The 72,089-nt window shown below is 44.2% G+C and overlaps 2 protein-coding genes across 2 annotated transcripts; one reads left to right on the forward strand and one right to left on the reverse strand.

Annotated features, from left to right (window-relative positions):
* Positions 1-26,459: 26,459 nt before the first annotated feature.
* GTF3A (general transcription factor IIIA) lies at positions 26,460-47,802 on the forward strand (the record flags this gene model as incomplete). Its single annotated transcript, XM_080689429.1, has 11 exons — positions 26,460-26,523; positions 37,956-38,196; positions 38,276-38,489; positions 40,890-40,990; positions 43,216-43,312; positions 43,688-43,776; positions 44,788-44,861; positions 46,344-46,424; positions 46,968-47,197; positions 47,375-47,434; positions 47,632-47,802. 11 exons carry the CDS (start codon positions 26,460-26,462, stop codon positions 47,800-47,802), a joined length of 1,422 nt encoding a protein of 473 aa, XP_080545555.1.
* A 71-nt stretch (positions 47,803-47,873) lies between these two features.
* On the reverse strand, positions 47,874-54,865 carry MTIF3 (mitochondrial translational initiation factor 3; the record flags this gene model as incomplete). Its single annotated transcript, XM_080689430.1, has 5 exons — positions 47,874-48,089; positions 49,841-49,998; positions 52,434-52,897; positions 53,691-53,743; positions 54,812-54,865. The coding sequence occupies 5 exons, from the start codon at positions 54,863-54,865 to the stop codon at positions 47,874-47,876; spliced, it is 945 nt and encodes a 314-aa protein (XP_080545556.1).
* Positions 54,866-72,089: the final 17,224 nt, after the last annotated feature.

Genomic DNA, 72,089 nt, shown 5'->3' on the forward strand with positions numbered 1-72,089 from the left:
TCTCCAAGAAATGCCTCTTGGGTCTTGGTCCCACTTTCCAGGCTGGGAAGTTTACCTGAGAGATTCGCATTCCTCAGGCAGGCTGTGGGTGGCCAGGGGGAAGGCAGATATTTGTGAAAGTGAAGCTAGGGGTGGTCACATCTAAAATGCGGGAAGACCTTAGCCTGAGCAGCCCCTCCACACACCTTCCCTCCAGCTCTTCCTCAGCTCCCTTAGCTGCTGAAGACCTGAGGAATCATTCGTTCATTCAACAAATTTAATGTGCGCCTACTTTAGGCCAGGCAATCAGGGCTGGAGCTATGGAAGTACAAAACAGTACCTGTCCTCAGAGTAGGGCAATTTGGGGATGGCTAGCAATAATATATTCATATATATGCATATTTATTCATGTTCTAAAAATTCTTAATTCTTTGGTTGGTGATATTGGGGATGGAATCCCTCTACCTCCAGGCTACACTCCCAGACCTTTTTTTTTTTTTTTAAATATTTTTTATTTGGAAACAGGGTCTCTTAAGCCAGCATGGCTGGCTTCGAACCTACATGATCCTCCTGTCTCCGCCTCCCAAGTGCGGGGATCACAAGCGTGCGACACCACTCCTGGCCTAAAAGTTATTAATTCTTGCCGGGCATCATGGTGGTACAGACTTAAAACCACAGTTCTTGGGAGGCTGAGATAGGAGAATTGCAGGTTCAAGGCTAGCCTCAATAATTCAGCAGGCCCTTAGTAATTCATAAGATTCTGTTTCAAAATAAAAAATAGAGCTGAGGGTGTAGCTTAGATATAAAATATCCCTGAGCTCAATCCCCAGTACCACACACAAAAATTTATTAATGCTCCCCAAGAATACATGTGTCTGTGCAACATGATACTTCGGGGAATAGCAGTAGTAAATAAAGCTAATATGATTCTTGGGTGCATATTGCACTGATCATCAGAGTAATTTGGTGGTGCTTTTCAGAAAAGAATTCTACCCCTCTTCCTTTTTGGCAAAAGAAGAAGAAAGAAGAGGAGTCACACTAAGATACCATTCATACTAATAAAGAAAGCGAGTCATGGGAGGTATATGAATATATACCAGGTCCCTTTTTCCCTTAAAATATTTGTGTGGCTCTTTTTTTTTTTTATGGTACTGAGGATGGAACCCAGGGACATTCTACCTCTGAGCAACAACCTCACCCCTATTTTTTATTCTTTTATTTTGAAACAGGGTCTCACTAAGTTGCAGAAGGCCTCACTAAGTAGCTGAGTCTGGCTGTGAACTGTGATCCTCTTGTCTCAGCCTCCCAAATACTGGGGTTGCAAGCGTGTGCCACCACGCCCAGTGTGTGTGACTTTTCAGCTTGTAACATTTGTCAAAATGGTGTGACTGGGTGGGGACTTCCTCAGACAAAGTCCAGTTGGAAACGTTGCTTCTGACACTTGTGTCCTGGCACTTGATTCTTGGATCTGCCTTGCCAGTTAAAAGCAATGAGTTTTGTTTTGTAACACCTAGTATGATTTTTATTTTCTTTTTTTTTTTCCTTCTTTTTTCTATTTTGGTACTGGTTACTGAACCTAGGGGGCATTGTACCTGCAAGTCATATCCCCAGCCCTATTTTATTTTTTATTTTGAAACAGGGTCTCGCCAATTTGCTGAGGCTGGACTAGAACCTGCAATCCTCCTGTCTCAGGCTTCCAAGTACTGGGGTTACAGGCATGTATCACCATGCCTGGCTTTAGATGCCATTTCTTTATTATTTGATGTTAGACACATTCTGGGTCAAGCTTGGCACTCGAGTGACCTTCCTAGGACTGTTTCCTTATTCATAAAATTGAATTTATGATCTCTGAGCATCTGCTTAGCTAGCAACAAAGAAAACAAATAAAATTCTGAGAAACAAAATGAACCGATCACTTGTACCACAGGATGAAAGAAAGTTATTCACACCCTTCCCTGGCACTCAAAAATGCCCATGGGGCTCTAGTAAGAGGCATTGGCCCCTCATCTCTTTCAGGACTTAATGCAAACAGCTTTCCTCAGCTTCCAGTGTGATGCTGCAGAACAGGCCTTTCCTGTGAGTTTTGAGGTCCAGGAAATGGCGGCAGCTTTTTCCCCAAGGGCTAGTATTTTCTGTTTTCACTGACAGGCTTCCTGCCCATCTCCCACCAGTCTTCTCCCTGGTCCCTCCATTGCTACTATACGGCAGGAGCAATTGTCCTTCAACCACGACGCTCAGCCATTGTACCAGGTAGTTCTCAGACAGCCTCCAGAGGAGGACACAACCATCAAGAGAACTGGGTTGGGGCGCATACCTGTAATCCCAGTTCTTGGGAGGCTGAGACAAGAAGATTGTGGGTTTGAGGACAACCACAGCAACTTATCAAGACCCTCAACAACTTAACAAGGCCCGTTTTTATTTTTTTAATTTATTTTTATTTATTTTTTATTTTTTATTTTTTGGTGGTACTGGGGTTCCTGGAAGCCCTTCTACCTCTGGGCTACACTCCCAGACCTATTTTTACATTTTTATTTGGAAACAGGGTCTCCTAAGCCAGCGCAGCTGGCTTCGAACCTGTGCGATCCTCCTGTCTCTGCCTCCCAAGCGTGGGGATTACAAGCGTGTGCCACCATGCCTGGCCAAGACCCCGTTTTTAAACCAAAAATTTTTAAATTGTCTGGGGTGTAGCTCAGAGATAGAATGCCCCCTGGGTTCAATCCTCAGTAACACACACACACACACACACACACACACACACACACACTCATACACACTAGAGAGAGAGAGAGAGACAGACAGAGACAGAGACAGAGGGGAGAGGAGGGGAAGGGAGAGAAGGGGAGGGGAGGGGAGGGGAAGAGATAGGACTAGAAGTCCACTGCTCCAGCTCAGGAGATCTTAAGGGACCCGTCCATGGATATTATGCCCCTTGGACCTAAAATATCAGTGTTCTGTGGGAGGAGGAAATACCGCACTAGGAAAGGCATGAGCTTTGAAGGCAGCCAGCAAGCCCAGGAGTCCAGTCCAAGCTCCACCTGCAGGCTCTGTGTTCTTGGCACACCTGTTCCTAAGTCAGGACACTTTGTTCTCCTTCCCATATGTGCCGGTTGGGGTACAGTGCTGGGGACCCCAAGAACCAGTTGGCAAACAGTAAATTTCAGTCCTTCTCTTCATTATGGCTCATGATGTCAACTTGACTTTTATACTCAATGACACATGAACATACTGTCGAGTGGAACACAATGTGTTCTTGCAACAAGTGTGACCTTCAAAGACCATGTGGGGCTGCATCCATCCATCTCTGGCTGTGGCCTGCCCCGCACCCAAAGTGAGAGAGAGAGAGAGAGAGAGAGAGAGAGAGAGAGAGAGAGAGAGAGAGAGAGAGAGAGTTAGTTCTCAGCAGATAAAAACAAAGTTCTGAGCTTCGGGGGCATCTCTTTATTCTTCAGGCAGTTCTGACCTATTCTGCCTCACCTGTAATCTGCTTTGGTATCTAAATAAGGCCTCTCAGCAACTGAGCGGAGATTGCTATCCAGTTATTAAGATCTGTTATCTTCTGATGAGAAGATGCCGAGTGGCCTCCGCATTCTTTTCCCGACACACCCAGCAGATCTCCTTGGTCCTCCATGCCTCGTGCGTTACCTGCACATGGCCAGGCACTCTCCTGGCCCTAGGAACAGGGCCGGGAGCCAGAGAGCCTCCTGCCTCCAAGGGGAAGGACAGGACCATCCTGATGTTCTACTTAGCTTCCACTTTTTACTACTGCTTGCCTTGCCTGAGTTACTGAGATACTAGAATATTCTTTTATCACTATTATTATTTTGGTAGTGGGGATCAAACTGAGGGGCATTTTACCTCTGAGCTACACCTCCAATCCTTTTTATTTTTTTATTTTAAAACAAGGTCTCACTATATGTCCACATGCTGGCTTTGAACCCACAATCCTCTTGTCTCAGCCTCCCAAGTACTGGGATAAGAGATTGGTGACACCACACCCGGCAAATTCATCCTTTTTAAGTGTGTCTTATTTTCTTAGGTAAGTGGTAGAATATAATAAAAGCTTCTCTACTTTGCTTGTTTGCACTAACAGCAGTCCTAGAAAGCCCTCCTTATTAGTGTCTAGAAAATTTTCTCTTTCATTAGCACAGTTGTACTGATAAAAAATATTATCAATTATTTGATTAGCCCCCTATTGGTGTTTAGTTTTGAGTTTTTGCTATTTTAAGTAATGGGTATGTATCTTTCGATTTGGGCCTGCATACCTTTGGGCTCTGTCTCTGGAAAGGAACTGCAGGGTCAAAGGGTAAGCGTGTATGTGATTTTTCTAGACTTTGCCCAGTTCCCCTCCCACCATAAACCTGCGAGAGGCCTGTTTCCTCAGAGCCTGGCTTGTCATAATTTTGCCATGCAGCTCACAGAGGGACTGTCGTGGTATGATTCACTGTGGGTTTCTCAGCAGATGAGTGAGGTTGGGAACATTTTTATGTGATTAAGAGCTGCTTGTGAACTGTGTTCTGATTTTCTCACTGGTTTTTCCCATAGGCTGTAAGTCCTCTGTGATATGATGCAAGTGTTTTCCATAAGTTGTCTTTTACTTTGCAATGCCATGTAAACAGCTTTTTGATGTTGTTTTTTTATATAAGTAAATTTATCAGTCCTTATTACTTTTAGTTTTGAAACAAAGTTGGAAAGAGTTCCCTATTTTTAGTTTGTAGACTCGAGTTGTCTCCTACATAGTGTGCTAAATTTCCATATGCAATTGGGTCTATTTCAGCGCCCTTGGTCTATCTATTAAACTATTTGAATTATAGAAGCTTTGTAATATATTCCAGTGCATGGTAAACTATCTCTTCTTCGTGTTGTTCTTTTCCTAGTTATTCATGCTTTTACACAAACCATATATTTATTTTTATGGTACTAGGATTGGGACCCAGGGGTGCTGTATCACTGAGTTATGTCCCTAGCCCTTTTATTTTTTATTTTTTTATTTTTTTATTTTTGGTGGTACTGGGGTTCCTGGAAGCCCTTCTACCTCCGGGCTACACTCCCAGACCTATTTTTATATTTTTATTTAGAAACAGGGTCTCCTAAGCCAGCGCGCGCGGCTGGCTTCGAACCTGCGCGATCCTCCTGTCTCTGCCTCCCAAGCGCGGGGATTACAAGCGTGCGCCACCACGCCCGGCCCTAGCCCTTTTATTTTTATTTTATTTTGAGGCCAGGTCTTCCTAAGTTGGCAAGATGGGCCTCGAACTTGTGGTCTTCCTGCCTCAGCCTCCTGAGTCACTAAGATTGTGACAATCGTAAAAACAAAGTTTTTAGAAGCAAACTATGGATATTGGGCCTTGTTTAGATCCTCATTCAAACAAAAGAGACATTTTTTAAAAGGTTTGTATGAAAAGCCAAAGAAATGCCTATCCTGTGGATTTGATTAAACTGAGGAATTATCATTTTTGTGTGCTTGACAAGACTCATCACGAGGTAGCCACAGACTGAATTGTATTTTACAATTGTTTCCAATTAATCCTGGTGGGGGTGAGGAGAAACATAAAAATGAGATAAACAGGCCCAAAGTCGATCGTTATTAAAGCTCGGTAGTGGGTACCTGGGAATTATTTACCATTCTACTTTGTCTTTGTTTAAAATTTCCCATAATAAAAAGATTTTAAAAGAGAGTACTCTTTAAGTGTGTCCCTTACCACACTTCAGCCTCTGTAAATGTGTGCACATGTACATCTGAACACATGTGCAATAGTCGACTAGACTGGTCACAACATCCACACTCATCAGCTGCTAAGCGGCCCATTGGTTGTTAAGTACTGACGTCTTGGATAATCACACAACAGTGAAGATGATGAGTAACCATGGCGAAATCTGGCCACAGCCATGAATATCACAAAAGTAATGTTGGTGGAAAATTTTAGAAACTACGTGGCTAAAACCTGTGTGGTGGTGGCACACACCTATACTCACTTGGGAGACCGAGACAGGAGGATCACAGGTTCGAGGCCAGCCTCAGCAATTTAGCTTGACCTTGCTTCAAAATAAAAAAAGGGGGGAGCTGGGGTTGTAGTTTGGAGATAGAATGTCCCTGGGTTAAATCCCTAGTACCAAAAAAAATAAAATAATAAAAATAAAAATAAACTATATTGCTAAAGGATGCAAACATAGGTACTAAAATAAAATTCCAACATAGAAAAATGCTGACCTCTGCAAGAAACTACGAAGAACATGATCGTCACAAAAGACAAGATGGTGGCTGTCATGGTGGAGGGGACCTGGGTGGGAGGGGCAGATAGACACACTTAGTGGTCTGGAAATGTCCTATTTATTGGCCCGGTCAGTGAATGCACAGGGACACAATGAAAATTTATTGAACTGAACATGTATTCATAGATACTCTTCTGGATATTTTTACATTTCTTGATTTAAAAGGTTAAACATTTAAAAGTTAATGAAAGGGCTTTAAAAATTTATGGGAAGCATATTTTCTCTTGTATTGTCTATAAATGAGAATATACTGCTTGTAAAACAGCCACAGTGGATAAAACAGTCTGTAAAATCACTGAAGTGCTGAATCACGTACCTTGCGCTTACGTCAAAGAGGGAGAAACCCAAGATCAGGGAAGTCAAGCCTCCAAAAGTGCTCACAGCAGGACTTTTTTTTTTTTTTTTTTTTGCTGAATTGCCAGTTTATAAATATATACCTGCAGGATAAAGGGAAAATATAAAACGGAGAAGATAGTAGCTCACAGGGAGAGATTACGATGATTTTAAAAAGAAAAACCAAGCTGGGTATGGTGGCGCACGCTTGTAATCCCAGTACTTGGGAGGCTGAGACAGGAGAATCACAGGTTCATGACCAGTCTCAGAAACTTAGTGAGATTCTCTGTAATTTAATGAGACCCCGTTTCCAAATAAAAAATAAAATTAAGGATAGTAGTGTATTTCAGAGGAAGAATGCTCTTGGGGTCCATCCCTAGTACCACAAAAAGGAAGAAAGGAAAGAAGAAAGGAAAGAAGAAGGAAGGAAGGAAGGAAGGAAGGAAGGAAGGAAGGAAGGAAGGAAGGAAGGAAGGATGGGTCAAATACATATCCTTTCTCTTTTTGTACTTAGACTAAAATTCCAATTGTACATTGTGTATGTATATATGTAGGCAAAGCAGAGGGCTCTTCTGAGTAATGAGACAAAATGACATCATTTTGTTTTTATGTTTTGGTACTGGAGATTGAACCCAGGGGCATTCTACTTCCAAGCTTCACTCCCAGCCCTTTGCACTTTTATTTTGAAGCAGGGTCTTCCTAATCGCTGAGGAGCTCTCTAAAGTTGCTAAGGCTGGCCAAGACCCGGTGACCCTACTGTCTTAGCCTCTTAAGCAGAAATGACATTACCATTATTACAAGTTCAGTCTCTAGAGGATTTTATGACTTTGTCCTGCTCCAGGTGGCCAAGGGAACCCCTTTTAAGAATCAGATTATTGGCCATGTGCTGTGAAACACACCTGTAATCCCAGTGCTTGGGAGGCTGAGGCAGGAGGATCACAGGAGGTCACAGGCTTGAGACCAGTGCTTGTTAACTTAGTGAGACCCTGCTTCAAACTAAAGAAAAGGGCTGAGGATGTAGCTTAGTGGTAGAATGTCCCTGGGTTCAGTCCTTGATAACACACACACACACACACACACACACACACACACACACACACACACACACTCACAGAATCTGGTTATTCCAGCTACCATCCCACTGAGAACTCATTTAGGGTGCATTACTAGATTTCATATTTATTTATTTATTTATTTATTTATTTATTGCAGTTCTGGGAATGGAACCCAGGGGCATTTTACCTCTGAGCTACACCTCCAGCCTATTTTTTAGTGTTTTTATTTTTGAAACAGGGTCTCACTCAGTTGCCAAGGGCCTCGCTAAGTAGCCGAGGCTGTCTGTCCATGAACTGTGATTCTCCCATCTCCACCTCCCGAATGCTGGGATTACAAGCATTCTAAGCCACCACGAGATTTCACATTTATTAACATAGGACCTAACCTATGTGTTACTGTTACATGGCGTGGCGCTGGGCTGGAGAAATGAGTGCAAGCTGCAGACACACCCTGGACAGTTTCAGGTAGGACACTCCTGGGAGGCTAGAGAAAGAGAGGACGGCAGCAGCTGGACGTCCTTGCGTGCCTGCCTGGGCGAGTTGCTCTCAGGTGGAATCTCCCCCGGTCTTACTGGCAGTACCTCCCCCAAAGTATGTGCAAACCCAGAGGAAAGACTGTCTGTTCCCATTTGATGGGTGAGAAAAGTAGGAGGCAGAGTGGGGGAGGAACCTGTCCACAGAGATTGGCATACGGGGGAGGTGCAGATTACAGTGATAGTGTAAAGGCAAATATGATAATGGGTAAGATGCCAAGAAAATGTGGATTCTTCAATTAGATTTTAAAATGTAAATCTAGACTGAGTACTGAGCTTAAGTAAATAAATATTATCCCCAGTTTCACCTTTTGATGGTTTCAGTTAGTTGCAGTTAGCTGTGGTCTGAAAATTTTAAATGAAAAATTCTAGAAATAACATTTCTATTTTTTTTTTTTTGTGGTACTGGGGTTCCTGAAAGCCCTTCTACCCCTGGGCTACACTCCCAGACCTATTTTTATATTTTTATTTGGAAACAGGGTCTCATAAGCCAGAGAGTCTGGCTTCGAACCTGCGCGATCCTCCTGTCTCTGCCTCCCAGCCTTGGAGATTACAAGTGTGCACCACCACGCCCGGCTAGCATTTCTATTTAAATAACATGTATTATCTATTTAAGTAACATTTATTTAAATGACATTCATTATATTGTTACAATATATCTTGTTTATTGTTTTACTTATTATAAATAAAATTTTATTTTATTTATTGTAAATAAAATATTTTATTTACAATTTTATTATTAATTGTATTATAAATAAAAATATTTTACTTTATTTACATTGCCAGTGGGAATATAAATATCACAACTCTAGAAAATATTTTAGGAATTTCCTTCCTTCCTTCCTTCCTTCCTTCCTTCCTTCCTTCCTTCCTTCCACCCTTCCTTTCTTCCTCTTTATGGTGCTGGTGATTGAACTCAGGGGCATTCTACCTCCAATCTCTACCTCTCAGCCCTATTCCATTTTTTAAATTCTAAAATAGGATCTCACCAAGCTGGTGAGAGTTTCACTAAGTAGCTGAGGCTGGGATCCTCCTGTCTCAGCCTCCTAAATTCTGAGATAATAGGCCACCACACCACCACACCTGGTCCTAGCAGTTTATTAAGAAACTAATAATAACTATCATACAACATAGCAGTTATACTTCTAGGCATTTATTCCAGAGCAATGAAGACTTATGCATATAAAAAACCAGTACAAGGATATTTATAGAGCTTTATTCATAACAGCAAAAAATTGTAACCAAAGTAGACATCGTTTAGTGAGCAAGCAAATGTGTGAACCTGTTGTGCTACTGTGAAATACTACTTGGAAATTAAAAGGAAAACTACTAACATGTGCAAAAACTTGGGTGAGTTTCCAGAGAATTAGACTGAGTAAAATAAGCCAGTCCCCAAATATTGCATACTGTAGGATACTGTACACTTAACGTGTGTGTGTGTGTGTGTGTGTGTGTGTGTGTGTTACAGAGGTTTAACCCAGAGGCATCCAAGCTACACCTCCAGCCCTATTTTATTTTTTGTTTTGAAACAAGATGTTGAGAGGTTTCTGAGAGCCTTGCAATGCTGCTGAGGCTGTCCTAGAACCAGCTGCTCGAGCACTGGGGTTCCAGGCATGTGCCCCCATTTCAGCTCTACGTATCATTCTTGACATGTGAACGTTCTAGTTATGGAGAAGAGACTGTGGTTGATAGGGGCTGAGGAGTGGTGGGGCTGGTGGAGAGTAGCTCTAGCTATACATAGCTTTTTTCTTTGGCAAATGACTTATTTCCCCTAAATGCCATTTCCCTGGCCTTTCTGGCTTTCTTTGACTGTCAGATGTTAAGGCTAATTTAGGGCTTGTGCCTAGGTGGTCTGGTGAGCAGTTTGATAAGTTCAAGGCAGCAGCTGGTCTTCAAAATGAAGGTCTGGAGCCATGAGCAACACTTATAGTGGGCTATCTTCATGTCTTCCTAATACAAATATTAGGTATTGTTTAGTCTTGGGACATCTTTACTCCCCAGAATAACTGAGGGCCTCAAAGAGCTTTGGTTTATGCAGGTTACATTTATTCATATTTGTTGTGTTAGAAACAAGAATGGAATTTCAAAATATTGATTTATTAATCCACTTAGCATAAAATTTGATGTATTAACTCACATAGCATATTATAAAAATACTTACGTTTTTCCAAAATAGCGAAAAGAATAGCACACTGCTTTTTTTTTTTTTTTTTTTTTTGGTGGTACTGGGGTTCCTGGAAAGCCTTCTACCTCCGGGCCACACTCCCAGACACCTATTTTTTATATTTTTTATTTGGAAACAGGGTCTCTTAAGCCAGAGAGGCTGGCTTCAAACCTGTGAGATCCTCCTGTCTCTGCCTCTCAAACTCGGGGATTACAAGCGTGCGCCGCCACGCCCGGCGACTGCTTTCCAGTTTTGCAAATCTCTTTCACAGCTGGGTACTCACACCTGCTTCAGTTTGTGGTGCTGGGTTGTTAGGGGTGAGGTGTGTCTATCAGAAAGCTCAGCATCACACACATTCACTGCTGGAAAGGGGGAACCTGGAGAACCCCTAAAACGTCTCCCCACGACGACAGATCCTTGGGCTGCTTGGAGAACCACTCATCTAGTGACTTCCTGCAGATTTGAGGTTCTTCTTTCCTTAAAGTTGTAGATGACACTTAGAGCTGGACTTTGGGTTCAAGTCTTTGGAATAATGGGTCATTTTTGGAAAATTTAATGTCTAATCAACTGAAAAAAGTATGAGGAACAAAATGTTTCTTTTTTTTAATACAGAAGACTTTTTTTTTTCTTCATTCAGGAGTGTAAGGATTTGGAAGGACTGATCTAGGCTCCGGAAAAGGCCAGGAGCCCGAGGCTACCCAGGTGACACAGTCCTGGGAAAACAGGTTTGAAGCAGCTGTGTGGAAGCTGCGTCCACTCGAGCTTTCCTTTTAACAAGATTAGTCTTGCTTTCCTCTCCTTTTTATTTCACTGTCTGCGGCCCACCTCTTGGCTCTCGTGGTAATGTGATTAGCTGGCCTGTGGCCCACACCGAGGCCACTGTCACAAAGATCTCTGCTTCCTTGAGTGCATCTCACCCCAACATGACATCTTGTGTTTATAGTCACAGGGGGTATTGTTAACTCTCGGATTCAAATAGAAGGGATATTTACAACGCTCCTGCCTCTCCCACCCCCATAAAAGTTGATTCAGGGAGACATTTAGGGAAGAAATAGACAGAAGGCAGATGTGTAGCCTTCTCCAGATGCGGAGGAGCTGCAATTGTCCTGCTTATGTAATGGCTTTTTATGGCTCATTGCAAATGCCTCTTCTGACTTTTAAAAAGGTGCCAAAGTCAAATAGAGATAGGTAGTTACCCAAAATGTTTTAGTAATCTCACTAGACACTCCAGGTGGCTCAAAATCCTCCATCAGAGGATGCATAATAAGCAAACATCCCTTTCCCATCTTGTGGCTGTAACTGTGGTTTTCCCATGTTTATGTGTAAGACTGCACGTGTTACCAAAACAAAAGAGAAACAATCACGTCTTATTTGGGCAATGAATGTCTTTTCTTAAACCCTTAATGGCTCAATAATTGTTTTAAAGGCAATTTATATAATTACAGCAAGAAGAAAATGAAATTAATGGAGAATGTAGACCCCCCCCCATTTCTTTTCATTAATGCAAGTCCATTCATCCAATTATCTCTGTAGGACAAATTTGATTTTAGTGATTTTGACAATGTAGGTTAAGTTGAACAGGAACATGTCTAGGGCAGGGAGAGTTTTTCTTTTCACAACTATGGCCTTTGGTCAGCTTTCAGCTCTGCTATTCTCAAGCCAAAGATGGTTTGTTAATACTTTTACTTACAATTTGATGTCAGCACACAGGGTAAGGGACCTACCCTTCAGCTGGGGCTTGGGAGGGATGGCTGGGGGGATACTGGGTGCTCAGAAGTCCTGCATGGTGGCACATGCTTGTAATCCCAGCATTTGGGACGCTGAGACAGAAGGACTGAGGTTCCCAGACAGCCTCAGCTACTACTTGGTGAGGCCTTTTGTAACTTAGTGAGACCTTGTTTCCAAATAAAGAATTAAAAAAATAGGGCTGGGGGTATATATAGCTCAGAGGTAGAATGCCCCTGGGTTCCATCCCCAGTACCGCAGAAGAAGAAGAAGAAGAAGAAGAAGAAGAAGGAGAAGGAGAAGGAGAAGGAGAAGGAGAAGGAGAAGGAGAAGGAGAAGGAGAAGGAGAAGGAGAAGGAGAAGGAGAAGGAGAAGGAGAAGAAGGAGAAGAAGTCATCTTGGCCCACTGTTATTTGTCTTTCAGAGCTAGGTGCTAAGAAACAAATCAGAGGTTGATAGAAAAATGGCCAAGAGAGGGCAGAGTATCTAAACAGATGTGTCCCAGGCACAGAAATCAGGCTCCATCTCCAAGGACTAGTCCAAAAAGCTCATCCCTGAAGAGTAAAGTCCAGTGTTTAATAACCAGCTTTTGGTGTGGAGAGGATAAGCTCTGGCTTGGAGTGTTGGCCATTTCTGTGGTATAAACGTTCCCATCCTACCCGGGTGCCCACTCCAGCAACTGGGCCTAAGCTTCCCATCCCTTCTGCTCCGTTATGAGTGAGGTGCCACGCGCCAGCTCTCCAGGAGACTGCAAGCCTCCATCACGAAGGTTGAGTGTGTCCTGCAGCCCCTCATCACCTGCAATGCCAAGCACAGGTCCCCACCATAGAAAGTCCTCTATGAAGACCCTTCCGGTCCAATCATTACTGCTATTTTTATTATTAGAGTTGTTCCTGTTAGCTATTTATGAATTAAAATTTAATATTTCATTCAATGACAAACATCAGGATTAGAGAGAAAGAATGTGTATGTCGAAAGAATAAAAGTTGGTACTCCAATTGGACCCCCATGTCAGAAAACAAGTAAAGACCTGTATTTTACTTTCTCTTCTCTTCTCTTCTCTTCTTGCTCTTCCTCATGCCACAGAGTGTTTTTCTCTCTTTGTTCCCTCTCCTCTTCCCACACTATTCCCCTTCTTTATTCTTTATTTATGTATATATTCAAATATTCACAATTGATCCTCAGCCATGGTACTGGCAAAATTCCTTACCTCGCCTACAGTCACCAGTGTCATCTCCCTGTAACAGTGATCTTTCGTATGTTCCCTTTCCCAGGGGAATCTCACATCTTCTCAAAGCAAATCTCAGAACCCTCCTTGACTCTGAATTCCAGGATGTGGGACAAAGCATGAGACCCAAGGAACTGTTGGCAGGGCCACGTTTCTTCCAGGCTTCTGCTGGTCCCTGAAGCTTCCAGAGAGACCCATCCGGGCCACAGCTCTGAAGGAGGAGGGGAGGACAGTCTAGTGCATCAGGAGCCTGGAGTTCTCATCTAGCACACCACACAGTTACATAGTTTTAGGTAAATCATTTCCCATGCATTCATTAAACATTAAAAAACCTTTTACATCTTAATATTTATCTATCGCCTGGGAACAGCAACACATTTGCTTAGAGACCATTTTTTTGAAGTCCAAGTACATGAGTTGGTACTTTAAAAGCACAAAGCATAGCCTCAGCTACTTAGTGAGGCCCTTTGCAACTCAGTGAGACCCTGCTTCAAAATAAAGAATAAAAAATAGGTCTGGGGGTGTAGCTCAGAGGTAGAATGCCGCTGGGTTCCATCCCCGGTACCGGGGGGGGGGGCACAAAGCCTGGTCTATATCCATAGATGATGTAGAAGCAGGAGATCCTTAGGGCAGCTACTGCAAACAAGTTGAAATAAAGTGTCATTTTCCTTTGGACTTTACACCAGTGACACCATAGCTGAAATGGACCTTATGGTATTTTACCCTTTTGATCCAAATATGTAAGGTACTTATCATTAGCATCAAAGTGTTTATTAAATATCAAAAATCTATGTCTGTTGTGTTCTGGGCCCACTAGTTAAGGTGATTATTTGTCTTCAAAAATAAATGAAGAGCCTGTAATCAAATTCTAGTTGGCTAACGGCATCACTGATGTACTCAGAAATGCTCCCAGTCCCAGAAGCTATAGGGCATAGTTCATCATCTTCTTTCTAGATTTCTGGACTGGGCAAAAGTTATAGGAATATTCAGTTTCTATTAAATTTTTTCCTGAACTTTTATTAACTTAAGGTGTTGCTATAGTGCAAACTATTATCGTTGGAGATAAAAATCTGACCAAAATATAGATGTAACTATTTAAATAAGAATTTTAATTTTAACTACTCTCATCATGTGTCTGTATTTGGGGGCAGATATTCAGAAGATTCTTTTCCTGTGGGTTACCCATTATCTAGTCAATAGATAGCACCCATAGAATGAGTGCTATTCTAGATTCAGAGCTAATCTTGGGCTGGGAATGTAGCTCAAAGGTAGAGTGCTTACTTAGCCCACAAGAGGCCCCAGCCACAAATATAATTAAAAAACAAAACAGAGCTAGTCTCCCCCAAATCCTGCTGATTGAGTATTCCAGGAAGGAGGCCCAGGAAGGAGTCCCCTCTCGTCCTTCTTATCTGTTAGCCTCACATGGCAACTTGGACCCCTAGTGTCTTAGACAAACTTATAGACTGTGGTCTAACACTAGATACCTGCTTCAGCCCAGAGAAGAGTCTTCGGTGCAAACAAGCAGTTGTATATTCTTGGCAGATTGTAGAGCTCTGTCCTCACCTGGGCTGGGGCTGGAGGAGCTGATACAGGAACTGAAGCCGTAGCAAGTTCTGGATAAAGTGCGCTCGCACACCTGGTCTTACTGGCACATCCTCCCCAGGGACAGGAAACTCGTGACTGCTCTGTCACGATGCCCATAAAACATGTGGGGATGGAGGTCCAGAGGGAGCAGACCCGAGAGAGGGTGATTCTGTGAGCTTCTGGGAGACAGGGCAAGTTGCCAAACCAGGCACTCTTGGTCCAGCCTGCTCTACACCCTGGTCATTCCTAATATGAGCCGAGTTATTAGAGAGGTACATTTACTAGAAAGGAAGGGAAAGTTAAAATCCATCCATGATGCTCAGTGAAAAACACTTCCTCTGTCAAAAATTTAAATACATTTCTCTCAAAAGACCTTTTCCAGCCACATGTGGTGGCCACGCTTGTAATCCCAGCACTGGGGAGGCTGAGACCATGGGATCGTGGTTCCGCGGACAGACTCAGCTACTTAGTGAGGCCTTCTGCAACTTAATGTGACCCTGTTTCAAAATAAAGAATAAAAAAATAAGGCAGGGGGTGTATCTCAGAGAGCGAATGCCCCTAGGTTCCATCCCCAGACCTGCAAAAAAAAAAAAAAAAAAGAACCTTTTCTTTAAATATGGAAACTTCAATACACTATCTAAGCACAAAGAAATGAGTCTATTTTAGCCAAGCAGGGTGCTACACACTTGAAATCCTAGTACTTGGCAGCCTGAGGGTAGAGGCCAGCCCCACCAACTTAGCAAGACTCTGTTTTCAAAAAAACAACAAACAAACAAAAACATAAATAAAAAGGCTGGGAGTGTTTTTTTTTTAAGATACATAAATAAAAAGGGCTGGGTGTGGCTCAGAGGTAGAATGTTCCTGGGTTCAATCTCTGGTTCCAAAATAAATAAATAAATAAATAAAAAAGATAAGTAAAAGGGCTGGGTGGGGAGTGTAGCTCAGAAGTAGAGAACCCTGGGTTCAGTGCCCGGTAACACACATGCACACACACGCACGCATGCATGTGTTCTTTGCATGTGTGTAAATGTTGTTAGTATTGGAATTATCTGAGCTGGAGGTGACAGCTGCATTTCTACTGATGTGCCTGGGCTCTCACTCCTCCAGGTCCCTCTTGCAGATCAGATGTTAGGTCCCAAGGTGGCCCTTTCCCTTGAATTGCAGAAAGGGAAGTGATGAGTCTGCCTACTTCTGTCAAGGTTTTTAAGGCCGGGCGTGGTGGCGCACGCTTGTAATCCCTGTGCTTGGGAGGCTGAGACAGGAGGATCATATGGGTTCGAAGCCAGCCTCAGCTACTTAGTGAGGCTCTCAGCAACTAAGTGAGACCCTGTTTCCAAATAAAATATAAAAAAAATGGTCTGGGAGTATAGCCCGGAGGTAGAAAGCCTCTGGGTTCCACCCCCAGTACCACCAAAAAAAAAAAAAAAAAAGGTTTTTAGGTCAATAAAAATTAGCCATTTGTTTGTTGTTGTGGTTCAACCTATTATTAACTCTCTACTATTAGTAGAAGGTGCGTATTTAAATATATTTTTCCTGTAGTTATCTTATAAGGAGCATATTTTAGTGTTAAAAACCCTGGGATGGTTTCCCAATGAATATTTTTAGAAAGAACTTTTTCTCCCATGGAGACCCTGGTGAGAGTTCTCTTGAAGCAAGTTTGGAAGTCTTCTTTGTTTCTTGACTGGATTAGCACATGGCCGGAGATGGAAGCTGGGGCAGGTGTGGAGCCGTCCACAGTAGACTACAAACAAGAGGATAGCTCAGTGTCACCTCTAGGATCCAGGCCCTATCAACAGAAGAGAAGATCTGGGAGATAGAGAAAATGGTCTCATCTTGCTATATTTTTTTAAACAAACGGATCCTTTTTGAAAGACACAAACTGTTAACATTACGAATGATAACAGGAGCCAGGCATGGTGGCACACACCTATAATCCTAGTACTTGGGAAGATGAGACTAGAGGATTACAGGTTTGAGACCAGCCTGGGCAATTTAGCAAGACCCTCAGCAACTTAGTAAGACCCTGTTTGAAAACAAAAATTTAAAACTTCTGGGGGTAGGCCAGGCGTGGTAACACGCTTGTAATCCCTGTGCTTGGGAGGCGGAGACAGGAGGATCGTGCTGGTTCAAAACCAGCCTTGCTGGCTTAAGAGACCCTGTTTCAAAAAAAAAAAAAAAAAAAAAAAGCCAGGCGTGGTGGCGCACGCTTGTAATCCCCGCACTTGGGAGGCAGAGACAGGAGGATCGCGCAGGTTCGAAGCCAGCCCCGCGCGCTGGCTTAGGAGACCCTATTTCCAAATAAAAATGTAAAAATAGGTCTGGGAGTGTAGCCCGTAGGTAAAAGGGCTTCCAGGAAGCCCAGTACCACACACACAAAAAATTATATATATATATATATATATATATTATAGGTCTGGGAGTGTAGCCCAGAGGTAGAAGGGCTTCCAGGAACCCCAGTACTGCCCCCCCAAAAAATAAACTTCTGGGGGTATAACTCAGAGGTAGAGTGCCCCTGAGTTCGATCCCCAGTACCATGAAAAAAAAAAAAAATCTGACGCCATGAAAAAGAAAGCTTTAAAAAGTATTCACTTGACCAATAAAAGGACAAGGGCAGCTTCTCACACAGGGAAAAAAGGCACTTTTTAGTCATTGGATAAAGTGTTACAACACATATAAATCATATATCCGTGTCTTTGGAAAATGTCCTTTGATATTGGAAGTTGAGTTTTATGATCTGCCAATAATTAAAATCTGGGGTTATGTTTTTCAGGGGGAGAAAATGAAACCCTTTTAAAACCAACACCTTGTTTTTCAGGATGTAACCTGGGGCAGATTTTTATGGCCCCAGCAGGCTTTAGACACTGCCTGGCAGCATCTTCCTAATTCTCAAACTGCTCCTTGCACTGCCTCTTTATGGCTGGGCTGAGCTTCCGGCCCTGGCAGAAGCACAGACCTGCCCTGGCCCATCTCAGCTGCGGACTGAAGTGGCTGAGCCCAGGTTTAGACGGAGGCTAAATTCTAAACTGAGGGCAGCTGGAACCAGAGACACAGAACAACTAGTCTTCTTAAATTACAGTCACGCTCAATGGTGTGCCAGGGCTGGTTGGTCCAGGCAGGCAAGAATCTTCAGGATTCTTCTAAGTCAGTTATCAAATATAGCCATTATTAGTAATTAAGTTACATAAAGTTACAATTAAATAAATGATAAACTGGTGTGGTGGCATACGCCTGTAATCCCAGTACTTGGGAGGCTGAGACAGGAGGATCACAGGTTTACGACCAGCCTCAGCAACTTAACAAGACTGTCAGCAACTTACAAACGGGTTGGAGCGTAGGTCAGAGGGAGAATGTTTTTGGGTTCAATCCCTAGTAACACACACACACACACACACAAAACCAAAATAATTTATTTGGAAAACGAATCACTTCCTGATTTTTTTTACTATGATCTATGTTCCTGTGGCCATTAGGCTACTGTAGGTATATGGCAGCAGGTCATGCAGTGGTGTATTAGTGCACATTGCTTCTTAACTCCACTTTCAGGATGTCCTGTCAGTAGATTAAAACTTGTTATGCTGGAAACTGTAGTGTTCACACCAGAGACACTGACACACAGCACCAGTCACGGCTTGATGGGTTGTTTTCTTGATTGTTCCAGGCTTAGCTGAGTGATGAAGCCGGGCCGGGCGTGGTGGCGCACGCTTGTAATCCCAGCATCCAGTAGGCTGAGACCGGGGGATCGTGCATGGTTCGCCGCCAGCTTCAGCTACTTAGTGAGGCCCTCTGCAACTTAGTGGGACCCTGTTTCAAAATAAAGAATAAAACCTAGGGCAGGGGGTGTAGCTTGAAGGGCAAATGCCCCTGGGTTCCATCCCTAGACCCACAAAAAAAGAGTGATGAAAACTATTAATAATATAGATTACACCTAGAAAGTGCATCTAAAGTATAACTATCACTTGAAAAGTAGAAATATACTCTTCCAGTTTTTGAAAGCACTATCTGATTCAGCAGAGAAGTCACTGGCCTTACTGATAAATGACTTCGGTTTGAACAGTCTTTATTGTTTTGCTTTGGTCTTTTTTAAAAAATTTTTCGTGGTACTGGGGGTGGAACCCAGAGGCTTTCTACCTCCGGGCTATACTCCCAGACCTATTTTCTATTTTATTTGGAAACAGGGTCTCACTGAGTTGCTGAGAGCCTCACTAAGTAGCTGAGGCTGGCTTCGAACCTGCGCGATCCTCTAGTCTCAGCCTCCCAAGTGCGGGGATTATAAGCGTGCGCCACCACGCCTGCCTCTTTGATCTTACTCTTAAACAAGAATGTCAAACAACATTTATGTGGGAACTATATTCATTTACAAGTTGCAACAATAGTTTTGAGAGGGGCCCAAGAGTTAAACAAAAAGCACTCTTAGAATTAGTTGACTACATGATATTTATCTGTTTGTTTGTTTGTTGCAGTACTGGGGATGGAACCAGGGGCATCGTACCTTTGAGCTACACCCCCAGCCCTATTTTTTATTCTTTATTTTTTAAAATTTTTATTCTTTAATTTTGAAACAGGGTCTCATTGAAGTTGCAAAGGGCGCTGAGGCTGTCCACGGACCACAATCCTGTCTCAGTCTCCCGAATGCTGGGATCACAAATGTGCACCACCATGCCCGGCTTGACTATACTGTATTTATGAAGAGTGCTGTGTATTTATTTGTAAACTGTGTGGTACACTGGCATTTCCAAACTTGTAGCAAGGTGGCTTGCAAAACTTCTCAGACAGCATCCCACTTTGACAATCCCAAATCCTCATGGATTACATACTTTGGTCAACTTCCACACGGCAGAAAACAGAGTTCTGCACTAACAGCAGGAGAATCATGTACATTTCTGATGTAGTAACAGGGGCACAGGTGATTCCTATGTGAAATCCTTTAATGTGTTAGGGTATGGTTACCCGAACAGGATAGACAGATGCCAAAATACACCATCACACACTCACCAAAGAACATGCAACAGACTATACTTAGGCTGACACTAATAAGCCAAACTTAAAAACTAGCTGGGCGTGGTGGCGCTAGCTTGTAATCCCATGGCTTGGGAGGTCGAGACAGGAGAATCGCAGGTTCGCAGCCAGCCTCTACTACTTAGTGAGACCTTGTTTCAAAATAAAGAATAAAAAATAGGGCTGAGGGTATAGCTCAGAGGTAGAATGTTCCTGAGTTCAACCCCCAGTGCCACAAAATAAAATAAAAAAATAAAATAAAAAATAAAAAACAAGCTGGGTGTGGTGGCGCAGGCTTGTAATCCCCGCACTTGGGAGGCAGAGATGGGAGGATCCTGCAGGTTCGAAGCAGCCTTGCTGGCTTAAGAGACCCTGTTTCCAAATAAAATGTAAAATAGATCTGGGGGTGTAGCCCGGAGGTAGGAGGGTTCCATCCCCAGTACCACCAAAAATAAATAAATAAACAAATAAATAAATAAAAATAAAAAACAAGAAAAACAGCACTGTACAGCACAGCCCACTCAAGATGGTGCTGGGAGTGAAGCGTTCTTCCTCCTCGAGACAGGAATCCCAACTATGCTGCAAGTGCTGGCGGAGGCAGCCAGGCCTCATGGGAGGAATGAAGCCAAACACTCAGCAAATTCTGGTCCTGTGCTAATTTTAGTGCATGAAGAATAAACCTTACCAACTCTTAATGACTCACTTCTTAAGTCACAGATAACTGGGCTTTAGTCATCTATAGAAAGTGCTAGGGCTGCCTGTCATTCGCACATGAGGTACCCAGGGAGAACCCCAGAATTTGCCTCTGTTCCCAGCCTAGCTGGAGGCCGGCTGGGTGTCCGGCCAGGTGGCACAGGCTCAAGGGAGTTCCACCCCACTGCTGATGCCTCGCGCTGGCTTCCTGGCGAGGCGTCACTAAGGCCATTTCTATCTGCCGTCACGTTTCATTTAGATGCTGGTGTCCAGGCAGTGCTGTGCTCAGGGAGGTCCATGCTTGCCCTTGCTGGCAGTAAGGCTGGCATATTTGTTCAGACATCAAATCCCCAGTTAGCTTGCTGCTTCTGTGTCTGAGTCAATCACGGCATTTCTGCAGTTAGCGGCAGCTCCCTTTTCTCCAAGAGGATGGACGGGCTTCCCCCACCCCCATGACCGCGGAGGCCCAGCTCTGTGGCAGGCAGACAGCCATTCATCATTCCAAATGAGGGCCGAGTGGCCGGCTGTCTCTGTTTTGGAAATTCTGGGTCTGCTTCATCAAGTGCTTTAAAGAGCTTATCTTTCTGTTTATTTGTTTCTCCAGCTGGAAACAGCATTGGCCCAGGGACAGCCCAGCACCCGGAACTGGGCCAGGAGCTGTCCTCTCCTTATCCTTGGTTTAGAGTTGACTTGGGGGTTAAAGGTTATGTTTTCTGAGAAAGGTAGTAAAACATTAATGATGGGCAAGTTCTCTCCCCCTCCCCCATGAACTGGGAAGTCCTGTTTGCTCTATAAAGGGGACTGTATTTGCTCAGAGTCATTTGAAATTGGCAGTGTGAATGGCCCCCTGGCTTCTTCCCAACGTGGGGTCCTGCCCTGAGGTATGTTGCAGGATGGTGTACCAGGCAGGTGAGACCAAGGCCTACCTTCATCAAACCCTCCCAGCACGGGACAAATGCTTCATATTCTGTGGGAATCGCTGGTTAGTAAGCTGTTAGGAGCCACATGGACTTCCCGGAGCCTGGACCCACTGGGCAGACGCACCGAGGAACCTGCAGCCGGGCACAGCACTGTGCAGTAGGAAGGAGGGCTGGAAGCCTGATTGCCCGGCATCATTGAAGAATCCGATTTTATTCCCGTCTCTGATGCCCAGACCTCTGAGTGGCTTGGGAAGAACAGGACACATTTATTTGTCTAGTGTCTATCTTGTGGCCCAGAGCAAGTCCACAGCAAGCATTTGCTGAGTGAAAAAGTAATCCCGCCTCCTGCATATGCTGGTTGCCCCTGCATCCATGGCACTTACAGCCACACTGGGGAGACACAGGTGTTACATGGTACATGTGACACCAGGATAATACCAGCAGAGCCAGGAACTGACACATGGGCACGTTGGCACACCCTGCTGGAAGAATCTGAGAGGCCCCCGTGGGCTCAGGGCTGAGGCCAAGCAGGCGCCTCTGTGTCTGCTGGGCAAATATCAGGTTACTGGACATGTGCAGAGGAGAAGAAAACACATTCTGGTCTGCTCTCAGGTTCTAGCAAAGTCTACTTTAAAAACTTGGACTGAGCTGGGCACAGTGGCACATACCTGTTATATCAGTACTTGGGAGGCTGAGATGGAGGATCACAGGGTTGAGGCCAGCTTCCACAACTTAGTGAAAATGTCAGAAATTTAGCAAGACCCTGTTTCAAAATGAAAAGTAAAAAGGGCTGGAGGGTATAGCCTGAAGGTAGAATGCCCCTAGGCTCAACCACCAGGACCCCTCTAAAAGAGTTGCCACATTTTAAATTTTTTTTTTTTTTTTTTTTTTTTTTTTTTTACCATGAGTGTTCAAGACGAGAGTGTCTTTCAAGCTTACTCAGGAGGCTGTTTATATATTCAAAGGCTGGAGTGTATATGTAGAAAAGAAGCACCAGCATCATCACCCACAGCCAGAGCAAACCAGCCAAGCTTTCAGGTCCAGCCTGTCTAGAGCAGCCTGGACCTGCAGGGGCACTAGTGCTTGGAGAAGCAACAATCCTCACTCAGGCAGGGGCTGCTTTAATATCTCCTCCCTGAAGTGTGTCCCCAGACCCGGGCAGGCTCGCTCTCCACAGTCTCATGGAGCTCAGCCGGTGTCCTTCTTGCAGGCAATGACGGGCACTTCCAGGACGGGCGGCAGGGACGCTCTGGGGCGCACAGGCTGGCCCTCCTCGGGCTGGAGGAATTCGCTCTGATGGTTACATTTGTTCTAGACCTGTGGGCGTGGCTATGCAGCATTTGGCAGTATCAGATAGCAATCAGACTAATTTCCTATTATGTTCTAACAATATAAAATTCCAACCCCTGTCATCGAAGCAAATAATAAATCTTCCTAGACCGTAATCACTCGATTTGGCTATTTACTTTAATCAAATCACAAAATAATGATCAAATTTGGATTTGATTGTATGCCTATAAAGATAACCAAGAAGCCGACATAAGTAACTGTCAGTAAAAGTCTTTGCAGACAACAGCTAGCATTACAACATGCCAATTACATTTTTATCAGGTAGTTAAGTTAATTACCTGTGGTAAATGTGTTAGTGGGACAAGTTCAGATTGCTGTCAACATTTACTGACCACTTTAAAATGCTGCCTGTCCATATGGGAGGATCAAGGGTATAATAGCATGCAGATTATTGACACCTGCTAATGTCATATAAAATCCAAGCAAGTTATTCTGGTTGGAACCTGCACACCTGTTTCCCACCACAAGATGGCTCTCTATGGCTTCGTCTCAGAAGCAACATGGACTCCAGGGCAAATTTCTGTTTGTGAAAAGCAATGGTACTATCAAAATAAAAGAGTCAGTTTGAGCCAGTGATTCCAGCCTCCCTTCCTTGCTGAGAAAAACCTGCCCCTTCGGCCCCTTCTTCCCAGGCTTGAAAGCGTGGTCTGGAGTCCGCAGTTCTGGCAGGGATTTTTGTCCATCTTCCCAGTGCTAAGGGCCATGTGTGTAATTGAACTTGAAAACTTGGGGTGTGTTTCATCACAGGCTGGTGGGGGCTGAGGGCAGCCGGGGGCGTCAGCAAGAAGCCATGTGCTGAGCCAAAGTCTGTTCCAGTAGCATCCACCTCTAGTTGGGGATGCACTGCCTGAAATCTCTCAACCCCCATGGAATAATAGTCAAGTCGTATATAATTTTACCACAGGACTTATTCCTTTGGTCAATTATATTAAGACAACGCCTTTCCCAACTCCCCCCAAACCTGAATCTCTCAACACTCGCTCTTGGTTAGGAATGCCAGCCTCACCCGCTCCCGCTCCCGCTCCCCAGGCTGCCCACCATTCCCAGGCAGTGCCACCCACTACCAGTGTGCCTTTAATAACACATTATATTTTTACACACTTACGGTACACATATACAGTATGTATGATCGGATCCAATTAATTAGCATTTCCATCTCCTCAAACATTTCTCATTTCTCTGAGACAGGAATTTTTGGATTTTTCTTCTCTAGGTTTTTTGTTTTTGTTTTTGTTTTTTGGTTTTTTTTTTTTTTTTTTTTTTTTTTTGGTGGTACTGGGGTTCCTGGAAGCCCTTCTACCTCCAGGCTACACTCCCAGACCTATTTTTTTTTTTTTTACATTTTTATTTGGAAACAGGGTCTCCTAAGCCAGCGCGCGCGGCTGGCTTCAAACCTGCGCCATCCTCCTGTCTCTGCCTCCCAAGCGCGGGGATTACAAGCGTGCACCACCGCGCCCGGCTTCTCTAGTTATTTCGAAGCACACAAATTGTTGTGGGCTATAGTTACCCTGCTACACTGTGCTGTAGAACAGCAGAACTGACTCCTTCTGTGTAACTGTCTGGTACCTGTCACCCAATCTTTCTTTATCTGATTTCTCCTGTCCCACTCCTCCTTTTATTCCCAGCCTCTAGTGACCACTGTTCTGTTCTCTGCTTTTAGGAGGTCAACTCTTTAGCTTTACAAATGAATGAGATTGTGCGGTATTTGTTTTTCTTTGCCTGGCTTGTTTCATATAACACAGCACCCTCCAGTTCTAGGTATGTTGCTTGCAAATGGCAAGATTTCATTCCTTTTATGGCTGAATAATATCTTTTCCCAGGAAGTCTGTGGATTTATTTCCTCTTCTCCAGTGTGTTTCACAGTAGTTCAGGACCCCTGACTGCTCTGCATGTTAACATGATTAGTATGCTTAATTGTCCCATGGCTTCCTAACTCTGCTCGATCAGCTATCAGCCAGTTTTTCCAGAATCCACATTTTTTCCATAGTCCATAATTATGTTGCTACAGACTTGTCTCTTATTCTTTTGTCTTTCTGGGATAACAGGATATTTTCAGGGAAAGGTCTTTGCTGTCATTGACTGGACCTTCAGAAGAAAGCAGGAGCAAATGTGCACGCGCAAGTCCACTCTCTTTAACAGAAGCCGTAGTCTTCACACTTGGTGTCAGTTAGTCTCTGTGATAACCTTGAATTGATCATCCTCCTTTTTCAGATGAGGAAACTGAGGTACAGAAAAATCGAACAAGTTGTTCAAGTCATCACAGCCAGGAAGTAGCATGGGATAGGAACCCCGTCCCTGGCAGTCAGACTGGACACTGGTCAAGCTTTCCTCTAGGGGAGAAGAGGTGTGACATGCTGCGAGGCAGTGAGACCCTCACACACTGCAGGCAACCCCCCCACTGACTCTCTCCTACTCACCCACTCCAAAACCTGAGCGACAGCCCAGTGTGCCACCCAACACCACACGGAGGAGGTGACCACAGTTTATTAGCCGCCTAGTCTCACTGCCTGGGGCAGAGGGAGCTGCAGGAGGCGGTGGGTGGAGCTGTGGGAGGGGGCTCTGCAGGAACAGGGCTGGTTTATTTGAATAATTTCATGGACTGCCAAGGAGGTCAAAACTCTCAGGTGGAGGAACAAGTAGGATGCAGTTGGACTAGCTGAGAGGGGAGCTAGCCAGCTGGGGAGCCCTTCCTGCCTGAGTAGAGCCAGCTCAGGAAGCTCAGTTAGGTCTTGGGTTTTTGTTTGTTTGTTTGGTACTGGGGGTTGAACCCAGAGGCATTCTGCCTCCAAGATATGCTTTGAGTCTTTTTTAGTTTTTATTTTGAAACAGCATCTGGCTAAGTTTCTAAAGGTCTTGTTAAGTGGTGAGGCTGGGCTAGAACCTGCGTTCTTCCTGTCTCAGCCTTCAAAGTACTAGGATTACAGGTGTGTGCCACCATACCTGGCCTTTGGGGCTTTTTGCAGCTCTAAGATGTCATGCAGCACATGAAACTTTAATTCTTATCTCTCTCTCTCACACACACACACACACACACACACACACACACACACACACACACTCCTCACTGTGGGCAACTTCCTCTTCTCCCTTCTTAGCAGCAGCCTGGAGTTAGATCCAAGGATGGGAGTGAACACAGCATCTCTGAATCAATGGGAACTGGCCCCATTGAGGGCAGGGGACAGAGGGAAAGTTTAACAAAGAAGAACTTGGAGAGAGGCCTGGGGAGAAGCCGGGGCCTGTTGTTTTCCTACCAATCCTTATAAAATGATTTGACTCCAGATTCCTGAGCTGGGGGTTTGGATGCACATGACTTACTCAGGAGATGCTCCGGGGCAGTGCCAAAGGAGTGGGACACAGCCCAGACTGCTGCAAGCAAGGTTGCTGGAGCCTCGGGAGGCTCTCCACGCCAGGCCCAGGTCCACAGCCCCAGGGATGGCCTGCTGAGAAGGCAGCAGTAAGAGGACCTGTGATGGTGTGGGTGGTGACCTCTGCATACCTACAGGCCCTAAAAACAAACTCACTACTCCTCAGTTCGCATCCTCAGGCCAGATTCTTCCCAGATTCGTACATTCAGTGGGCTGGGCACTAAGCTCAAATCATTGACCTCACGGAGGCCTGGGGGAGGCTGTTGCCATGTGGAAAGTGCTACGTGAACCTTCCCAGGGGCCCACTTACCTGGCCTACCTTCAGGTTGGAAGTAAAGGGACCACAGTGGGATAGAGTTCTTTCTCTATCCCCTGAAATCATTCCATGCAGACAGATCTCCTCCTAGGTGGCTCTTCATGTTGAGGGGGCCACCCCAAGAAGCTTATCCTGATTACTTATGCCAGCCCTTCATACAATTTCTTTGAGTGAAGGCAATAGTGCTTAAGTCAATTTTAGTACAATTATCATATTCAAGATGTGTGTGTGTGTGTGTGTGTGTGTGTGTGTGTGTGTGTATGAATATAGCCAGCAACAAAAGATCCTGTTTATCAAAATAACTGAAAAAGAAAAACCTGTCAATTAATTTTCACCAGAGGACACCAGCCTACATTTCTCCTAGATTTGCATACTTCCACCGATTAAACAAAATCAGCTAAATAGAAGCTTAATTAAAAAGTATGAATGTGAGGACGCAAGTGAAGCTTGCACAAAGCCTTTTTCACCAACCCTGCTGTAAACAAGGAGCCATCACACTCTCTCTTTTTTTTGTTTTTAACACTTTTTAGCACTAACATGTCCCTGGCCACAGCTGTCTCAGTGTCTTTACTGAATGGGGCAGCTGGAAGGCTGTACAGTTCTTCCCCCGGGACGTCACATTTGGATGGCGCAGCTCTCACACCAGTTCCCAGTAAACATTCAAAAGGACAGCTTTAGCCCTGAGAGGTGGCCCTCCATATCTGCGGACCTCCATGGGTTCAACCAACTGTCCCGGCACAGACAGAGGTAGGGAAAAAATTTCCGGGACAAAGAAAAGAGCTTGACAGGTTTATTTAGGGGTGCGAGAAATACATGTCTGAGAAAGAATGTAGAAGAAACAGAAAAAAATGGAAAGATGCCACTAAGGGTTCATGGGGAACCCCTATTTCAAAATAAAAATAAAAAGGGCTGGAGGTGTATCTTGGAGGTAGATGCCCCTGGGCTCAATCCCCAGTATCAGAAATAAATAAGCAAGTAAAATTCCAAACCAAGTTACTGGCTTCATTTAGTCTCAGCTGCTTTAAGTGTTACTTCCTTCCTCCTCCTCCTCCTCCTCCTCCTCCTCCTCCTCCTCCTCCTCCTCCTCTTCTCCTTCTCCTTCTTCTTCTCTTCTTTCCTTCTCCTCTTCCTTCTCCTCCTCCTCCTCCTCCTCCTCCTCCTCCTTCTCCTCCTCTTCCTTCTTCTTTTGCAGTCTGGGAATGGAACCCAGGGGCAGTCTACTTCCCAGCGACACCCCCAGCCCTAATTTTTATTCTTTATTTTTGAAACAGGGTCTCACTGAGTTGCAGAGGACCTCACTAAGTAGCTGAGGCTGTCCGCGAACCGCTATCCTCCCATCTCAGCCTCCCGAATGCTGGAATTACAAGCGTGCATCACCATGCCCCGCCTTATTACTTTTTAAAAATCCATTTCCATTCATCTCTGGACCAGAAATTTTTAACCACAGGGGGGAAAAAACCCCACAAAGTCCATGAAATTTTTAACCACAGAAAAAAAACCCTACAAAGTCCATGTAACAGTGTGCAATGTTTTTGACTTGTGTGTGTGTGTATTTCCCAGGGAAGGGGACTCTGGGATGGGCTGTAATTGTCGTGATGTAGTAAAAGTGCTATCAAATTCCGATTCTTGGATCCAGATTTGCAGAAAGGAACAATGGGCCCAGAAAGAATGCAGGCACAGGCAAGGATTTATTTGGGAACTTTTGCTCAGGCCAGAAAGGAGGCCCTGTACTGACAAAGTATTGAGTTGGTGCAAGCAAAGAACTATGGGGAATAGCTTCTATTGAATCTATGAGACCAAAAATTCAGTTCAGCCAAGGCAGTGGTCCATGCTTATAGTCCCAGGTGTTGAGAGGCTGAGATAAGAGGATGGCAGGTTCAAGGCCAGCCTCAGCAACCTAGAGAGATCCTGTCTCAAAATAAGAAAAATAAAAAGTTCTGGTAATGTAGATTGGAGGTAGAATATCTTTGGGTTCAATACCTAGTACCAATTAAAAAAAATTAGAAAAAATTAAAAAGCAACTTAGTGAAACTTCTTAAAATAAGAAAATAAGTTGGACATGGTGGCTTAGGCTTATAATTTAAGTACTTGGGAGGTTGAGACAGGAGTATCACAGGTTCACAGCCAGCCTAAGCACCTTAGTGAGGTCCCTGAAATTCAGTGAGACCCTTTTTCAATATAAAGAATAAAAAATAGGGCTGGGGATATAGCTCAGAGGTAGAACGTCCCTGGGTTCTATCCTCAGTACCACAGAAAAGAGAAAGAAAGAAAGAAAGAAAGAAAGAAAGAAAGAAAGAAAGAAAGAAAGAAAGAAAGGATAAAGAAAAAAGAAAAAGGGTGCATGCTTGTAATCCCAGTACTTGGGTGGCTGAGATAGGAGGATCGTGGGTTCGTGGCCAGCCTTAGTTACTTAGTGAGGCCTTCCACAATGAGTGAGGTCCTGTTTCAATATAAAGAATAAAAATAGAGCTGGGGGTATATCTTGGAGGTAGAATGCCCCTGGGTTCAATCCCCAGTACTGGAAAAAAAAAAAAGGGAAAAAGAAAAGAAAAAGAAAAAAAGAAGAAAAAGGGTAGAAGATATAGCTTGGTGGTAGAATACCCCTGGCTTTCATTTCCAGTACCACAATAAACAAACAAATAAACAACAAAAACCTCTCAGTCTCAGCACACGCAGAGGGGACGGGACGTTAGTGGCACCTGCACTTGTCTTCATCAGGCTTCCCTATGTGTGACGTGTGTCTCCTGTCTCATTACCGTCCTGAGGCTCCACCCAGGGGTACGTGGTGGTTAACTCTGCTGACTGGTAAAGGTGACAGTAGGTTGCTTTGGTGGCTACTCTACCTGTGTGTTTCCCCTACCACCTGCAACCTGCCCTTATCAACTGGGGACGTGTTTCTCCTACCACCTGCAACCTGCCCTTATCAACTGGGGACATCTCCCATGTTATTTTCAGAATGGCTGAGCCTGCTGTGTGCCCCTGGAGCTGGCGCTTCTGCTGAGCATGGGGTCCCAGGAGGCTGAAATGGCATTCCTGGCCCCTCCTAGCTGTCTTCTCACTCCCAGAGCCTTGAAGATGGCCTCAACTTAACTCCTGATTTTCTGGAATGGCTGCTAACCCTGGAAGACTGAGTGCTGGCATGGCTGTTTTATTTTTCCCTGAGAACTATCCACCCCTTAGTCCTAAGGAGACCTGGTTTCATGAAGGCCATGGGTTATAAAGATGACCAAAGAAGAGCTTCTGCTGTGTGGTGGAGTACTTCTTTTCTACATTTGCTAGAGGAAATACGTATATAAGTCAGTTTCTTTAACTCTGTCTCTACTGGGGAAAAGAATGGCAGAAGACATGAAAAAGGGCAGAATCCTGCCCTGCTGCACTTAGAGGAAGACATTTTTTTTTTTTTTTTTTGTGGTACTGGGGTTCCTGGAAGCCCTTCTACCTCCGGGCTACATTCCCAGACCTATTTTATATTTTTGAAACAGGGTCTCTTAAACCAGCATGGCTGGCTATGAACCTGCGCGATCCTCCTGTCTCTGCCTCCCAAGCACTGGGATTACAAGCGTGCGCCACCACGCCCGGCTTAGAGGAAGGCATTTTTAGATTCCTATTCCCTCTGGATGGATTGGAGGGGGGTGGGCACGACAACAGAGCCTGCAACCGTTACTACATCTGCTCAAATTCCTATTTTTATTTAATTGACTAATGAATTAATTATTTTGCAGTATTGAGAATGGAACCCAGGGGCATTCTACCTTTGAGCTATACCCCAGCCCTATTTTTTATTGGTTACTTTGAAACAGGATCTCACTGAGTTGTGGAAGGCCTCACTAAGTAGCTGAGGCTGTCTGGGAACCAATCCAGAGTTGGTTGAATTAGTGATATATAACTCTGGGGATTATGTATGCATCCCCACACCCCCACCTTTTTATGTTTTATATTGAAACAGGGTATTGTTAGGTTGCTGAGATTGGTGTCAAACCTGTGATCCTCCTGTCTCAGCCTCCCAAATATGAGGATTAGAGGCATTTACCACCGTGCCAGGCAGTGATATGCACTTGAATACAGAGGCCCAACTGTATATGGGCTGGGATGGAGGGAAGCAAGAGATAGGCAGTTATCAGTAATGAAAAAAAAATCTCAGTTCAATGTTCTCATACAGAGTGATGAGAAATGAGGCCGGGAGATTGCGCAGGGTCCTCTGAGACCTTACAAGTTTACTAGAAAGGAATTAAGATTTTATCCTAAGGGCATTGCTATATCATTGAAACCTCTGGCATTTGGGAGTGATTCCTTAGCAACAGTTTGGAAAAAAGACTGGTGTGGGTGAACCCAGATGCTGGCTGCACCTGGAAGTCAGGTGAGACCATGGCAGATTTAGGTAAAATGGCAGCCTTAGAGCTGGGCGTGGTGGCGCAGGAGGATCAGAGGTTCAAGGACAGCCTGAGCAAGTAGTGGGACTCATCAACTTCGCAAGATCTTGTTTCAAAATAAAATAGGGCTGGAGGTGTAGCTCAGAGGTAGAATATCCCTGGGTTCAATCCCTAGTGCCACACACACCAAAAAAGGCAGCAGTCGTAAACAAAGAAAAGATGGATAAGCTGAGTGGGTGGCACACGCCTGTAATCTCAGTCTGGGGAGGATGGGACAGGATGATTGCAGGATCGAGGCCAGCCTCAGCAACTTAGTGAGACCTTTCTTGTTTCAAAATAAAAAAGGACTGGGGGTATAACTCAGAAGTAGAACACCCCTAGGTTCAAACCCCAACTAAAAAGAGAGAGGAAGGAAAGAAGAAAGGGAAGGAAGGAAGAGTAAAGGGAGGGAGAAGGAAGGAAATAAAACAAGAAGCTATCCAAAGATAAAATAAGGACTCTTTAAAGATGCCTGATCACCTCTGCCAGGGGCCTTGCTGGTGGCTTGGTGGGAAAAGCTGTCAGAGCAAATTAGTAAGCACAAGAGTCTTGCATGTGCTCTGGATGGAAACTCTGTACATTTGAGCACCTGACCCTGTGGGTAATCAGAGAGCAATTAGGCCTCACTCCCTAGACAGAATCTGGCCACTGCAGACTAAAATGGATCTGAAGTGGATGTGAGTGATTAGGACAGGCCTGTGACAGTACCTGGCAATTACAGCGGCAGGAAAATGTGATGATCAACTAAGTGAGGGGAGGGCTAATGAGAGAAGGCTGGCGGGAATCCTGTGAGGAGCCGATAACCAGGAAGAGAAAATGGAACCGTCAACTAGACGATTCGAGATAAGTGAACATCCAAGATGAACATTCAAAGAACAGACACCAAGAGAGGGTGAGGAATCTGCTGACCAAGGACAGCTGGGGGCAAGGACAAAGGCAGAGCAACAGCTGGGGGTCCTCCCCTAACGGGGTGGTTAGACCTGAGTGAGTCCTCCAGGGTTTCTCAGAGCATGGAGAGAATGTGGCCGAGGGCTGAGAGGCTCTTGCTCAACCCAGAAGCAGAGTAGAAAGGGCTCTTCTGAACCACTGTCCTCCTGCTCAGTTGGGCTGACCTTGGGCAAATTGCGCTTGTTCACCCGTCACTTTTGATCTGGCCCCATATTTGATAATTCATTGTCAGTAACAGTTTGCAGACATGTGACCTTTCATAACTGACAAGGGTGCGCATGTGGATCACAGTAATGATGGCCATGAAAGCTACTGTTTGCCGGGTGTGGTGGCGCACGCTTGTAAAACCGGCACTTGGGAGGCGGAGACAGGAGGATCGCGCAGGTTCGAAGCCAGCCACGCGCACTGGCTTAGGAGACCCTGTTTCCGAATAAAAATGTAAAAATAGGTCCGGGAGCATAGCCCGGAGGTAAAAGGGCTTCCAGGAACCCCAGTACCACCAAAAAAAAAAAAGAAAGAAAGCTAGTGTTTGCCCAGCAGTTCCCTTTGGCCGTGCATTTTGCCCTGCTTTCCACGTGTCGTATTGATTATCCTTGAGTATCAAAATGTAGGTACCATTACCTCATCAATTGACTGATGAGGAAACTGAGGCATAAAGAGATTTGCCAAGATGTCATGTGGTGTTCATAACAACCCATGAGGGCTGCAGGACAGGGTTGTTCCTATTTTGTAGATGAGGAAATGCAGACTGAGAAGAATTGGCGAAAGCCATACTCAAATAGTTAGTGGCAATTGGGGCCTGACCCAAAGGTCTTTCTTGCACATAATGTGGCCCATAAAAACAGCAGCAGAGAATGTGGTTTTGCTTCTTTAAGTTAAAGGCATGTTTAGGAATGATGTCCTGGTTCCTTGCCTGGCCCACTGGAACAATGGCCTTCCCTAACTACTTTGGCTGTGCTGGACCATCCTGAGAGAAGTTACTGTTGGAAGATAAAAGTAAAAGTGGGATAAAAGGGATCATACACTAAGGATTTCCCAGGATAGTCACATTCTGGAGATTTTGTCCAGTTTTTAGCATACATTTTCTTGTTAATTTTTTTTTTTGTGTGTGTGTGTGTGTGGTACTGGGAATGAAACCCAGAGGCTTTCTACCTCTGGACTATACCTCCAGAACTATTTTATATTTTGTTGGGAAACAGGGTCTCACTAAGTTGCCGAGAGCCTCACTAAGTAGCTGAGGCTGGCTTTGAACCTGTGCGATCCTCCTGTATCAGCCTCCCAAGTGTTGGGATTACAAGTGTGCACCACCATTCCTGGCTTCCTTGTTACATTCTGACTCTGATTTTTGGTTAGGAAGAAATTTGTAAAATTGATGGATTCTGTGCTACAGCTCCTTCTTCCTACTAGAGCTCTCCTTCATGAATCCTTTTTTCATGTGGGTTCAGAACCACCAGGTCTAGAGTTATTTTATGGAGTAAAAATCTTTGACTCTGTGTATTGTGCTGCATAACAAATTTTCCCCAAATTTTGTGACTTAAACCATGTAAACCACACACACTTTTCACAACGTTCAGGGTCTTTCCTAGGCTCCAATGAGGCAGTCATCCTAGGTTTGGGTTTCATCTGAAGGTTTACCTGGGGAAGGTACTATTCTTAGCTCACATGGTCACTGGCATGTGACCATCTTGAGGGCTACTGATCCAAGGTCTTGGTTCCCAGTTGGCTGTTGGCCAGAGACTATTCTCAATTCTTTGCCATGTAGACATCTCCAACATAATAGTTTCATTAAACTGTGCAAACCAAGAAGCTCAAGAAAGGCAAGGAAATTTTGCTAGCAAGATGGAAGTCCCAACCTTCTGTAATCTAATCACACAAAAACAGGCTACTAGTTTTTGAATATTTACTATGCTTTGGGTCCTGTGTTAAACACTTGTATGAATTATATAATTCTAACAACAATGGTGTAGCACTGACATTATCGTTTCCATTGTACAGAAGACATAAATTTTAGAGGGGTTAAATAACTGTCTCAAGATCCAATAGTAAATGGTAGAGCTAAGATTAGGTCTGTCAAACTCCAGAGCCCACATTTCTAATGGCCACCATTACTGAACTGACGTTTTACCTGAGCATTCAGCATCACCCATATGCTCCCTTCTTCCTACTTGGGTCACCCCTGAGAGTCCAAACCTCCTACTCTGCAGGTGAAAATGGCTTCTTGGTGTGCCTTCCTACTCAGGACTGCACATTCCAGTCCTACTTCTTCAGGACTGTTTTGTGGACTTTTCATTGCTGTGACATATATGTGAAGAAAACTAAAAGGAGGAAAGATAGTTTGGCTCATGGTTCCAGAATTCTCTGTTGGTAGTCAGCTGGCTGCATGGCTCTGAGCCCGAGAGGAGGCAGAACACCATGGTGGAAGGAGGAGGAGCAGATAGCTGCTCCACTCATGGCAGCTGGAGGGGGCGGGAGGAAAGGGCCTATGGTTCCTTAGGACTCACCCCAGTGATCTACCCTGGCTTGTTTGCCAAACTGCACTTTTGTACAGAGAATTATCCATCAGATTCAGACAGATGCTAACAACCATTTGGAAAGATGCAGGTTGTGAAAAACTGTCACAGGCCACCAGTGGTATCACTGTTGTCCAGGGATACTCTCTAAACAGTTGGTCAACAATACTCAGCATTTAGTATGTCTCAAATCACTTGGAGGTCTCTTTGATTCAAGTCTGAGATTCTTATCTTTAATGACGTTGATGGTCTAGAGGCTTCTCACAGCAGCAAGGCTGGAGCAGTGGTCCCCAAGTTTTTCTGAACACTGGAATCATCTGGGTTAAAAAACAAACAAACAAAAACACTGAGTCAGATTACAGGCCCACGCCTGAAATCCTAGGATTTGGAAGACCGAGACAGGAAAGTCACAGGTTGGAAACACATCTCAGAGACTTAGTGAGGCCCTCAGCAACTTAGTGAGATCCTGTTTCAAAAAAAATAAAAAAATAAGAGACTTCCGGGAAGATGGCGACCGAGAAAAGCGGGGCTTAAGAGTCCCGCTAACAACCAATCTCCATTACCACAAAAAGAGCGCCTTTCATAGCCAGAAAACACCATCACCAGAAAAACAAAAAAACCACCAGGCTCCAGAGAGAAAGCGAACTGAGAACAGAGCTCAGGGCCACAGAGGAGACACACGCGCCCGAGGACGCGGCAGCAGCGCCATACTGCCGGCGGCAGCGGCGAACTCAGCGGACGGCTACAGCAAGCCGAGGTGAGCCGATGCGGAACAGCCAGGCGGGATCTTTCGGCGCAGACAGCATTTAAAGCTCCCAGTGGCTGAGCTCAGCACACGCTGCAGGGATTCAGCGTGGAATTCAAAACCAGAGAAGAAAAAATACGCCAGCCTCATGGCCGAGGGCGTGGCAGAGGCGCCATATTGCAACCGGCGGCGGCAGCAGCAGTGAATTCACCGAGTACAGTACAGCTACATCTACGTACTCAAGAACAGTGAGTCAAATTGCGGGCCACAGAGGAGAAATCCCAGTATTGTGCCTCCTGGGACTTGACCCAGTGAGGGAGTGGTGGTGGCAGAGATATCACACCATAGGAGAGCGTGCAACCTGGCACCCCCCATAGTTTAAAGCAGCCTCTATCGACTCCCTGGGTCGGAGACTCTGTGATACAACCCAGTAAAGGAGTAGTAGGGTCTGAGATAATACAGACTCGAGATCCAGAGCACCTTAAGTGAAGCCATAGTGACCCAAGGGAAGAACCCAGAGAAGGCACAAACCTCCGAAATCATGGGAAAGAGGAATAACACTGGAGTAATGAATGTGCACAACCCCACAACATCAGAACCTGATAAAACAGAAAATCAGAGATTTCTAGAAGATCAAATCAGGAAAATAACTGTAGAAATAATAGAGGTGCTTCGAAAAGAACTCAGAGAGAGCCAAAAAGAGATAAAGGATGCAATTAATGAAGTAAAGGCCTCAATTCAAAGCACAAACAACCGATTAGACCACATGGAGAACAGAATCTCGCTCTTAGAAGAGGAGCAATCCAAAAATGAATGCATAGTTTCTAATCTAGAAAAAGATATCCAACAGCAGGAATCTGACATTGAAGAAATATGGGCCCATCTTAAGAGAGCTAACCTAAGAATAATTGGAATAGAGGAGGGAAAAGAAAGTGATACCAAAGGGATCAACAATCTCTTCAAGGAAGTAATAGCAGAAAATTTTCCAAATATAGAGCAAGAGGTTGATACACAGATCCAGGAAACTTATAGAACTCCCTTTAGACAGGATCCGAGAAGAGGATCCCCACGCCATATAATTGTCAAAATGACCAATGTGGAAGCCAAGCAGAGAATCTTAAAGGCAACAAAAACAAAGGGCCAAGTGACATTCAGAGGCAAACCAATTAGAATCACTCCAGACTTCCCAAACCAAGTCATGAGAGCCAGAAGGGCTTGGAGTAACATATTCCAAACTCTGAAAGAAAACAACTTCCAGCCAAAAATTTCCTATCCAGCAAAACTTTCTATCAAATTAGATGGAGAAATAAGAAGCTTCCATGACAAACAGAAACTGAAGGAATTTATGTCTTCAAAACCAGCGCTAGAGAAAATACTCAAAGAGATTAGCTACAAAGAAGAAATAGGTAACACTCACCAGAACCAGAGAAACAAGAGTTTCCATCCAACAGACAACTAAGATTGGTTATCTGTGGAGATTCATTATTTATGTTAGTCTTTTACCTATCTCTAAATTGTATTGTTTGCCTTTATTGTTGTTAATTTTTAGGATTTCTAGTTGGAATATTAATATACCTTCAGATATAGCATTTGGAAATATTTTATCCAATTCTATTAGTAACTTTTAACTCTGTTTACATTGTCTTTGGATATACAATATTTTCTTTTATTTTTTAGGGAGTTTGTATATTCTTCTGTTGCCTGTGCCATTGAAATCATATCCAAGAAATCACTGCCAATTTCAATGTTGTGAGGTTTTATGACCCAGATTTTCTCTTAAAAGTTTATAGTCTTAAGATTTATATTTAGGTCTTTTATCTAGTTTGAGTTAATACTTGTATGTGGGATTAGGTAAGGGTCCAATTTTATTCTTTTCCATGTAATTATTATTTTTCAACAATATTTAGTTAAAAGATTATTATTTCCACCACCAAATCTTCGTGGAAACCTTGTCAAAAATAACTTGACAATATAGGGAAGAAGTTAGCTCTAGGCTTGTATTTAACTCCAATGGTCTATATATCTGCCTTTAGAACAGTACTACACTGTTTCAATTATTGTAGCTTTATATGGTTTGAAATCAGAAAATATACATCTTCTAGCTTTGTTTTTGCTTCGAGATTGTTTTGGGTATCTAGAGTCCATATTCCATATCAGGATAGATTTTTTTCTGAAAAATAAATATATGATAGTTTCACCTAAAAAAAAGAAAAAAATATTCTCTGGTAAGAAAGAAAGCAAAAAGAAATATTGAAATGTTATCTTTAAGTCATCAAAAGCTTGGTATCAGACAAATGAAACTGTTATGTGAGATTATCATTTTTAATTTTGGATAAATTGCTATAATACTAGATGTCAACCACTAAGCCAAGCATGGGAGGGAGGGATGGGGAGAGAATGGGATGGGGATCGGGTGGGGGCTGACTGGGCGATGTGTGCATGTATGTCTACAAAAGTTTGTATCCCACTATGATGTATGAATACAGTGCACCAATAAAATAAAATTAAAAAAAAAATAAAAATAAAAAAATAAAATAAAATAAAGTACAGCCGGAGGTGTAGCTCAGAGGTGGATGGCCCCAGGATTCAATCCCCAGTACCACATAAACAAAAACACACTCCAAAACCTGATGTCTGTTTCCACTGCCTGAAACTGTGGCTTACTCATTTCAGATATGCTCTATCTGGGCTTTGGACTTTTGGAAAGGTCTCCACGTGATTCTAACGAGCAGGCAGGCTTAGGGATATAGACAGCAAGGTGGAAAACAAGCCTGCCAAAGGTAAATGGATAACGGTTCTAGAGGGTGTGACAGATGGCAAACAAGTCACATTTAAGCAGTGCTTGGCCCCGGTGCTGCCTGTGAGCCTTTTGCTGCGGACGGGAGCTGCAACCCACTCATCCAGGGGAAGAAGAGCCCTGACCGCAGCCTGGATTCCCGGCGCATGCGCAGCCCCGCCGCGCGGCAGCGCCATCCAGAGCATGCGCAGTCCCGCCGCGCGGCAGCGCCATCCGGAGCATGCGCGGTCGTGGCTCGGGGGGGGCGGGGCCTAGAGCCCGCGGGGCTGCGCTCCCGGAAGTGCGCCAGCTGCGGTCCCCCGCGCTTGCAGAGCGGCTTGTGGCCGGGCACGTGGCCGCACGCCTGGCCCTGGGCGCAGGGGCGGGGGCGCCCTGGAGCCTCCGACCTCAGTGGCCGAGGCGGTGTCGTCTCTGACCATCGCCGACGCGTTCGTTGCGGTGGGCGAAGGCCCGGCGCAACCCCCGCCGCCCCCTGCGCTCCAGAGGAGGTTCATCTGCTCCTTCCCCAACTGCAGCGCCAGCTACAACAAGGCCTGGAAGCTAGACGCGCACCTGTGCAAGCACACGGGGGAGGTAAAGGGCCGGGAGGGGCGTGGCGCCAGGCGGACCCCGCCCTGCTCCGCGGCCGCGTCTGGCCGCTTCCCCTGGCCCTTTGCAGATGTGCTCAGCTTTGGCCCCCTGGACTTAGGTTAGGAAAAGAGCTGAGGAAGGGACGAGAAGTTCTGGGACCTTGTTCAGGGACTGTGAAATCCTCGTTATGGGTTGGAGCTTGCTGAGTAACTCTTCCTCTTTTGCTCTTGCCTCTCGGCCAGTCAAGCACTTGCTGGTAATCGGTAAATACTGCACGGTTTGACATCTCCCCTGCCACACACACATCCGTCCTAAGCACCGGCCTCCTAGAATTAGTGCAGAGGAAAGCTAATATGTACTGGGGGTTGTGCAGGCAGATCCGTTCATTCTTCATCTCAGTACTGGAGAGAGCGGTGAACAAAACAGGCCAGGCATTTGCTGCCCCCGACTTTGTTTTAGTGGGTCAGGCATTCAAAAGAATAGGCAGGAATGGGATGCAGTAAAGGGTGATCGGGAAAGGCCTGCCAGTGTGAGCTGAATGAGAAGAAGCCAGCAGGGCAGACATTTGAGTCAGGGCAGAAGGAACTTCGAAGGAAACCTGTGGACCTGGGGGTTGTTAACCGGTGAGGTCTGAGAGGTAGGCGGGGAGGGATCATGTGTAATTCACGATAGGCTTTTGGGTTTTATTTTGAGGGCAGTGGAAGACTTGGAGGATGTCAGATAAGGTGCTGTGATGTCATATTTGGAGGGGAGGAAAACAAGACTCATGGTGGCAAAAGGACTCTATCTGCTAGTTTGGTCAGAGCTGGCCTCTGCAGAAGGCCCTTAATTTCTTAGGTCAGGACCCACATTCCTGCCTTCCTCCAGTACCTAGCCTAATCTAGGGGCCACCTCCCTGAAAAGCAGTAAAGCATTCTTACCATCTCCATCGTCGATGTCGGCCTCCTTTGACCTCTAGCCCTGGTGTTCTTCCTCATTGGCCCTCCCTCTGACTCCTCCTCTGCTCTCTGCTTTGGGCACCCCACACAGCTCTTTCCTGGCAGTCTCACCCAGCCACTGCCATCACTAACACCCTTAATGCTCTGCCTCCCAGTTCTTCCTCTTGTCCATTCTAGCCCCCAGATTTGGGGTTCCATGTAACTGGTATGTCCAAGTTAGACTTTACCTTTCTTTTTAGACTTTACCTTTCTTTTTAGACATATGTATATATATATATTTTTAATATTGGCACTGACAGTTTCTTCACACAGTTTGGAAAACTGAAGTTACCTTTGTTGTCCCAAATCTCACATTAATGATTAGTTCGACACATGCCAATTTAGCCTGCTCTAGGACAAGCTGAGGGAGGCTGTGTACCTCTGCCCCCTGAAGTGCAGCTTACCTGTCTCCCTGTCCAGTGGCTTTGCTCCTAGTCCTCTTGTAGAGTCTCTGTCCCTCAACTTCTGGATATCACAGTGGTATGCTTTCCATAGTTAGGTACACAAGAAACTGGTTGGTGGAAGTTTTGGTTTCCCTTGTAGGTTCAGAAGGAAGTTCTTGGCCAGTGAGGAATAGCAAAAGAGCTAGAGGAGAAGAGTCAAGGAGGCAGTCAGCTTTCAGATGCTGGAGAGGATCAGAAGAATGGGGGCTGCAAACACTGGTGGAGGGGGTGGCCCATAAGTTAAGTTAGGTAGAAAGAGCAGTGGCAGAGTTGCAGGCCTGGCTTAAGAAACGAGGGTCTTCTGCTAAGGCACTGCCGAGTCTGGCTCTGCCCCACCAGGGAAAGGGGCAGATTTTATGGCCTCCATGAGTCTGGCTGGGGCCCCTCCCACCTTCTGGGCCCTGAATGGTAGTTGTGATTGGGGCTGTGAGCTGTTTACTCTCTTTTGTCCTGGCACCTGTGAGCTTTTGCAGGTGTGGCACATTTTCCTGTAGCTGTGCTGGGCATTCCCTTAGCACAGATGCAGGGCTTGTCGAGGATGAGACAGAACTCGCTCTGTCCTCTGCGCTGGGCTTTCTTTGGATGGTGACTTCATGCTGTGGTGATCTGTGCAGACAGGCTGCCCTCATACCTAAGTGATCTTTAAGAGAGAGAGTTGCAGGGGAAGCTGGCACCGCTTAGGAGCAGGTTAGCATGTTGTGCCTTTCCATTATTGGAAAGGCTGTCTGTGTATTTCACGTGCTATGCCTGCAACAAAAATCTGCCATAGTGGCTTTGTGAGAAGTTGTGGAGTTTATGTTGTGTGACTTCATGCAGGGAAACTGGTCTTACCTGGCTATTGCAGGTGCTTAGCACACTTCCAGAGTGGAGACCATCTCTGCAGAGGGGGTCAGTGGCTTTTCATCTAGACATTTGGGGCTTTTATGTAATACCAGAGTTACTATCTAACTAGGGCAGGATTGACATGTTTTTCTTTCTGCTAGAAACCTTTCACTTGTGACTATGAAGGCTGCAACAAGGCCTTTGTCAGGGACTACCATCTGAGTCGCCACATCCTAATTCATACTGGAGAGAAGCCATTCTTGTAAGTATAGAACTGAACTTAGGCCTTTGAAGTAGGTTGTGTTGGGCATATAGACCTGGCCAGATAATTGGTAACTCACAAGATCAAGAATGCAGAGCTGCTGGGCGTGGTGACATGCTTGTAATCCCCATGCTTGGGAGGTGGAGACAGGAGGATCGCGCAGGTTCGAAGCCAGCCTTGCTGGCTTAAGAGACCCTGTTTCCGAATTAAAAAATATATATATAAAATAGGCCTGGGAGTGTGTCCCAGAGAAGGGTTCAATCCCCAGTACCAACCCTCCCCCCCCCCCAAAAAAAAAAGCTGCTTTCTTCTTCAAATGAGAGGAGAATGGGTTTTGAGTGTGTGGAAGAGAAAAGGGGCTTTATTGATCATTTGTCAGTAAATTTAGGATGAGTAATTTTGATATTTGAATTTGCATCCTCTTCAAAACACATAGTAAATGAAAAACTAAGCTTCAGAAACCCAGTTTGGAAACACATCTAGATAGAAGACAATTCCCTGGAAAATTCCCAACTCAGTGCTGTCAGAGTCTTCTGGGGTAAGAGATGTAAGCATGAAGTGGGGCTTTACTAGTGTGTCTGGTATTTCTTGGAATGAAGCCTTGTTGCTACTATCATAAAATTTAATTCTATGCTTCTAGGAGTTGCTATTTCTTGAAGGACGGAGTTACCGCTTCTTATCTGCTAGTTTAAAGTGGTTGATCTCAAATGTAGGCACATCAGAACCCCTGGAGAGCTTGTTAAGACAGACTTCAAGGGCTGGGGGTGTGCTCCGTGGTAGAGCGCCCACTCTGTACGCGTGAGGCCCTGGCTTCCACCCTCAGTACGCAAAGCAAAACAAACCCCAAACCGCAGATTTCAAGATCCATTGCATTTGATTCAGTAGGTGCAGGGTGGGGTCTGAGAATTGGCAATTATAGCAAGTTCCCAGGTAATGCTGATCTGCCGACCTGGCTCCCACACTTACAACCACTAACCAGACTGCCCATGAAAACAATAAAAACTGTTTTCATTGAAAACAAAACAAGCCGGGCATGGTGGCTCGAGCTTGTAATCCCCATGCTTGGGAGGCAGAGACAGGCAGATCGTGCAGGTTCGAAGCCAGTCTTGCTGGCTTAAGAGACCCTGTTTCCAAATAAAAATATAAAATAGGTCTGGGAGTGTAGCCCGGAGGTAGAAGGGTTTCCAGGAACCCCAGTACCACACACACACACACACACACAAAAGCTAATTGCCGGGCTTGGTGGTGCACGTTTGTAATCCCAGCATTTGAGAGGCTGAGTCAGGAGGATCACGGTTCGGGACAACCTCAGCTACTTAGGTCCTCTGCAACTCAGTGGAACCCTATTTCAAAATAAAGAATAAAAAATAGGGCTGGGGGTGTAGCTCAGAGGTAGAATTCCCCTGGGTTCTATCCCCAGAACTGCAAAAAAAAAAAAAAAAAAATTCATGTATTGGCAGTGAAAACATGTTCAGTGGTGAAATAATTAAATCCACTGAAAGGTTAATAATTTTGGCAGATTTACCAGATAGTGACTCAGGCAGCTGGGCTGTGGCTGGAGGAGGTAGGTCAGTGAGGGTGTGGCCCTGGGAACTCTACCTGTCCTGGATGCTTCTGGCTGCCATTGGGTTACCCTGCTGCTATGATGTGGATATGTCTTGGAGTCAGCTGACTGTGGACAATACCTCTGAAACTGAACTAGATAAAGCTCTCCCCCTCTGTTTCTTGTGCCAGGTATTTTGGTCACAGTAATGGAAGAGTGGACCAAAATATAAGGCTTAAGTCTTTGATTTTTGTTTTATGGTTGCACTGGGGATTGAACCCAGGGCCTTGCACATACCAAAACATCTGTCCTCCTGCTGAACTACCTGCAAGCATTAATACTTTTGAATTTACTCTATCATTCTTTGAAATAACCAACTTCTTTTGTGTGTGTGGTGTTGGGGATTGAATCCAGGGGTATTCTACCTCTGAGCTACACCTCCTGCCCTATTTTTTATTCTTTATTTGAAAACAGGGTCTCATTAAGTTGCAGAGGGTCTCACTAAGTAGCTGAGGCTGTCCGTGAACCTAGATTCTCCTGTCTCATCAGCCTCCCAAGTACTGGGATTACAAGCGTTAACCACCATACCTGGCATGGAATAACCAACTTATAAATAGGAAGATGATACATCTTAAATCTTCCCTTGGTTTGTTAATATTTTTGCTTATGAAATTTCTTGCAGTTGTACAGCTAGTGGCTGTGATCAGAAATTCAGCACAAAATCAAACCTGAAGAAACATTTTGAACACAAACATGAAAATTCACAAAAACAATATGTAGTAAGTATGTTTTGCATTCTTTAAGTATGGTGATTTTATATGCTTAAATTTTCATATTTTTACATGTACTGTCCATGTTTCTAAAGTCTTCACCAACCAAAAATTTTGACTGTCACATACCTAAATTTAATCTGGCACTGGCTATCCTAATCTTGACAGTTTTGTTTTGCAAGCAAACATTATTTCTTTAAGCATATAATAGGGCAACTACCCCAAATGAACATTTTTCCTTTTTCAAATGTCATTAATCTTCAAAGCTACTTGACATAAAATAGATTTTTATGGTAACTAAATGGGTGAGAGTAGCCATTTTGTAATCTCCAAAATAGTTGATTCTTTGGTTTTTCTCAAAACTAACAATGCTTTGCTAAACAGTGCAGTTTTGAAGGTTGCAAGGAGGCCTTTAAGAAGCACCAGCAGCTGAAAGCCCACCAGTACCAGCACACTGGCCAGCCCCTGTTCAGGTGGGTGCTGCACGGGGCTCATGGTTGCTGAAATTCCAAGCATGAGCAAGACAGAAATGCAGGGGGCCGGGGAGTGAGTGTCCTCAGGCGGCTTCCAGACCAGTGTGTCTCTGTTAAAGTGTACTGTGTGCCTGTTTATATAGTGGGGCATTTGAGTTAAATTTTGTTTTCTCCAAAAGAAGTACTTCATGTGTTTCAGAATAATCTGTGAAATAAGTAGTTATGGTTAAGCTTGAAGGGAAGGCTCAGGACTGACTTCATGGTTCAAGTAAAGCCTGTTTGGTTCTATGAAATGTCATCATGGAGACTTGAGTTATTCTTTTCCTGTAGAACAAAACCAGAGTATTTGGGCTCAGCTTGAAGTTAGGGCTCTTGAGGACCAGAAGGGTGGCTGAACACATTGGAACAGAGCTATGAAGGGTGCTGAGCAGTTCTGAGCACATCCTGCTGGGAGCCCCTGCGGCCCTGGGCTGGCTGTGCCACCCTCGGCCCGCGAGTGCTGCCATATTTGCGGTCTGTAGCTTATCCTGGTGTTGGCACCCGAGTCGCACAGGCTTCTCTTGGTGGTGGTGCTGGGATGAAGCATGTGCTTTCACTGCTCACCTGAGGCTTCAGCACCGCTGCTGTTTTCTTATCACACAGCCCACATCCATAGACACACTGGAGATAAAGGTCTCTGAAGGGCGCTGTGTTACCTAGGCCCAATCGGGCAGCCTTTTCTATTTATTTGTAGCCAAATATATTATCAGCTATGAAGATAAAAAGTGTTTAATTTGGTCACACAAACAAAAGAAGTAATGTGGCTTTTTCCTCATCCAGTTCATTTTGCTCCAAGCCTGGTTAGGTAACTTGAATGTCACCTGACATTGTCTACATTATAATCTGTATGACTGGTGAATGGTTGGTTGTGGTCAAGGTCAGGTGTTGGTGGAAGAAACAGAACAAGTATGGTTTACCTTAGGGGCGTCCCGTGAATACGGGCTGGCTAACACTTCTGCGTTGCTTGCCTAGGTGCACCCAGGAAGGATGTGGGAAGCACTTTACCTCACCCAGCAGGCTGAAACGACACGGGAAGGTCCATGAGGGTATGTATGACCTCCCATGTGTGCAGCAGGGTGGTGGTGGGCTGTGTAATTCCTTGACCACTCAGTACTTTGTTCTCTTCTATGGTCATGCTGAGGAGATGGGGGTGTATGCGCATGTGTAGACAGGAGAGGTGTAGGCAAGAAGGCCACTATTCTGCTTGTGCAGGTCTTGAGCTCTTTTCCTAAGGCAGCATGGATGTATGTCCTCCCACTGTTGTCATGGCTCTCTGAACTCTACTGGGCACGGGTCTGAACCCAGCCAGGCCTGGCTTCCTGACGTTGGTTTTAACCCCCTCTGTTTACCACCTGCAGTGTTGTTCTCCTGTTTGGCTATTCAGAAGGCTTGGATAAGCTGGCATGGTGGTACACACCTATAATCCCAGTACTTGGGAGGCTGAGTCAGGACGATTGCAGGTTCTCAGCTGGCCTCAGCAACTTAGTGAGACCCTGTTTCAAAATAAATAAAATATCCAGGGGTGGTGGCGCAATTTTGTAATCCCAGCTTTCAGGAGGCTAAGACAAGAAGATTGTGGTTTGCAGACAGTCTCAGCTACTTAGTGAGGTCCTTCGCAACTTAGTGAGACCCTATTTCAAAAGGGGTGAGCTTGGAGATAGAATGCCCCTGGGTTCCATCCCCAGTACTACAACATAAATAAATAAATAAATAAATAAATAAATAAATAAATAAATAGGGTTGAAGTTATAACTCAGAGGTAGCCTCTGGGTTCGATCCTCAGTACCACAACAAAAAAAAGGCTTGGATAGTAGTTTGAAATTTTCAGAACAATGAGACTATAACTTAGCAAGTAACACTTGATTAGCTACTTGTATTTTTATGTCTCCATGAGGGATTTTTGACATCTGTCTTCCAATTTCCCAGACCCTAGAATTTGATTTTTATTTTTCAACAAGCGAGTAGTGAGCAAGAGGCAAGATAACCATGCTCTTTTTTAGTTTCTAGTGGGTGAAACTCAGCCTGGCTGTTACTGGCTGATTAATTAAATTCTGGTGTTTTGCAAAATGTCTGTTTCCAGTCTTCTCTGGGTTCTGGTTTATTCTCTTCTGTAGACTATACCCTACTTGATTTTTGCAGCATGAAACTTGTAAGATGTAAGGCTAGAGGTGGCCAGGAAGTGGGCCCTGGAATTCCTGAGATTTGGTGTCCTGTCAAAAACAAAGAGCTAACTCTTGCTGAGGGGAAAAGAGGCAAACGTGGAGAGGCAGGGAAAGGGAAAGGGAACACAGCCCCGGGTGGGCTGGGATCGCGGCAGGTGGAGCCCATACATAGCTCATTGAGAGGCCCTCCCCATGATGGCTGCTAGGGCGAGATCCTACAGTGAGCTACCTCGCTGCGCAGCCGTTGGGCCTCACTGGAACAGACCTTGCTCAGTTTCTGTTCCCATGGTTCTTATTTTGGTCAGTGTTTGCACTGAGCATTCATAACAAGCAGAGCATAGTCTTTTTTCTTTCTTTTTAAAACAGGGTACCTGTGTCAGAAAGGATGTTCCTTTGTGGCAAAAACATGGACGGAACTCCTGAAACACATGAGAGAAAAGCATAAAGGTAAGGGAGACCCGAGGGCAGGGTGTAGATGTTCAGCCCACAGAAGTGCTGCAGTGCTTTGCAAGTGCAATACTAAGTACATAAAGGAGGAGGGTGTTTGTACTGTGTGTTGGTAAGCGTCGGCTCCCTCGGCAGTTCACCAGGTTTTGTGCTAGTGTGGCCATGCACTCCGTGTGCCTGAAGGTTCTGGAAGTCTCTAGCCAACAGCCTTGGGGGGCACTAGTGCTCTGTGCAGTGCTTAGGAAATGGTGCCCTACACTGGAGGACAAGAAAGGGCACTGTGTGGGTATTTTCCCCACCTGTCCACAGTTTTGAGAACCTCTGCTCCTGGACAAGGGAGCAGTCATGCCACTGAGAGTAAATGAGGACTTGGGAGAACTGACAAAAACCTAGCAGTGAGAGCTGGGTTAGCATTTCCTTGGATATTGTGATTTCTGTATAGTCATACGGTTTAGACCTTAAGTATGTTACTTAAGCGATTGGTACAATTTTTCCCATGCGATAATACCTAAAGAAGTTGGTTATATGTGTCTGTCTACTCAGAGGAAATAATATGTGAAGTGTGCCAGAAAAGATTTAAACGCAAGGATTACCTGAAGCAGCACATGAAAACTCATGCCCCGGAAAGGGACGTGTTTCGATGCCCAGCAGAAGGCTGTGGTAGAACCTACACGACCGTGTTCAATCTCCAGAGCCACATTCTCTCCTTCCACGAGGAGAAGCGCCCATTTGTGTGTGAACACACTGGCTGTGGCAGAACGTTTGCAATGAAAGTAAGTGCCCCTCCCGTCTCCACACTTCACCATGGGCTCCAGTGAGGGGCTGGGGAGAAGTCAAACCTGAGCAGCGCATAACAGAACAAAGACTGGCTGTTCATTTAAATGTAGTGTTCGTGTTAACAGACACCCAGTGTTGAGTTTTTAATACAGTTTTTCTTTTTCCTTCACTAGCAAAGCCTCACCAGGCATGCTGTTGTGCACGATCCTGACAAGAAGAAACTGAATCTCAAGGTGAGTGGAAGGCTCCTGCTGCGGGGTGGGGGATCCTTGGGTCACTCATGGCCCTCATAGCCATGAGCAGCCTAGAATAACCGCCTGCCTCACTGAGGGCGGCCTGCTGTGCGAGGCTTGACCTGAAAGGTGCACCTCCCTGCTGGAGTGCCCAGCCCACTTAGAATTCCACTTGTCTGTCTTCCTTATCCCCAAAGGTAAAACAGCCTCGTGAAAAACGGAGTTTGGCCTCTCGCCTCAGTGGATACATCCCTCCTAGAAGGAAACAAGAGCCAGAGTCGTTGTCGCCTAAAACTGAAGATCCACAGAGCCAGAGCCGTGTGGAGGACAGGGTGCTTTCCACAGTGGTGGCACTCGCCCTCCACTAGGCGCCCTGGCCCTGCCGAAGGATGAGGACAGCAAGCCTGTCTCTCTCAGAGCCTGTTTTTCTATATTAAAGTCACTGATGCAGGACATCCGACTCCCTGTCATTCCCACTTTCTTTGCTCAAAGTGTCTGCCTTGGTCTCTTGGGAGTCTCTGTTGGCCTTCTCTTCTTTCTTGCTCAAATGACGAAGAACACACATCAAGGCTTTTCCTCCTTTGATAGCTTGTGGTCTGGATGAGAAGGTAGCTATTCCTGGCATGGTCTGGAGTATTTGATTACATATCTCCTCCTAAAAAATTAAATAAACCAGCCCAAGCATTAATGTTCAAATATACACAAGAATCAGTATCCTTGAGTTGTTGTCATTTAAATGATATTTAAGTCAATCAGTTTACATATCTGGTCCAGTGACTGAAATCTGTACAGTAACTCCATGTAAACTATCACACTGAAGGCTTGATGGTCTCCAGACCTCTCGTCAGAGCACTAAGGGGTGACACTGGCCCCAGATTGCCCTTTCTCCAAAACAAGTACCAAGCTCTGATTGAGGCCCTCCTTATTCCAAAAACTGTTAGCCCAGTACAGTTCCTTGGACTGACATCACTATCACAGAATCACTTGTTTTAAAAACAAAAACACAGCCGGGCGTGGTGGCGCACGCTTGTAATCCCCGCGCTTGGGAGGCAGAAACAGGAGGATCGCGCAGGTTCGAAGCCAGCCCCGCGCTGGCTTAGGAGACCCTGTTTCCAAATAAAAATGCAAAAATAGGTCTGGGAGTGTAGCCCGGAGGTAGAAGGGCTTCCAGGAACCCCAGTACCACCAAAGGGGGGAAAAAAAAAAAAAACCACATAGAGCCTCTGGGCCAGAAATTCTGAATCAGCTGGGCTGTCACTTAGACTTTCATGGTTCTAACATGGAGCCAGGGTTGAAAGACACTGTACCAATGCCACCTTGAGTGGGAGCAAAAGTTACTCTGCTTTATTTTTTGTTGTACTGAGGGTGGAACCCAGGGGCTTTTCTACCTCTGGGATATACTCCCAGACCTATATTTTTATACTTTATTTAGAAACAGGGTCTTACTAAGTTGCTGAGAGCCTCACTTAGTAGCTGAGGCTGACTTCGAACCTGTGCAGTCCTCCTGTCTCAGCCTCCCAACCGCTGGAATTATAAGCGTGCACCACCACGCCCGGCTACTCTGCTTTAAAAGTGGAACTGTTCCTGGGATTGTAAACTGTTATATTGTCCAGAAGACAATTTGACTCTAAAATGCTTTTCATAAGCACTTATGAAGCTTCTAGTTTTCCTTTTTCTTTTTTTTGGTGGTACTGGGGTTCCTGGATACCCTTCTACCTCTGGGCTACACTCCCAGATCTATTTTATACTTTTTATTTGGAAAAAGGGTCTCTTAAGCCAGCAAGGCTGGCTTCGAACTTGTGCGATCCTCCTGTCTCCAGTCTCCCAAGCGCTGGGATTACAAGCCTGCGTCACCACGCCCGGCTAGTTTTCCTTTTTAAAAGGAATCTTCTACTATCTTTAAAATAGTATATACACGAGCTGGGCGTGGTGGTGCATGCTTTTAACCCCTGCACTTGGGAGGCTGAGATAGGAGGATTGCACAGGTTCAAAGCCAGCCTCAGCTACTTAGGCTCTCAACAACTTAGACCCTGTTTCCAACTAAAATATATATTTAAAAAAAATAGGTCTGGGAGTATAGCCTGGAGGTAAAAGACCCCTGGGTTACATCCCCAGTACACCCCCACCCCCCCACACACGGTAGAATGCCTCCTCTAGGTTCAATCCCCAGTACTACCAAAAAAATAAGCCAGATTTTAAAATAAAATAGTATAGACATCTATATTTTTCATATTTTAAAATATGCTGTAATGGAAAATATAAACAATATGGGAAGCTATTATCATTACTGGGTGGTTAGAATTGCTGCTCTTTTTTTCCTTTAGTTTTTCTAGATTTTCTACAATTGTATTTTTACATTGGAAAAGAAAAAAAACCAAGCAGTTACTCATATCTGCTTTTACTTACCATTTTATTTTCTGGCTCGTCTTCATTTTTCCCCTTCTTTATGGTAATTTGGACTTGGTATTTTTTCTCGATCCACTGCTGTATCTGTTTACTCTTTGTGTTCAAATCATGTTGTTCAATATTTGAAGAAAAGGTTAATTCCTTTGTCACAGTTGGTCCTGGTTGGAAACAGCAAGATTTGGTGCTAGGACTACTTAGTAGTCGCCTTTGGAACCTGAACTTCCCCACACCCACCCCTCAAAGATCTTAAGTTGCCATAGTGTCCCAAGAGGCCTTGTCTGACTTTCAGATTCACAGACCACGGCTTTTTTAAATGGTGAGGGATGGGAAGGGATAGAGACCAAGATACTACCCTTCTACCTGCCAAGTAAGAGATTTTGCTCTGTTTGAGGTACTGAGGACCAAACCCAGGGATGTTCTACCACAGACCTACTTCCCAAGCCCTTAGTTTTTATTTTGAAACAGTTTAAGTTGCTCAGGCTGCCTCAAACTTGCAGTCTTTGGCCTCATGAGTAGCTGGGTGGGCCTGGCCCAAGGAAAGGTATTTAAAATCTGATAAGGTTTTTAATCTGTAAAGTACAACAGACTACCATAAATTAGAAGAAAAAAATTTAGGAAAAAAATTAGAAGAAAAAAATTTTGGAAAAGTAAGGAAACAGACAACTCAGAAAACTCAAATAGTGGGAATAATTCATTACAATAGGCGGTGGTTTCTCATCAACTAGACAGAATTCACCGTGAGTACCAAGTATTATGAATGTAGGACGTTTTCATGCACTGCTGATGACAGCAACAGCCCATTAGGATTCACGGAACTAGAGCTGCACTGAGAACAAGCTCAGTCGTGGAAATGGGTTAATAAACTGACACATTCTTGAGATGCTGTAGTCAATTACAGTAAGTTAGTACAGAGATGATATAAACATTGGATAAGTCTTGATAATAGTTGTGTGCCACTTTTTTTTTTTTTTTTTGGTGTTACTGGGGATGGAACTTCTACCTCTGAGCAACACCCCCAGCCCTATTTTTTATTCTTTATTTGGAAACGGTCTCACTGGGCTGCAAAGGGCCTAAGTAACTGAGGGTGTCTGCAAACCCTGATCCTCCTGTCTCAGCCTCCCAAATGCTAGAGTTACAAGTGTGCACCACCACCCCCGGCTCACTTACACTTTTTTATACCCCAAATCTACATAATGACTGCAAATATATCTGTGTAACAAGCTGAGCATCAGCTGGATCTACACACTAATTCTATAAGCGAAAGCAGGGCCACCTCTGCAGAGAGGACTTCCACTTCTCGAATGTTTAACCTCTGAAGTCTGAACATGTTAACAATTATTCATTTTGGATGATGGGTAACAAGTGTTTATATTTTTCCAGTATACTTTTAAAATTCCAACATAAAAGGGTGTTTTTGTTTTGTTTTGTTTTTGTGGAACTGGGGGTGGAACCCAGGGGCTTTTCTACCTCTGGGCTATACTCCCAGACCTATTTTATACTTTATTTGGAAGCAGGGTCTCACTAAGTTGCTAATAACCTCACTCAGTAGCTGAGGCTGGCTGCAAGCCTGTGCGAGCCTCCCGTCTAACCTCCCAAGCGCTGGGATTACAAGCGTGCGCCACCACGCCCGGCTCCAAAATAAAAGTTTTAAAGAGAGTTTTGAATACCTCCTCGCTTCCTGGCAGCTTCTACCAATTGGTCCTGGGTCTCCATCAGAACAAAGTGACACCTTCAACACATTAACCCTTCAATTTCTGCACATATATCTACACTGTTCAACTATTTTTTTTAATGTGATGGTTTGATGTCCTTATTCCCCTGGTCAGTGCTCTCTGAATATCAGTCTTATAATAACATCCTTGTTAAATGTGGCATTATGAAACTGAGTCACAGAAGTCTGCTTTTCTCAAGGCACACATCTCATGATGGTGGCACGGGAACCAGCCTTCTGCCTCCTGTCCCAGCACACTTCCCACTGGGCCATCAGCACTTTTTAGGAACCAGGAAAAACAAACACTTTTTTACCTGATGCCTCATTCATGCCTTCTGTGCAGCCTCAGTGATAAGTGCCTGGGAAGGTGACCAGCAAGTGTACAAAGGAGTGTCACTACTGTATTGTAAAATGGCATGAGAAGTGCCCAGTGAATCCCTCCAGAATTTAAAAAGTGTGTTCACTTAACCATACACCTCTAGGTAAGACATAAGAAAAGCAAAACAACACCAGCAGAAGGAGGCTAAGTGAATGGAAGCTGCCTCTTCCACATCTCACTTCATTACACCCAGCAGCCCCTCTGCTTGCTACAGGACAGGGTGTTCCCACCATTTTGGTTCATGCACTTTGCTTCACCCTCAAGTATACTCAGGTTTAAGGGAAGAGACAATGAACACAGTATCAAGGTAAACCAAAGAAGAGGAAAAGGAACGGAAATCTGTGAGGGATGGAGGAGGAAAGAGATCCTGAGAACGGTGAAACTGAGTATTTTGGACTTTTAGTTTCTCATTTCCCATTGTCACAGGTACCTTGGCAAATGCCAGAATTGTCTGCTGATTTGTAGTCTTAAAAGGATGAGGAGGCCAACAGCAAGAGACTTACCAGTTTTCAGCCTGGCCTTCTCCCTCTCCCTGAGCTGCAGGCGTTCCTGGTGAATCTGCACTCCGGTCATGAGCTGGTACTCCGGGGGCTCCGAGTCCGCGTTCCTCCGCACCAGCCGCAGGCCCCGCTCATCCATGAGTCTGATCACGTCCGCTCGGTGCATGTTTCCCAAATCACTGCCCTTTTCATCGAGGAGGCGAATGATTCGCTCACCGATTTTCCTTCCAGTGTTACTAAAAGTTGTGTCATTCTTTTTTTTTTTCTTTTTCCTTCCATCATGGGTATCTTCGACAGTACTAAAACCTTTTGCATGAATTAGACAGGGCAGTCTTGGGGCAGAAGCAATCAGAAATGACTGTGCCCAGGCTGTCTTTTGCACAATGTGATTAGCAAAACACCTTCCAGTGCAATGATTGTCTTTCTTTATGGTTTGCAGCATTAACCTCTTTAGAAAAACAGCCATCCTAAGAAAGTAGTAAAAGAAATTAATTAAGGTTTGATTATTCACTGGGTACAATGGTGCACTCTTGTGATCCCAGTGACTTGGCAGCCAGCCTGGGCAACTTAGCAAGACCCTGTCTCAAAATAAAATATAAAAGAGCTAGAGATGCAGCTCAGTGGCAGAACACCTAGCATGCATGAGGTCCTGGATTTCATCCCCAATAACACACATAGAGTCAATTATTCCCATGAGCTGCTATTATGGTACATGTCAGAGCATGTGAGTGGCTGCAGGGGCTGTCACCTGTGAATGTCCTAGAAGCGCCATTCTCAGAACCACCAGATCTGTACATTGCAAGTTTATACCAGTAAGGTAGTTTACTGAGCAACCTTGGCAAGACTAACTCATGGCGGTACCATCCCTAGTATAAATAGTTATTAGAATAAACCAGCTCTAGCCAGGCATAGTGGCACATGCCTATAATACAAGTACTTGGGAGGCTGGGACAGGAGGATTGCAGGTTGGGGGCCTGCCTCAGAAACTTAGTAAAGACAGTTTCAAATTTAAATATAAAGCAGGGCTGGAAGGCATCATAGCTAAGAGACAAAATGTGTCTGGGTTCAGCCTCCAGTACAAAAAAATAAAAAAAGAATAAACCAGTTCTGCATAGTGTTTTGATTTCTCATTTTTCTTCCACACTAATTATCTTGTTCAACTATTTTTCCCAAGGATCTTGCAATGCCTACTCTAAGAGCAAATATCATCCTGATGCTTTATGTATGTATGTAATAAAATGCCTGTGAATTCAAAAATACCAATTCATAAACTTATAATTAACTGCTAACATTTTATCAGTATATCTGATGGTCTATAAAAGATATGAACACTGCTATGGGAGTGGGGCTATTCAAGAAGAAAGTTGACCCACTGGAAAAACCAAGGCTGTAGGGAGGCCGGGATCAGAGCCTGTCGCGAGGCAGGGCTGGTGCCGGGGTCTTGGAGGCCAGGATCGGAGCCTGCCAAGGGGTTAGGCCAGTGCTGGGGCCAGCGGCCAGCATCGGAGCCTTCCATGAAGCAAGGCCACTACTGAGGCCTCCAAGGCCTGGACTGGAGCCTGCCGAGGGGTTAGGCCAATGCCAGGGCCATTGGCTAACATCAGAGTCTGCCGTGAGGAAGGCCATGCTGGGGCCTCTGAGGCCGGGATCGGAGCCAGCTGAGGGGTTAGGCCAGTGTTGGGGCCAGCGAGGCCAGAACCGGGGCCTCCCATGAGGCAAGGCCGCTGCTTGAGCCAGGGAGGTCTGATCAGTCCACCGGGTAGCCAGGCCACAACTGGGACCGTCAAGAGTGGGATCGGTATTTGCAACATGGCATGCACAGAGAAATATCACAGAAAATTAAAACCAGATGCTTCCCCTAATCAGCAATAACTAGGAGGAAAGGGGCAACAAGAAGTGGTCAAGCTATAGAAAGGGCCCTATAGTGAAGCAATTAAGGTGACCAATCAGAGGGTATGGAATAGGGGAGGATGGAGCCTCTTTAAAAAGCAGGAGGTACATAAACAAATGTATCAAAGTTAATCACCAAACAAGCATGGGATCAAGGGAGGAGGAGGGAATGGGATGGGGGCTGGATGAGGGCTAATTGGATGATGTGTGCTTGTATATCCTCTCAAGTCTTATATTCCAATGTGATGTATGATTACAATGCACCAATAAAAATAAAAATAATAAGAAAAGAAAAACCAAGGCTGTCCGAAAGGAAATACACCGCCACCAATCAAAGTAAAGATTTCATAATTCATAAAGATCATGACCCAAGCTGGACAGGCGTCAACTGAGCATGAGGCATATATGATGGTATTGTTTTTACTTCATGATATAAGAATGAATTTGAAACACTTTAGAAGGGCTCTCTGATTTTTTAATTGCTTCTCTACCATAATAGTGCCGTTCTTGTTTGGCAAATCTGAAGGCGTGGTGAGAGGACCCATTCCACCCCCCTCAGGGTATGCTAAGAAACATCAGGGAATCAAGAACTCAAAGTGTGGCTGTGGAAGATGAGAAAGGACAGGAGGAGGTGCCAAGTGGCTCTTCTCAAAGAACACCCATGTACTGGAGGAAGCACCTGGGTGTTTACAACTGCAAGTTCCCTCTGGCCCTGGCTTTGCTCCCACCAGTTGAACAGCCCACCGTCCTCCTGTCACGGTCCCTCACGCTTTTTGTTGGCAGTGAAATGAAAAAATAGGGTAAAGTGAGCAGAAAGTACCGGGCACGCGCATTTTGACTTCTCACCAGCGGGCAGCCAGCACACTGACAGCTCTGCCTCCCAGCCCGCTTCTGAATTCCAGATGCATAAACTGTATGCCCAGCAACTCCACTGAGGTGAAGAACAGTCATCCTCAAGACATTTCCAAAATCCAACTCTCCACCTCCCACCCCTTCCTACACCCTCCGTCTTCTCTGTCTCACGCAAAGGCAACAAATTCCTCGGCTGCTCAGGCCCAAAGCAGCAAGTTGTTCAGGGCTTGTCCTTTTCTCTCAGAATCCTACTTTCAGCCTGTAAGCTACATCCAGAACTCTACTCTTCTGACCTCCTCCACTGCCATCGCCTCTCACCTGGAGCGCAGGGAGAGCCACGCCAGCCCGTTCCTGCCTCAGTCCCTGGGGTAGCACACATAGTGGTCTTTTTTTTTTTTTTTTTTGGTAGGTAGTACTGAAGACTGAATCCAAGGATGTTCTACCTTTGAGCTATACCCCCAGCCCTATTTTAAATTTTGAAACAGCATCTCTCTCAGTTGCTAAGGCTGGCCATGAACCTGTGATCCTCCTGTCCCATCCTCCCAAGCTCTGGGTCTACAAGTGTATGCCACCATGCCGGGGCAGAGTGATCCTTTTACAATGCATGTATCAGGGTGAACTCATTCGAGCCACACCCCCCATGCCACTCCTGAATGGCATGGGTCTGTAACTGTCTTCTGTATTTCTATCTTTTTATTAAACGCCTTTAAATCTCTAGCAAGAGTCCTGACCAGTGTACATCTGTCCTGAGTTGGGAGAAGAACCCACGGGTTTTTTTTTTTAATGGGAATTGTTTCTGGGGGTCTAACAAAGGTCCCCGGTGACAGTTTCCCAAACTATAACAGTCCAAACTGTAACATTACCTATCTGGAAAGACCCCTACTCTTTACTCTTCCCCGCCCTCAGGAAACAACTTCATAAAATGTCTCAGCCTGCTGACCCCAGATGCGCGCTTCACTGGCCAGGTCTTTGGGCCATGAATCTTGCCCGGGAGTACAGAATAAAGCATCTCTTATTGTTAAATGAATGAATGAAAGAAATAAAATGCATATATCAGGGCTGGGGATGTAGCTAAGTGGTAGCCTAGCATGCTGGGAGTTCCGAGTTCCATCCTGAGCACCACATGAATAAATAAATAAATGTGTGTGTAGATCACACCCCTCCTCAGCTCACAGCCCTCTCGGCTCTGTCTCACTCCAGGTAAGAGTCATGCCCATGGAATGGCCTGCCATACTCTCTGTAACCTGCACCATGAGGACCACTGTGCTTTCTCCAGCTCCCTCTGTTCCAACCTCAGTGCCTCCTGGTTGCTCCTTAAGGATGCTGGACATGCCCCTCTGGGTTCCTGCACACAGGTTCCTTTTCCTGTAAAGCTCTTCCCCAGAGAGCTGCATGGTTATATAATCCAGGTCTCCGCTCAAATGTCACCCACTTAGCAACAGGTCTTACACCCGCCTTCCCTTTTGAACCCACTATCTGGCCTTAAATCTCCACCTCCTGGCTCAACGTGTCCTTGCCGAACGGATGTGTAAGTGAAGGAAAGGGCCATGGGGCACGCGGTGCCCACCAGCACTTGACCCCACGCCTTCAGCCGTGCCACTCCCGCCAGCACACACACATTTCCAGCTGGCATTTCGACAGAGCGGGCCTTCATGAGGACCTAGGCCAGAGGTTTCATCACCATGGATGGGATGAACTAATTTATAGTTATCGCCTGGCTGGGACTCCAGCTGTAAACCCTGTGAAGGCGAAAGGTGGGGACAAACTGGATGTTAAGGAGCTAAGATACTTCCTGTTTAATAAAAATGTCAGATCTTTGTTGGTAGAGGAAGCACTTATGTTAGTCACCTTCCTGTCACTGTAACAAATGCCTGAGATATTCAACTTATACAGAGAAAAGACTTCTTTTGCTCAGTCTTGGAGATTTTAGTCTGTAATCAGTTGGTCCCACTGCCTTGGGCCTGTGGTGGCAAAGCAGCACCTCGTGGTGAGGGCGGGGGATACAGTGGGGCAGAACAAAGGTGGTTTATCCCTATTCTTCTTTATTATCATTATTTATTACTTTTTTAAAATAAGGAGGATGCATTATTTTATATTTATAATAAAGACTATTTCAGAAAAATGATGTAGGACCTTTTATTATTATTTTTTGGGGCAATACTGGGGTTGGAACCCAGGGGCATTCTACCTCCGAGCTATGCCCCAGCCCTATTTTTTATTCTTTATTTTGAAACCGGGTCTCACTGAGTTGCAAAGGGACTCACTAAGTACCTGAGGCTGTCGGTGAACCCGGATCCTCCTATCTCAGCCTCCCAAGTACTGGGATTACAAGCGTGCGCCACCTATGTAGGACAAAAGTCCTACCTTTAAAAAACCTTTAAAAACACTTTCCAAGATAAGGAAAAAGGTAAAGGGAAAAGAGTTAAGAAATACTGGAACTAGCCGGGCGTGGTGGCGCACGCTTGTAATCCCCGCGCTTGGGAGGCAGAGACAGGAGGATCGCGCAGGTTTGAAGCCAGCCACGCGCGCTGGCTTAGGAGACCCTGTTTCCAAATAAAAATGCAAAAATAGGTCTGGGAGTGTAACCCGTAGGTAAAAGGGCTTCCAGGAACCCCAGTACCACCAAAAAAAAAAAAAAAAAAAAAAAAAAAGAAAGAAATACTGGAACTATGATTTTTTTCAAAGTCCCACACTTTTATCATTATTTGAATTTAATTTCAAATTTTAAGAAGCTCTGAATTTTCTTGACCTAACAGCAGATAAAGCACTGTAATTAATAAGCTTCAATGCTAGCAAAATATAAGCTTTAGATCAGCAAAGTTGGAAAATGTTTCTTCAAATTAGGCCTTACACATAAAAATATAAATGCAAATCTGAGAAAAAAACAGTAATGTTAAATATGAATTTAAATAAATTCACAAACTCAGAATTCTTTACTAGGAAAAATTTTAAACTTGTATAGAAAAACACCTATAATAAACATCATGTGGCCATCGTATCATCTTCACCCCCATAACCATCTGTGACCGAGGAGTAGATCCTAGGTCATCAATAAATATTTTGGCATGTATCTTTACGAGACATTCTTACTCATTACAATAAAATTATTCCAATTAATAATCTCTTTTTATATTATCAGATATCTAGTTTTGGGATTTCTCTGAAAGTATTCTAATTTTGTTTGTTGATATTTCATTTACAGTTTGGCTGTATGAAGGGACCCCGTTGGTCCAATGTGGTATAATTTAAACTTTAATGAAAAATGACTGTAGTCAATATGTAAGAATCTATGAGAATGATAATTCACCAAAAATGCATGTGGTGCTTACACCTTGGCTCCTCACCTTGGAAACCAGCAAACTGGCAACTGAATAAAAGAACAGCATTTATCCTACATTTTAATGATGAACTGTACTCATCTCGTGCTGAGGAAAAGCTCTTCAGAAGAGAGGGTAGAACTAACCAATGGAGAAGAAAAGTAAAAGTAAGTAGAAAGCTTCCACTGTTCCACCTCAGTGATCAGTGAATCAGGCAACACAGATACAGAACATTTTGGATAGAAAGCTGATACCAACATGTCCTCACAGACCACTTCCAGAATGAAAGGCAGTAATACACCCAACCAGGAGACAGAGCTGTCACTATCGTGACCAAAGGTCAGACTTAGGAAATGGTGGGACAAGAGACTTCCTAGCTGCACCTTCCATGGAGTGGACTCACCAGAAAGGTTTCACCTGCATCTGATGCAGTGTCTAGAACTAGCTTCCAGTCTACATGGGACACAAATCAGATGATACCACAAGGAAATCATCTCACAAACCTAGACTGTGGGACAAGACAACTGCCGTGGGGTCTTTTAAAAAAAAAGAAAATGTCACTACAAATGAAAAAGAAAGGGAAAGCTATTTTTTAATTTAAAAAAGACAATCTAATTGTGAAATGCAATATATTTTGAGAAAGCAGCTGATATGTCACATTTGGGATGAGGGGAAGAGATGTAAATATAAATTAAGTAGTACACAGTATGTTTAATTTTCTTAATGTTGAAATGGCATTCTTAGGAAATAAACGCTTAAGTACTTAGTATCATGACATCTGTCACTTTGAAATAGTTCAGTAGGAAATAAAAAGTTATACAATGTTGCAACTATGGGAGCACTTACTGAATCTGGTTATATGGGTGTCTGGTTACTGATCTTTCTTTTTGTTTACATTTTCCATAATTATTATTATTATTATTTTGGTGGTACTGGGGTGGAACCCAAGGGCTTTTCTACCTCTGGGCTATACTCCCAGTCCTATTTTATACTTTATTTGGAAACAGGGTCTCACTAAGTTGCTGAGAGCCTCACTCAGTAGCTGAGGCTGGCTTCCAACCTGTGCAATCCTCCTGTCTCAGCCTCCCAAGCGCTGGGATTACAAGCGTGCGCCACCACACCCAGCTTCCATAATTATTTTAAAGAAAGAATCAATAGTCGGAGGGAGGAAAAAGTTGACCAGCCGTGTCAGCGTGACTATTCAAGCCTGTGAGTTGTGTCTTTTGCTGTAATGTAATAAACTGGCATTCTAGTTTTGAGCATCTTCAAAAACACTGCTTTCATTAGTCTTAACCTATTTCTGTGTTACCTATACATGAAGACTTTATACAAACTTAAGACTTCTGAATTTTTTGCAACGTATGTTGCCTTTATTTCTTTATCAAACCAAAGTCTAAACATGTCTCACTATCAAAAATGGAGATGGTTTCAGTTTGAAGTAGAACTCGTATTTGTTTTGCTAATTAACAGTTGAAAGCTGGTAAGTCTATGTTAGGCCAGGGGATGCTTTCAATACACGGATGTCTCCTCTCCCCGCTTGGGTGAAGGATCATTGGTTTAGAAGAGGGAGGAAAAAGGAAGGAAAAAGAGAGAGAATGAGAAAAGCATTATAAACTATGTGGTTCAAGGGTAATTTAAGCTGGGATGTTTGAAATTACCCTTAAACTTTCAAAGTGGAGGTAAAGAGGAAGCACCAGGAGTCTAAATCAAAACAAAGATGCTGTGTTCTTACAACACTGGTACATTTGCCGAGTTCTTAATCCCACAACCACACTCTCTGAGACAGTCATCATACTCCAAAAGCCAAGTATCATAAAGCCAATTACTTAAAACATATAATTGTATCTTATGAGATATCTGTTTCTTTTTTGATGATTATTCAGGCCTTGTCAAAATCATGCTAAGTTGCACAAGTCTGTTTTAAACTGAGTAGCTGAGTCCACATTGAAGAAACATAGAATTTCCTTTTATTCCTTATTTACTGAGCACCTCAAGAGGATGCCTTAGCAACATCACTAACTCTCCTAGAATGTGCAGAAAAACATCAACCACATTACTCCAAAGTCATATAATACAGAGTAAATTTAATGTCTGACCTATAACAAATTGAAATGGTTTACATATTAGGCCATTAAGTGAGAATTTATAAAATAAATATGCATCTATCTTCCTGTGCTATGTATTTCCAACGATCTTAGGATTGTGCTGTATTTTTCCTATTAGTGTTCAGTTGTCTAACAGACAGTATTTTTTACAGGACTATTTTCCCCAATATTTCATCATGTAAATGTTTAAACATAGAGAAAAGCTGAACAATTTTACAATGAACAATCCAACACTTATCACCTAGATCCTACAATGCAGACATTACTGTCCTCACTTCACCATCTATATATTTACTCCTCTTCCCCTCGTCGTATTTGTACTCTGGTATATTTCAAGGCAAGTCGCAGATGTTAATATACTTCATCCTCAAAAACTTCAGCATGCATATTTGTTCAATATTTGTTCACAATTATTTTTCCTTCTGGGCAAGGTTTGCATACAAAGAAATATACAATGTACAAATCTTAAGCATGCCATTTGACTGATTAGTTTTGACAAGTACATACACGTTTGTAACTAAAATTCCTATCAAAATGCATATTGTCACTTCATAATAGAAAGTTTTCTGTACCTCTTCCAAGTCACTCTTCATCCCAACCCCGAGGCAACCATTGTTCTGATTTTTTTCCATCACAGCCTGTCCTAAGACTTCATATAAATGGAATAAAAGAATACGTACACTTTGATGTAAGTCACCTCAGCATTATGTTTTCAAAATTCATCAAACTAAGCCAGGCATGGTGGCGCACGCTTGTAATCCCAGCGCTTGGGAGGCTGAACAGGAGGATCGCAGAGGTTGGAAGCCAGCCTCAGCTACTTAGTGAGGCTCTCAGCAACTTAGTGAGACACTGTTTCCAAAAAGAGTATAAAATAGGACTGGGAGTATAGCCCGGAGGTAGAAAAGCCCTTGGGTTCCACCCCCAGTACTACACACACACACAATTTCCTCATCAAACTATAGATCTTTAGTTTGTTTCCCTTTATTTCTAAGAAATCTCCCAATATAAGAATATACTTCAGTTTTAAATCTAGTTTTCAGCAGGAAGTGGTGGCACACACTTGTAATCCCAGTACTTGGGAGGCTACAGACAACTGCAGGTTCAACAGCAACCTAAGCAACTTACTGAGGCACTTCACAATTTGAGACCCTATTTCCAAACAGCTCAGAAATAGAATGTCCCCAGGTTAAATCTCCAGTCCCACAAAACACACACACACAAAAAGGAAAAAAATTAGTTTCCTAGTGATAAACACCTAGGCTGTTCAGTTCTTGGTTTTTGCAAATAAAGCTTCCATGAACATTCTTATTTCTAAAAAAAAAAAAAAAAAAAAAGTAAAGATTACTGCTCCAAAGGACAGATGCATCCCGTAATGATACATTATAATTGAATATAATTTTTCATGAGGTTGCATTTGTAGATAATTTTACTGGAACATGATTTCAGTATGTGACTTAGTAGATAAAGTCATATGGGGTGAATAGGTGAGGAGTTACATCCTATAAGAATTAAATTGCTTGTACACATTTAGGAACTATGCAGACTGAAGAGATGAAAATAATTTCTATTATTTGTTCACTCCTTGCTCTTCTTTGCCACCCAGCTGAGATGCACTTGCTCATGTTGTTACTTATTCATCCAGGGATGACGAACCAAAGTTACATATATTCTAGTCAACTAAACATTTGTGAAGTTAATTCTCTCCTACCTCCCAAAGCAGTTTCAAAAAGTCCTTGCATCTGCCTGCAAACACCATCCCCGCTGCTCCTTCTAGCCTGGATGGTGCAGCCTTAATCCCAGAGGACTCCATGATGGCAGGGCCTTCAAGCTGCTCTCCCTTGGCTCTGATTTTGCTCTTCATAAGGAGCACAAAGGGCTCTCCATCGAGGCTGAGCAACTTAAGAATTCCAACTTAGAAGACTCGGTAAACCCTACATTTATCTTTAGTCAGTTACTTAGCCACAGTTCTTTGGCTTTAAAATTGAAATAACTTTATAACCATCCAAAAAATGTTTAAGAAGCTTGTAAACACACAGCTAAAGACTAAAGGTTGGATCTCTTCTGTGTTAATATTCTACATGGCCACACCCTCTCCCAGAATTCCCTATCTCAAATGACCAGCATGAGAGCCCATTAGAGGCAAAGGTGTGTGTGTGTGTGTGTGTGTGTGTGTGTGTGTGTGTGTGTGTTTGCGTGTGAAAGTGGAGGTTGAAACCAGGGGCGTTCTAACACTGAGCTACACTCCCGGCCCTATTTTTTATTCTTTATTTTGAAACACGGTCTTACTAAATCGTTCAGAGCCTCACCAAGTTGCTGAGGCTGGCTTTGAACTCACAATCCTCCATCTCAGACATGTGCCACCATGCCCAGCTCTGAGGTAGATTTGTGACACCTCCATTTTTACAGTCAATCCAAGTCGCATCAAATTTACTTCCTAAATCTCGCTCAATTCTCTCTCTCCATTGCCACTGCGACCCTCTCCTTTAAGATTTTCATCATTTATTAGGTCCTGCAACCAGTTTTCCCCCTTACCTGCTGTCGCACACCCACCAGCACCCTCCCACCTTAGTTTAAAACTGCCCTGAGATTAAAGACCTACATCTTCACAAAGCCAAAAGGCCCTTTCCACCTCTCCAACCTCTCCTTTCTGCCTAAACCCCTCTGGCCTTTCAGCTTCTTAAAATATTCTTTCCCTTAGCTTAGAAAACTAAGGGAAATCTGGCCGAGACCAGATTAACACCTCAGTTCTCTTTCTTGACATTCTTTTGATTAACTCCCAACCCAAACCAGCCCCGACCCGCAGCCCCTGGCTTTCTGCCTTTGTTTGTTGGGCTCAACACTAAATGTGTCTATAGTCCGATTTATTCTTCCCTTTAGCACTGATAACAATTACAGGCTTGCGGTCATCAGATGATTACTACTGCTCTCCCAAACTAGATTTGAGAAGCAGGGGAAAAATGTGGTTTGTAAGTGATGCGCCAGACACAACAGTCGATTTTCCTTTTTCTCCCATCCACCCTCTGTAGTTTTCTTGGACCGAGGCCTTTCATAACACATACTTGGAACTGCGGCTTCTTGGTAAGAAAACTAATTTTACTTTCTTCAGGGTACTACGCCACAGAACCTAATAAATGAGAAATGGAAGGGTGCACAGCCTCTTAACTAGTCTTCCCGTCTTCCCCGGAGGAAGCAGGCAGTAAAGCATTTGCTCAGAGACCTCCACGGATCCGGTGCAGCGCAGCGTCGCACCACACAAGGTGCAGGCAGCACTTCCGGGTGGAGCTGAACCAATCCCGTGCAGCAGAGACGGCCACGCCCACCCCGACACCGGCCCGCTGCGTGCGTGCGTGCGTGCGTGCGTGCGTGCGCGCGTGCGCGGAGCAGGCCGGAATGGCAGGGCCCTCCGGGAGGAGGAGAACCTTGCGGGACGTCGCGGGTGTGGGTCCAGCTGCAGCGGGCAGTTTGCACAACGACGTGGGCTCAAAGGCGGCGACAGCCTGCTGAATCCGGTTTCGCAGCAGGGTCTGCGGGGGCTGTGCGCCCGGCGGGACGGTGACCCTGACCTTCCAGGGTCACGGCCGGACACCTGGCCCCTTCCCCCGCGGGCGTGTCCCCTGAGAGCGCGCCCTCCTGCCGCAGGTCCCCGCACCGCCCCGCGCCCCTCACCTCAGCATCACCCGCGACAGGGTGGCGATTGGTAATGTCTGACAGGAGCCTGTAAGCGGCAGGCGATCAGACCCCGTCGCTTTCCGTAGTGGGCGGGGCTTCACCCGTGTCCTTTAAAGGAAAGATGACGTGGGGAGCTAAGTCTTTTCTTTAGTGGGATCAAGTCCCCCGACAAAAAGTGTAGAAGGCGTGGTGAGGTGACTTCAGAGAAATTGCAGCTCACCTGATTTTTGCCTCTCCAAAAGCGAGATGAAGATTAGCCTGTCGGGATTTGCAGCTCACGTCTACCTTTCGACTTACTAGAATATTTTTAATGTTTAATACGTTTCATAAACGCACCAGAATCATTTTGCGTTAGAGAGCATTGTCCCCGATTTACAGGTGAACAAACAAGAGAAAACCAGGCGTGGTAGTGCGTGCCTGTAATCCCAGGTAGGACTTGGGAGGTTGAGACATGAGGATCGCAGTTTGGAGGCCAGACTTAGCAACTTAGTAAAACTCTGTTTCAAAACAAAAAAATAAAAAGAGCCGAGGGTGTCGCTCACAGATAGTATGATCCTGGGGTCATTCCTCAGTACAAAAGGGGAAGGGAAAAAAATACCCAGACTCGAGAAGTAAAAGCCTTTCGTGGGTTCCCAGGTACCATGAAGCAAACTGTGTTTTCTAACCTGCAACCATTACTTACCTGACTCTGGTTCCCAGGAGATGAATGTTGATGTATCCAGCCGTGTCCGATTCACCTGCTTGTTAGAATTGAAAAAAGTTCTAGCAGGTCATCAGCCAGCCTTATTGACTTCCCCAAAAAAGAGCCAGCCCTAAACGGGTGCTCCTGATTTCTGACCTGTGGTCTGTTGGACCCATCCCTGTGCCACTGGGCTGCCGACTTCTGTTCCCTGTGCAATAGAGTGGTAAACAATTACCCCCTCTTTTTCTTTTTTCTTGGTACTGAGGATTGAACCCAGAGGCATTCTTCCTCTGAGCTACATCCCTATCCCCTATTTTATTTTGAAACAGGGTCTCCCTAAATTGCTGAAGCTGGCCTCAAACCTGTGGTTTTCCTGTCTCAGCCTCCAAGTACTGGGATTTCAGGTGTGCAGTACCATACCTGGTTTACCTACCTAAGTGCAAAGTGAGAGTCTGCAGTTGGCATTTGGTGAAGCTACCTAATCTGGGAACCATTATGTTTCACCTCTGAAGGGAAACCAACATTTATTGGCTACTTGTAGTCCAAGAACACATTGTCTTATTTAATTCTAATAACTCCTCCAGTCAGGTATATTGCCTCTTTTATTGCAGACGAGGAAGCTAGGTCAGCCTTAAATAGCTCCTGAGAGCAAAGGCCAAGTGTCCTTTTCCTCATCAAATCCAGCGCCTGGCACCTTAGGCACTTGTGATTTGTGACATGGTATACCCTGAGGCAACTCACGAGACCCATAGAGGCCAGGATTGGTATCTGTATGTTAGCCATTTCCAAGTTAAATAGAGAATTAGATTTATTTTATTCTGCTAAAATTATTCCTTAATTCAAAGATTCAAGAATCGATATAGGGTAGGGGAAATAGCACAATATCTTATAACGACATTTACTTTTTTTTTTTTTTAACTGGGAATGGAACCCAGGGGCATTTTACCTCTGAGTTACATTCCCAGCCCTTTTTTATTCTTTTTTTTTTTTAAACAGGGCCTCACTAAGTTGCGGAGGCTGGCTGCAAACCTGCAATCCTCCTGTCTCAGCCTCCTAAGGACAGCCATCCCAAGGGATTACAAGCCTGCCACGTCTGGCTGATAACATTTACTTTTGTGTAAGACACTACCCTAATCATTTAAAATGTATAAACTTCACCCTCAGGACAACCTCAAGAGCTAATTACTATTATGACTCATTTTGCAGATAAGGGAACTGAAGCACAAAGAAATTAAATCATTTGCCCAAGCAAAATAAGCAGAATCAAGAATGTTTTTTAAAAAGCGAAAAAGAACAAGAGCACGGGTAGTCTGTTACCATAGTTGGTGCTCTTCACCCTAAATGTTCCTTATGCTGCTGCACTAGAGTAATGCTCAAAGCACAGGACTTAACAAGCCCCTGGAAGTATTAATAAGGTCAGATATGTAAAAAGAATAAACACATTTACTGTCCAAACTAATTGATGAGATTATGACTTGAAATTTACACCAAAGAATCACTGGGAGCTGAAGTGACTGTCCAGCACCCGGTTGGTGCCCCCTCTGCGAAGGCTTGTGTGTCCAGAGGAGGTGATGTGGGCGGCATTCTGCTGCCGTGGTCAGATGGCTCCAACGACTACAAGATGGCCTAGTGTTCTGGGAGGAGACAGGCAGAAAGGAGATAGACATTACAAATCTACCCTCAGATGGAGGGAGCCCATATTTTCCTTCTCTTGAACTCTATTTTAACTCAGATTTTGAAAACCCTTGAATAAAGATAGTGTGTAAAACAGTCCTGGGCTCTTCTGGCCCCCTTCCTGCATGTTTGGTATCCACGTGCTAAGGCACATTCTGCTCTGGGGAAGTGATTACTGTGCCACAGATCTACAGATCTGTCTGATCTGTTATAGGCTTAGATCAGGACTCAGATTGTGTATAGAGTATTCCAATTATCATTGTCTCTCAACAGGTGAAGCCAGCCTCGCTGGCTTAAGAGACCTTGTTTCCAAATAAAATATAAAAACTAGGTCTGGGAGTGTAGCCCGGAGGTAGAAGGGTTCCATCCCCAGTACCACCAAAATAAATAAATAATAAATAAATAAATAAAAGTAACTCAATAAGACTCAAATCCTGGTAACTCTAAGACTTCTATATTTTCTACCACATAGTGATTTCCATGGCAGGTCCATGAGCTTTCTTAGTGGATTTGTTGGTGTTTTGCTTTAGCAAAGAATTAATGGAAATATTCTGTCTTCTTACCTGTTAGCTTTCAAAAATCTTTCTCTTTCCAGGACACAGGTTTGGCACCTTCCAAAAAGGGGAGGCTTATAAGAGGCAGTAGTTTAGCTTGAAGGCCGTGAGATACAATATATCAGTCCCGTGGAGAAACTACTCTATGGGGGGAGACATCGGGCTCTGTCTTCATGAGGCCATGATGACTGTAGCAGTTAATTTCAAAAGCACACCTTATACTAGTAAAAATCCTGGGTGTGTTTTGAAGTTATATAGATGCTACCAGCGTGTGTGGGGGTCACCTATTCAGCATATTCTTCAACAAGTAGCTGTTCACAGATTATCATTATTTATATACTCCCCCATAAAATATTAAGTTTTATTTATCAGGGTAGTTTTTCTAAATAAGAGAATGGAAATCTTCTATGTGGGAGGACCTGTGGAGTGCCAACTAGACCCAGCTGAGAGTGTCTTAACTAGCTGCGGCTCTGCCTTATCGCGCCACTTTACTAGCCGAGGGCCTCCATGCTCGCCTTTTTTTTTTTAATCAACTTGTCAGAAGGACATAGAAAGCAAGATGGAGAGGGCGTATGGCCGAGGGTTAGGAAACTCATTCAAATTTTCCTGAAGGTTCTCTCAGCCCACTGCCATGTGTTTCTTTTCATAAACTATTAAAGCTGGGATCCTTATGGCATCTCTACCATTCTTTGGTAGGACTGTGGTTAATCCATTCCAAACATGTAAACATCCATATGCTTTAAAAACAAAACCCCAAAGACTCCAGGCAAGAACATTTAGCTCCTCAATGTTTGTAAGATTTGGGAATCTTTTTCTTTGTATAGCCTACATTCATTTCGTTGCTACTTGGGCTAGTTCCCCAGGAGAGCTGGAGAACATCTGGTGGTCACATCTGTGTGATAACCTTTCCTGTGCTCTCAAACTATTATTAGATTCAGAGTAAGTTTCTTCATCATGCATAAGATTTCCCATAATGTTACATATCAGATCAACCATTTCTTTTGTTAAAAAAAATGACACCCATTCTTTAAAACATGGTAGTTTTTATAAACGAACAAAATAAATATATCTAAAATGAGTGGCATTGTAATGAATTTTTTAATTAATTTATTTTTTTTATTGGAGCACTGTATTCATACATCATAGTGCAATACAAACTTTTGTAGACATACATGCACACATCACCAAGTCAGCCCCACCCGATCCCCACCCAGTTCCCTCCCCATCCCTCCTTCCCATGCTTGGCTTAGTGGTTGACACTAGTATTATAGCAATTTATCCAAAATTAAAAATGATAATCTCACATAACAGTTTCATTTGTCTGATACCAAGCTTTTGATGACTTAAAGATAACATTTCAATATTTCTTTTTGCTTTCTTTCTTACCAGAGAATATTTTTTTCATATAATTATCATATATTTATATATTTATTTTTCAGAAAAATATCTATCCTAATATGGAATATGGATTCTAGATACCCAAAACAATCTTGAAAAAGAACAAAGCTAGAAGATATATATTTTCTGATTTCAAACCATATAAAGCTACAATAATTGAAACAGTGTAGTACCGTTCTAAAGGCAGATATATAAACCATTGGAGTTAAATACAGGCCTAGAGCTAAATTCTTCCATATATTATCAAGTTATTTTTGACAAGGTTTCCACGAACATTTGGTGGTGGAAATAATAATCTTTTAACTAAATATTGTTGAAAAATAATAATTACATGGAAAAGAATAAAATTTGACCCTTACCTAATCCCATATACAAGTATTAACTCAAAATAGATAAAAGACCTAAATATAAATCTTAAGACTATAAACTTTTAGAAGAAAATCTGGGTCATAAAACCTCACAACATTGAAATTGGCAGTGATTTCTTGGATATGATTTCAATGGCACAGGCAACAGAAGAGTATACAAACTCCCTAAAAAATAAAAAAATATTGTATATCCAAAGACAATGTAAACAGAGTTAAAAGTTACTAATAGAATTGGATAAAATATTTCCAAATGCTATATCTGAAGGTATATTAATATTCCAACTAGAAATCCTAAAAATTAACAACAATAAAGGCAAACAATACAATTTAGAGATATGTAAAAGACTAACATAAATAATGAATCTCCACAGATAACCAATCTTAGTTGTCTGTTGGATGGAAACTCTTGTTTCTCTGATTCTGGTGTGTGTTACCTATTTCTTCTTTGTAGTTAATCTCTTTGAGTATTTTCTCTAGTGCTGGTTTTGAAGACATCAATTCCTTCAGTTTCTGTTTGTCATGGAAGCTTCTTATTTCTCCATCTAATTTGATAGAAAGTTTTGCTGGGTAGAAAATTTGGGGCTGGAAGTTGTTTTCTTTCAGAGTTTGGAATATGTTACTCCAAGCCCTTCTGGCTCTCATGACTTGGTTTAGGAAGTCTGGAGTGATTCTAATTTGTTTGCCTCTGAATGTCACTTGGCCCTTTGTTTTTGTTGCCTTTAAGATTCTCTGCTTGGCTTCCACATTGGTCATTTTGACAATTATGTGGCGTGGGGATCCTCTTCTCCGATCCTGTCTAAAGGATAAGTTTCCTGGACCTGTGTATCAACCTCTTGCTCTATGTTTGGAAATTTTTCTGCTATTACTTCCTTAAAGAGATTGTTGATCCCTTTGGTTTCACTTTCTTTTCCCTCCTCTATTCCAATTATTCTTAGGTTAGCTCTCTTAAAATGGGCCCATATTTCTTCAATGTCAGATTCCTGCTGTTGGATATTTTTTTCTAGATTAGAAACTATGCGTTCATTTTTGGAATGATCATCTTCTAAGAGCGAGATTCTGTTCTCCATGTGGTCTAATCGGTTGTTTGTGCTTTGAATTGAGGCCTTTACTTCATTAATTGCATCCTTTATCTCTTTTTGGCTCTCTCTGAGTTCTTTTCAAAGCACCTCTATTATTTCTACAGTTATTTTCCTGATTTGATCTTCTAGAAATCTCTGATTTTCTGTTTTATCAGGTTCTGATGTTGTGGGGTTGTGGGCATTCATTGCTCCAGTATTATTCCTCTTTCCCATGATTTTGGAAGTTTGTGCCTTCTCTGGGTTCTTCCCTTGGGTCACTATGACTTCGCTTAAGGTGCTCTGGATCTCGAGTCTGTAGTATCTCAGACCCCACTACTCCTTTACTGGGTTGTATCACGGAGTCTCCAACCCAGGGAGTCGATAGAGGCTGCTTTACACTATGGGGGGTGCCAGGTTGCACGTTCTCCTATGGTGTGATATCTCTGCCATCGCCACTCCCCCACTGGGTCAAGTCCCAGGGAGTACAGTACTGGGATTTCTCCTCTGTGGCCCGTAATTTGACTCACTGTTCTTGAGTTCGCAGATGTAGCTGTACTGGACTCGGTGAATTATCTGCTGCTGCCGCCAGTGGCAATATGGCGCCTCTGCCACGCCCTCGGCCATGAGGCTGGCGTATTTTTTCTTCTCTGGTTTTGATTTCCACTCTGAGTCCCTGCAGCGTGTGCTGAGCTCAGCCACTGGGAGCTTTAGATTTTACCTGCGGCAAGAAATCCCGCCTGGCTGTTCCGCAGCGGCTCACCTTGGCTTGCTGTAGCCATCCGGTGAACTCGCTGCTGCCGCCGGCAGTATGGCGCTTCTGCCATGTCCTCGGGCGTGAGGCCGGTGTATCTCCTCTGTGGCTCTGAGCTCTGTTCTCAGTCTGCTTTCTCTCTGGAGCCTGGTGATTTTTTTGTTTCTCTGGTGATGGTGTTTTCTGGCTATGAAAGGTGCTGATTTTGTGGTAATGGAGATTGGTTGTTAGCTCTTAAGCCCCGCTTTTCTCGGTCGCCATCTTCCTGGAAGTGTATGTAATGAATTTTTTAAAAAGATTTAAAGACTGCTAAAGAGCATTTCTATATGGAAGTCCTCTCCTGTGAAAAAATCTCTGTGCCACCAAATGAAGCAGAAGTTAAGTTCAAAGTCTCCTTTGGGAAAATAACAGAGACAATGAGCTTCTGTTTCGAAGGTGCTGGTTTTGAGGATGGCTCAGTTCCCTTTGGCCATTTTTAAAATATCTAATGAAAATAATTCTCAATACTATTAAGCACATCATACAGAACAATAAAAAGCCAGTGTATGAAACCTTACAAGACGTTCATTATGGAAATAAAGCAAAACAAGACTAAGTGATCATTAGCATTTTAAGTACATCCGAAATACAACCCAATACTATTTTTAAATGTTCATAAGGTCTTCTGGTTGCTAGCTATTTAAAGAAGGCAGAATTGATGGCAAATATGTTGGTTATTGAACAAAGTCCTGCTGTTTCCTACTTTTGAGGCAAGCAGAATTAAAGTGAGGCAAGCAGAATTAAAGGGAATCATTTTTTTTTTTTTTTGAGAACTCCTCCAGTGTAGAGCTATACATGTTTCCTGTCCAGGGAAGTCCTCCCATTGCCCATGGGAGTCCTTGTTTTGCTGCTTTCCCCTGAAAGTTGCTAGGTTCTGCTGCAAAGATTTTAAAGGCCGCTTTGTTGGCAACCCAGGACACATCCGTGACCTTATCCAAGTGAAAATGAAAGCTCTTCGTTTTTCTTCTTTCTTTCTTTCCTTTTTTTTTTTTTTTTGCAACAGTAAATCTACTAATTTTACAGTCAGCTGAACAGCAATAGATTAATTTGTGTAAAGTCTGCATTCACAAAGGGAACCTGAACTTGAGCGGCTTGAATGCCGGGAACTGCAGTGTGATATTTGAAGGGTAGACACTCTTACAACTTGCTCTAGAAGGATGCAGGCAGGCTACTGTCACCTGCTTCTCGGCACAGGTGCTGACCCCTCGGTCGATGCGGGGCCTCCTGACAGGGCAGCAGGAAGGCTGGGCCTTTGTGTGCTACAGAGAGCGCTTTTCCAATGACAGGGCCAGTTTTCTCCAG

This window comes from Muscardinus avellanarius (genome assembly GCF_963383645.1).
Source record: "Muscardinus avellanarius genome assembly, chromosome: 2".
NCBI classification, from domain to species: Eukaryota; Metazoa; Chordata; class Mammalia; order Rodentia; family Gliridae; genus Muscardinus; species Muscardinus avellanarius.